The following is a 72089-nucleotide window of genomic DNA, read 5'->3' on the forward strand; positions in this document are numbered from 1 at the left end:
ACATTCATACTTTGAAAATTCCATGTTCCGATTATTAGTGAATGTTTACAGCTGTTCCTTTTCATTTTAAGTAAAGCCACATCAGCAATTGAAGGTCATGAAAGCTTGACTCCAACCACATCATTAAGGTCAACTCTACTGATAACAGAGGACCAGACGAGTTGTGGAAACACATCAAGAACATCATATATGAGGAAAACAACAAGTCATTTAAAAGACAGGAGAGAAAGAAAAGATCAAAATGGACATCTAAAGAGATTCTGAAACTTGCTCTTGAACGTGGAATAGCTAAAGCAAGAGAAAAAAATGATGAAATTTTCTAGCTGAAAAGATTTCAGAGCTCGGCTCAAGAAGACTAAGTATTATGATAACATGTACAAAGACTTGGACATAGAAAACCAAAAGGGAAGAACACACTAGGCATTTCTCAAGCTGAAAGAACTAAAGAAAAAAATTCAAGCCTTGAGTTGCAATATTGAAGGATTCTATGGTGAAAATATTAAATGATGTAGGAAGCATCAAAAGAAGATGGACGGAATACACAGAGTTACTATACCAAAAATAATTGGTCAACACACAACCATTTCAGGAGTTAGCATATGATCAGGAGCTGAATAATTCTAAGTTGCACTGGAGGCACTGGTGAAAAACAAGGCTCCAAGAACTGATGGAATACCATTTGAGATATTTCAACAAACGGATGCAGCACTGGAAGTGCTCACTTATCTATGGCAAGAAATGCGGAAGACAGCAACGTGGACAACTGGCTGGAAAAGATCCATATTTATGCCTATTCCCAAGAAACATGATGCAAAAGAATGCAGAAATTAGGGAACAATATCATTAATATCACGTGCAAGTAAATTTTGCTGAATATCATTCAAAAGTGCTGCAGCAGTATATTGACAGAAAACTGCCGGAAATTCAAGCTGGTTTCAGAATAGGACTTGGAACCAAGGATGTCGTTACTGATGTCAGAAGGATCCTAGATGAATGCAGAGAATACCAGAAAGATGTTTATTGTTGTTTTATTGACTATGCAAAGGATCATAACAACTGATGGATAACATTACGAACAATAAGAATTCCAGAACACTTAATTGTGCTCATAAGGAAACCATAAATGGATCAAAAGGCAGTCGTTCGAGCAGAAAAAAATGGAATACTCCATAGTTTAAAGTCAGGAAAGTTATATATCAGGGTTTATCCTTTCACCATACTTATTCATTCTGTATGCTGAGCAAATAATCCAAGAAGCTGGACCATATGAAGAAGAACACGGCATCAGGATTGGGGGAAGACTCATAAACAACCTGCATTATGCAGACGACACAACCTTGCTTACTGAAAATGAAGAGGACTTGAAGCGATTACTAATGAGATCAAAGACCACAGCCTTCAATATGGATTACACCTCAACATAAAGAAAACAAAAATTCTCAGCTGTGGACCAATGAAAAACATCGTGATAAACAGAGAAAAGATTGAAGTTGTCATGTATTTAATTTTACTTGGATCCACAATCAACACCCATGGAAGCAGCAGTCAAGAAGTCTAACAACACATTGCATTGGACAAATATGCTGCAAAAGACCTCTTTAAAGTGTTAAAAAGCAAAGGTGTCACCTTGAAGACTAAGGTGTGCCTAACCTAAGTTTTCAATCATATCAAATGCGAAAGCTGGACAATGAATAAGGATGACCGAAGAAGGATGGATGGCTTTGAATTGTGGTGTTGCCGAAGAATATTGAATATACCATGGACTGAAAAAAGAACGGACAAAATCTGTCTTGGAAATGCACAACCAGAATGCTCCCTGGAAGCAAGGATGGCGAGATTAAGTCTCACATGCTTTGTACAGGTTATCAGGAGGAATCAGTCCCTGGAGAAGAATATAATGCTTGGTAGAGTGTCAGCGAAAAAGCAGAAAACCCTCAACGAGGTTATTTGACACAGTGGCTGCAATAATGGAATCAAGCATAACAACGACTGTGAGGGTGGTGCAGAATCGGATGATATTTCATTCTGTTGTACATCGGTATGAGTTCAAACCGACATGATATTTTCAATTTCCTCATAAAGCCTTTGAAAGCTGGACAATGGATAAGAAAGACCAAAGGATAACTGATGCATTTGTTTTATGGTGTATCAAAAAATACTAACTATATCATGGACTGCCAAAAGGGAACAAGTCTGTCTTGGAAGAAATACAACCAGAGTACAGTACAGAAGTACAATACAGAAATCATTCTTTCGATTTCAAATCACGTACTATCCCCTTGTTCTGTTCGGTTTTTTTACTATCCCCTCTTGCTCTGTTCCAACAACTGCCTCTTAATCTATGTGTAGATTCAGCATGAGCACAACTAAGTGTACTGGAATTCCTATGCTTTGCAATGTTATTCATAATTAAATATGACCCTGTCATGAATTGAATTGTGTCCCCCCCAAAATTTGTGTCAACTTGGCTAATCCATGATTTCCAGGATTCTGTGGCTGTCCACCATTTTGTCATCTGATGTGATTTTTCTATGAATTGTAAATCCTGCCTCTATGATGTTAATGAGGCTGCATTAGGGGCAGTTATATTAACGAGGCACGACTCAATCTACAAGACTACGTTGTGTCTAATCAATATCTTTTGCAATATAAAAGAGAGAAGCAAGTAGAGAGACATGGGGACCTCAAACCACCAAGAAACAGGAGCTAGAAAAATAGCATATTCTTTGGACTTGGGGTCCCTGTGCTGAGAAGCTCCTCAACTGGTCAAGATTGATGACAAGGACCTTCCCCCAGAGGAGACGTATAGAGAAAGCCTTCCCCTGGAGCTGGCACCCTGAGTTCAGACTTTTAGCCTTCTGGACTGTGAAAGAATAAATTTCTCTTTGTTAAAGTCATCCAATTGTGGTGTTTCTGTTACAGCAGCACTAGGTAACAAAGACGGAATTTGGTACCGGAAGAGTGGGGTGCTGCTCTAACAGATACCTAAAATATGGAAGTGGTTTTGAAACTGTGAATAAATAGAGGCTGCAAGTTTTAAGATTACCTTGAAGAGACTGTTGGTGGAATTATGGACATCAAAGACAATTCTGGTGAGGACTCAGAAGGAAGTGAAGAGACCTGTTACCCAGGAGACAGTGCAGAAGGTGAGAAGCAGCAGCAGAAAAACAGCAGCAGCAGAACCACGAGACCAGTTCTGAGATAGCACTGGAGCCGACCCACAGAGTAAGAGAGCTGGGTGCTTTTGTGCAGGAGGCTTCCTGGTGGAGTAGGGTGCCTCTGAGCACTTATTGGTGGAGCTAGGCTTACTGACTCATGCAGCAAGAGAGCTTAGTGCCTTCCTGCTGATGTTTACTGGTGGAGTGGGTTGGTTCCAGGCACTTATTAGTAGAGCTACAGAGCTTTGAAACACTTGCCCCAGCAGAGCAGGTGCAGGCAGTGAGCGCTGAGGGGCTGAGAAGCCAAGGAACCGGGAAGTAGGAGCTGAAGAGATAAGGAACACAGCAAGCAGAGCTGCCTCAGTAGGGCCATGACCTCTGGGGTCTCAAAGATGGAGTTGCCACTCAGATGGACTAGGAGAATGGGGCCACCCAGAGCCGAGGGAGGAAAGTTGCCATTCCAGTTGGCCTGGAAGATGGAGCTGAAGCCCAGGGCCAATGGACCTCCACTCAGGGAGAGTGTAGCCAACACCCAGAATATGGTAGGCAGAGCCATTGCCTAAATGGTCTCAGAGAACACGGGATTATTTTCAAGCCTTGAGGGCTAATGTTATGTTGTTCTGCTGACTTGCTTGGTGCCTGTTATCCTTTCTTTCCCTCCAATTTCTCCATTTGTAATGGAAATGGAAAACACATTTGCTTTCTATATTTTTATTAATTCTTCTCATAGTGAGCACAAATGCCAAGTAAGCCACTTTTAGTCATGACTGGTGGGACTAAATGTAAAATAACTTTAAAAACTTTGAAGTACAACACAAAAAGATGCCTTTTTTTAATTCTGAAATGTGTTCATAAACTGTTTCTCCAAAAGACTTTGAAGCAGTTTACATAAACAGTGCTTTTGGTTGTTCCAGCCATCTGAGGCTTACTGACATCAGTCATGGAGCATCAGGGCTCGCATTTTGAGGTATTCGTCATTTGTGTGACTGGAGAAAAAGCCACAACCAATTGAAACAAGACTTTCAGCAGGTCATCTGACACTCTTCATGTAAATCTGACACATATACCTTCAATGGTGTTTGTACCCAAAAAGCAATAAATCATTTGGTGGTGCAAAAATCTCAATGCTATTTTTATGGCAAACATTAAATGTGTATACAAGATCCAAGTGTCAATGCCTTGTAGCCAAAGACCACCAAGAACACAGCCGTAGTTTAACAAAGTGGGTTTATGACTCTTTCAGGTCAGGGGGAATGCACGGCATGGGGAACAGTGGAGCGTCTAAGTAGGAAGGTGTTAGAAAAGAACCTATTCCAGGATTTTGGACTGTGTTAGATGATTTTGTGTAAAGTTTAAGGAAGCAGTAGTTTGCTTTGGATTGGATGTTGTCAGGCGGTGGAGGTAATTCCATTATTGGGTATCTCAATAAACCCTATGTATAAAGAGGGTGGAAACTCTGGTGGTGTAGTGGTTAAGTGCTACGGCTGTGAACCAAAGGGTCGGCAGTTCGAATCCACCAGGAGCTCCTTGGAAACTCTATGGGGCAGTTCTACTCTGTCCTATAGGGTCGCTATGAGTCGGAATCGACTCGACGGCACTGGGTTTGTTTGGGTTTGGATAGAGAAGATACACTAGACTGCAGAGGCTAAAGCTATAATTGGTAAAGAAGTATCAGCCACTCATATTAATCAGAAGGGGGCTGTCTTAGTTATCTAGTTCTGCTATAACAGAAATACCACAAGTTGGTGGCTTTAACAGAGATTTATTTTCTAACAGGCTAGAATTCAAATTCAGGGTTTTGGTGCTACGGGAAGGTTTTCTCTCTGTTGATTCTAGGTCCTAGTCTCTTTTCAACTTCTATTTCTTGGAGATCTTAATGTGGCTTTGTATTTATCTTCCCCCAACTCAGCTTCCTTAATCTGGTATTTAATATCTCAAAAAAAAAATTGACTTAAAACACAACTTACGCTAATACTGACATGTTAACATAACAAAGAACCCCATTCCCAAGTGAAAGTATAACCACAAGTGTAGTGGTTAGGATTTACAACATGTATTTTGGTGGGACACAATTCAGTCCATAACAGTGAGATTTTAGCATCTTGTGGCTTGGATAATCTTTATATCTGTTCTCAGACACGATCGCAAGGGGCCTATTTTTGGTTTCAGTCTGTCAGTCACAGAGTGGCCTTGTCTGATGTTGCTGTTTTGAGAAATTGTTTATGTTCAAGGAGTGAACACAGCTGTGAGAACCTAGCTCTTCATGTCAGTTTGTAGCAATACCAAGACCTAGGTGATAGTTCCAGGTCCGTTCCTTCTCACAGAGTTAGAGTAGGGTCTAAGGATGCAGTATAAGTCCCTTAGAGAAAGTGCAGTGTGGTAGTCAAAGAAGATTTGGACATGAAATCGTACGTTACAGATCAGTGTTGGTGATGGTTAGGAACATGTGTTATTGGAATTGGCAAGAAGGAGTAAATGGAGGGATAGGTTCTTCAGACCAACTTCTCCTGGGGTCAGTGTTTCTTAGAATCATTGACTTATCCTATTTGAGAGCTGGATGGGCTTCTTAGTGAGCTTTTTAAACAGTCCCCTCTTTGTATCATCAAAGGACTGATTGTCAGATGGGAAGTGACTTTCCCAAAGTCACACAGATATAACTAGGGATTTAAATAAATGAGACCATAGAAAATCAGAGAAGACAGAGACCATCAGGGGTGGTCATGTGGCTGTGGGTGAAGGGAATAAAATTTATGAAGCAAGGAGTATTTCTTGTCCATCCAGCCTACAGGATGGACAAGGAGTGGGCTATTTATCTGGGTGGATGGTTTGTACAGTAGAGTTACTTGTAGGAAGACAGAACTAAGTGGTAGGTTGGGGCCAGATCATGAAAGGCCTCGAATGTCAGGCTAACGAGGTCGAACATACTTCTGTGGGAAATGAGGAGCCATTAAAGCTCATTGTAGAAAGTGCCAGAAAATCATATCTAATCCTGATGATCCTAACAGGATGTCTTAGTCTGGGTTCTCTAGAAAGCAAAACCAGTGAATCATATATATATACATACAGAGAGATTTACTTAAGGAAACAGCTCATGCAATTATGAGGAAATGGCTCAGACAGTTGTGGGGGCTGCTAAGTCCCAAATCCATGGGTCAGACAGCAGGCTGATGACCTCTGCTGGCTTTTGTGATTGCAGAGGCTGAAGAACCCAAAACTTGCAGGTCACATGACAGGCTGGAGGCCCCTGCTGGCTTATGTCCCAGGAACCAGGGTCAGATGCCAAGAAGACTGCAGGATCCAGAGCGAGCTTTGCCAGAACATCCATTTATATCATGAATGCAGGCCACATGCCAAGGAAACTTCTCTCCCAACTGATCGGCTGCTTGTATCACATCAAAAAATGGGAGGTGATTACATAGCCTGTGCCAAACCATAGGCTATGTAATCATAGCCCAGTCAAGCTGACACATAACATTAACCATCACACAGGACGGGAGGTGTGCACTATGCTTTACTACCATCATGTTCATAGTATTTTGAACAGAACCCAGTTAATACATTTTTTTGTTTTTGACATTCTGTAAACACAACACTCATATACACAACTGAAACTTAATTGAAATAAAACAAGACCTAACCTTACTATGTTCCATTACATTCCACTCTACTCCACTCACTCCCTCTTCTCCACTAGATTCTATCTCATGCTGGCGTTTACTCACTAAATCTTTTTTTTTCTACCTACAATAAAGTGGCCTGAAGATCACAAAATACTTTTTAAAAACATGTATCAATGGGGAGGGTGAGATACAGAGTGGGACATAGGAATAGGAGGTTAGTTAATAGGTGAAAGCAATAAATAGTTCACTTACAAAGAAATTCATCAATTCATTCCTTCAAAACACTTTTGTTAAGTGTCCACTACATACCACGTATGGAAATAAAAAGGTATTCAAGACCCGGTTGTGCCCTTGAAGAGCTCAGGGTTGGTGGTGGAGACAGTGGCCAATTCAACACAGTAAGTGCATTAATAGAGATTTGAGAAAAGTTATCACAGGATGGCCTAACTACCCGAGGAAATATAAAGGATGTTTTACAGAGAAAATGGCATCTCAGTTTGTTCTTGAAGAGTGAGTTTGCCAAGAGGAAGGGACTGCATAGGGCATACTAAGTGATAAGGAGACTGTGACAAGGTCAGGGAGTGCTCAAACGGGAGTGTGATCTGGGTAGGGCTGCTGATGTAGTAAATAAAAACGAAGTGTCCAGTTACACTGGCAGTTCTGATAAACAACAAATAATTTTTAGTGTAAGCTTACACCATACACCAGGAAGGGGCAAGGCATTTTAAGTGGCTGGAACATAACTGGATGTGGGAAAGCAGCAGAGATGAGTCTGTGAGTGTGCTAGGACCAGGTTGTAAGATCTGAAGCAAGGATAAAAATCTGCCCTGTAGACATGTGCTCACAGAGAAGGCTGACTAAAGAGTAAATATAGAATGCTTGATGAAAAATAAAAAATACCCACAGGAAAAAATGTACTCCCTTGTCTTTATTAACAATAAATGTAGAATTCTATTGTGTCGGTGGAGTGATTATTTACTCTTAAATAAAAAACTCTTAATACTTATTAATTCCATTTTAGTTAAGTCTTTCTCATCTTCCATCCTTTGAGTTTGACTCTAGGTTGCCCTTCCAGGGTGTTTTGTTGAAGAGGGAATAAGTACATTTTGTTCCATATACCGAGTTCTTATTAGTATTACAGCTTGAAGCCACATTCCAGTTGTTGACAATATTGGAATTAATAGCACATGTGTGATCAACCTAGAGTCTTTGCTTTGTTTAAGCTATTTTCCAGATGTAGTAGACACAGGTTGTCTGTCTTCCCATTCCTCTTTCTGGTAACAACTCCACCTCCATATCCAATGTTGACAACATCATTGAAACGGCTGATGGCAACAGACCAAAGTTGGACCAATCAGAGTTCAGTCTCTTCTAACCTTAAACTCAAGAGCCGTCTGTACTCAAGATTTTCTGTCATACCGGCTGGAAAATCAAAATGGAGACAGGCGACACAATAGAGTGTGAACCCGATGTGTGTGAAGCAATTCAGTCATGGAGAGGAGTAAGAGAGAGAAGGAGAGCCCATCAGGAGTCCAATTCCTGGATCCATCATGATCCCAAGGTTTTGTTTCCATTTTTATCATTGGGTTTGGTGAGCTGCCCCTTTATCTTCTGATAAATTTTCATTTATGTTTAAGATCACAAGAGTGTGTTCTTTTACTTGAAACAAGATTAATAATAAACCAGATCACTAGAGTTGTATTGAACATCACTGTGATTATCATCAGTAAAAGATATTTTTCTAATCACCTCCAGGGGCTGATTAGAAAAGGAATGCGGTATTAACTTCCTAGGACGAAACTCTATGCAAATAGGAAGATGCACGGTTTCTATTAAATTGAGTGTGCATTCTTGCACATAACAAAGTCCCAAGGCACATGGTTTCTCCTTGTTGTCTAGTGCTAGTTTGGGGTTTGCTCTACGAAAAAATCCACGGGCGTAATTTGACGAAGGTTTATTTTGGCTGACTGGGCAGTTATTTGGAAACCCTGGCAGCATAGTGGTTAAGTGCTACAGCTGCTAACCAACAAGCTGGCAGTTCAAATCTGCCAGGCGCTCCTTGGAAACTCTATGGGGCAGTTCTACTCTGTCCTATAGGGTCGCTGTGAGTTGGAATCGACTCCAACAGCAGTGGGTTTGGGGCAGTTACTTTGTGGTACTTTAATACTACACTACTGTTTCCCAAAGTGTGTCTGTGAAACTACAATGAGATCATGAAAACAAATGAGGGGATGAGGTTCTGTAGTCATGTTTGGCTTAAGCAAACCTCTCTGCAGTACCTCGCAGAGCCTTTATTATACTAATGTGCATTGTGAATTTCCAACAGGTACATAGTTGCTATAGCATTTCCTAAACTCACTTTACCACTGAGTGTCTGTGGAAGAATAAATAGGTGGAGGACAGGATATTTTTAGGTCAGGGAAACTATTCTAAATGGTACTGCATTGGTGGTCATATGACATGCCTTTCTCAAAACCCACATACCTGTACCCAGGAAGTAGAACCCTAATGCAAACTACGGACTTTGGTTAATACTAATGTATTAAGATTAGTACATCAATTGCAATAAGCATACCAGACAAATGAAAACCAAAAAAAACAAATTTGTCACTCTGGAGTTGATTCTGACTCATGATGACCCCATGTGTTACTGGTCAGTAGGGCTTTCTCGGCTGTCATTATTATGAAAGCAGATTTATAGGCCTTTCTTCCTCATTACCACTGGGTTGTTTCAAACTGCTAACCTTAGAGGCTGGACAAGTACCTGGGGACCAAAGGAGGCCTCATCAACATTGACCCTCCTGTCCCATGCCCCAACCCTGGGCCCCCGAGTAGACGAAGGCCTACCCTCCTTCACCTCCCCTCCTGTCCTGCAGAACAGTCTGGATGCTCCTAGGGGTCCAGCATGACATGACCTGGTTGCATAAAAGGGTACGGGATAGGGTATCTCACCAAGATGTCCCTCTCTGCCCTGCATTGTCTCCTGCACTAAGTTTCTCCTGGGATCAAATATACAAAAAAGAGAATCTGGGGAAGGAACACCTAGCGCCTTTAGGCCTCTGTAAAGACTTTTAATCTGAGGAACACTGAAGCACTGGAGGGTTTTCACAGAGAATTAATGCGGTCTGTCTTAACAGAATCACTGTGTTTTAAAAAAGTGTGTAGGGGAACAAGGACAATAGTAGTTAGTGACTTGGAAATACCACCATAATCCAGGTGAGTGGTGATAGTAGATTAAACCAGAGTTGTGGTGGCAAAGGTAGTAAGAAGAGAGTGTACCTGGGACTGGCAGCTTGTAGCTGCGGAATTAACAAGCAGTAGCCTGATTCGGATCCCTGGTGGCACGGTGGTTAAGCGCTACAGCTGCTAACCAAAAGGTCTGCAGTTTGAGTCCACCAGCTGCTCCCTGTGGTGCAGTTCTACTCTGTGCTGTGGGTTGCCTGTGAGTAGGAATCAAGTTAGCGGCAATGGGGTTTGTTATAGCATATATAAGGAGCCGTGATGATGCAGTGGTTAATCACTCAGCTGCTAATTAAAGGTTGGTGGTTCAAACCCACCAGTCCGTCTGTGAGAGAAAGATGTGGCAGTCGACTTCCGTAAAGATTTCAACTTTGGAAACCGTATGGGGTCACTGTACTCAGTTTACAGGGTGGTTATGAGTTGGAATTGACTCAATGGCAATGGATTTTTTTTTTGAGCATACGCAGTCATCCATCAGTGTCCACATGGATTGGTTCCATTACCCCGATGATACCAAAATCTGTGGATGTTCAAGTCCCTTATATAAAATGGCATAGTATTTGCAAATAATGCACACTACCCCGTATACCTTAAATCATTTCTAGATTACTTACAATACCTAATACAACGTAAATACTATACAAATAGTTGTTATACTGTACTGTTTAGGGAATAATGACAAGACGCGAGGCAAACGATGCTCAAACAATTAGTGCCGGAAAGACTGAGAATCTGTGTAATGGTGGGAGGCTACAGAAGGGTGTGCCTACACATCATTCATTCATGTGGATTCAGTGTAGTACTTGGTGTGTGGCAAATCCAAGCTTTACTTTTTAGAATTTTCTTCTTTTTCTCAAATATTTTTGATTTCACAGTTGGTTCAATCCATGTATGGAGAACATGCTGCTATGGAGGACACAGTGTATAGATGGAAATGGAGTTGTGTCTATCCCAGTAAGTAGGCAATAAGTGGTAAGGTATCTCCTGATTTGGGTGTTTATATTTCCCCTAACCCAAAAATATTTTAGAATTGACACATTGCTGGGGGCTAATTCAGAAACTATCACAGGCAAATTTTGCCTATGAGTGAGAAGTATATAGCTGGTTCTGCGAGGCTGGGCTAAATGAGAACTGCTCTCGTCACCTCAACCCTGAAGAATAGAAATTGTCAAACAATATCAACATAAGGAAATTTCTCAAACTGTTGGTGAATTTAAAATGGTACAAATAATTTAAAAAAAAAAAATTTTTTTTTTTTTTTTCAAATAATTAGGCAGGCACAAAACCCATACAATAGTCCAGTACAGGCCTGTCTACAAGCCTGATGGCATGTAGCAGATGACTGTGGATTATTGAGAATCAAATAAGGTGACTCCTCCATGACATGTGGCTGTTCCTGATATCAGTATATTAGAATGTTTAATCATGTGTTCTGAAAAACATCACTTTGTATTAAGTCTAGTTAATGCTTTCTTTCATACTGCTTTAAGCCCAGATGCTTAAGATATGTTTGCCTTCACCTGGGAAGGGCAACGATGGATCTTTCCATTGCTTCCCAAAGATTATATTCACAGCCCCACTATCTAACATGGGTTGGTGGCACAGACCTGGCCACAATTCCTTTGGCAGGAGATGCACAGCTGGAGACTACGTACATGATGCGACATTAACTTCTAACCATTTAAATCTTTTACAGAACACAATAACAAAATGGTGTAATGTTTTCAATGACAGGGATGGGCTGCAAATTTCCATAAGATAAGAGTGTCTTGCTCAACGGTCACCTTTCTGGGACTCATCTGGTCCATTAAGGCTCAGATGTTGGCTTTGGTGCTCACAGACAAAATCATTGCCTTTCCATGCTTGTAACAGTTAAAAAAGTACAGGCTCTTGTGCGGTTGTTAGGTTACTGGAGAACTTTCTTTCATCACCTAGTACAGTGCCTCCATCCTCTATACAGATTAATAAAAACAGGAGCCACCTGGGACTGGCGAGCCTCATTTAAAAATGCTTTCACCCAGGCTAAGACAGTACATCAGACTCAAGCATTAAGAGGCTATAGAGACTGCACTGCCCTTTGGAATAAATACCAAAGCACGGAGGATGAAATGGGATGGGCCTTGTGGCAGTGCAAATATAAACAAAGGCATCCAACTGGCTTTAGATCTCAGCTCAAAGGAGCTGAAACACACTAAACATTGGGGAAAAAAATTCCTAGCTGCATATAATGCTTTATTACAAACACAGACCCTTACTAAAGAAGGCTCTGTAGAAGTAAAAACAGCCTAGCCTATGAAAGGATAGGTAGATGGCCTATTTGCAAAGCCTAAGTCACTTGTGGTACAGGATACCACCTTTAAGATGACAAATCTGTCTTGAACCAAGTAGAGTCAGAATGCTCCTTAGAAGCAAGAATGGCGAGACTTCATCACACATACTTTGGACATGTTATCAGGAGGGACCAGTCCCTAGAGAAGGACATCATCCTTGGTAAAGTAGAGGGTAAGCAAAAAAAAGAGGAAGACCCTCAATGAAATGAATTGACAAGGTGGCCGCAACAATGAGCTCAAGCATAAGGATTATGAGGATGGCACAGGGCTGGGCAGTTTTTCTTTCCGTTGTACGTAGGGTCACTATGAGTTGGAACTGACTTGATGGCACCTAACAACGACAGTAATGTGTTAAAAAGCAAAGATGTCACTTTAAAGACTAAGGTGGACCTTACGCAAGCCATGGTGTTTTCAATTGGTAGATATGCATGTGAAAGCAGAACAATGAATAAGGAAGACCCAAGAAAAATTGATGCTTTTCAATTATGGTATTGGTGAAAAATATTGAATATGTCATGGACCGCAAAAAGAAAAGACAAATCTATCTTGGAAGAAGTACAGCCAGAATGCTCCTTAGAAGCAAGGATGTAGAGACTGCTTCTCGCATGTTTTGGACATGTTATCAAGAGGGACCAGTCCCTGGAGAAGGACATCATGCTTGGTAGAGGGTCAGCAAAAAAGCAGAAGACCCTCAGTGAGATGGAGTGACAGAGTGGCTGCAACAATGAGCTCAAGCATAACAACAATTATGAGGATGGCACAGGACCAGGCAGTGTTTCATTCTCTTGTACATATTATTGCTATCAGTTGGAACCAACTTAACGGCACCAAATAACAACAACAACGGGCAAAATATGGTTGGAATATTTTGGAATAGGAAGCATCAAAAGATGATGAAAGGAAAGATGCACCAAAAAGAACTGGTCAATGTTCATCCATTTCCAGAGGTAGAACATGATCAAGAACAGATGGTACTGAAGGAAGATGTCCAAGATGCACTGAAGGCACTGACAAAAAACAGGTCTCCAGGAGTTGATGGAAAAGCAATTGAGATGCTTCAACAAATGCATGCAACTCTGGAAGCACTCGTCTATGCCAAGAAATTTGGAAGACAGCTACTTGGCCTACCAGCTGGAAGAGATCTATATTTGTGCCCATTCCAAAGAAAGGCTGTTCATCATAATCAATGATGTGGCTACACAAACTTTTGCCAAACAGACTCAGCCTCTGACTGATGGATCTAACAAACTACCACACCAGAAGACCTGTCAGCTTAGACTGAGAGGATGAGGAAAGAACGCTATATGCCTCTTGGAACTCTGAAGGAGGAAAACAGGCCAAAGGAGCCACATTAGTTGTCCTCCAAGAAGAGAATCATCCCTGGAGCAGCTTTGAAATATACAGAATTGTTGCAATGAGCACAGGAAGCAGTGCTGCCTCCTTCTTAAAGTGTAGGGCCATGGCCTCTGGGTTTCCAATGGTTGGAACCACAGTCCCCTGGTTATCAAAGAGTGGTGCCACAGCCTCCTGGGTTTCAGAGTTGGACCTCCTACTGGGTTCCAGAGTGTGGGGCTGCCATTAAGGTGTGCCAGGGGCATGGGGTTGCTGCCCAGGCTGAGGAAGTGGGGCTGTTTTGTCCAAGGTTCAAAGGGGGTGAGGTCACCACTCAAAATGACTAGCAGAATGGAGCCACCTAAGGCAAGGAATCGGAGCTGTTGTGCCAGTGGCCCCGGAAAGTGGAGTTAAGGCCCAGGATCAAGAGCCTTTGCCCAGAATCCAGACAGCATGGCCAACATTCAGAGTGTAGAGGGCAGGGTCATTGCTCAGATAAGCTCCAAGAACAGGGGATTATTTTCAAGACCTGAGAACTGTAAATAATTCTCTTGGGTATTGGACTTGCTTGGTGTCTGTTACCCCTTTTTTCACTCCGATTTCTCCCATTTGTAATGGAAATGTCTACCTTATGCCTGTAACACCACCATACTTTGGAAACAGGTAACTTGTAGTCCGTATTTCACAGATGAAGTGGAATTTTGCCCAAAAATGGAATACACATAAAGTCTCACTCATATTTGAATTAAATGATTCATGAGATGAGATTCTGTAGTTGGAGTTCTTTTGTAATGTTCAGGATGATATGATGGGGTGAACGTGTTTTATATATGGTTAGGATGTGAATTTTGGGGGTGCAAAGGGTGGAATGTCATGGATTGAACTGAATCCCCCCCCAAAAAACATGTGTAAACTTGTTATGCCATGGTTCCCAGTATTGTGTAGTTGTCCTCCATTTTTTGTGATCAGATGTAATTCCCCTCCGTTTTGTGATTTAAATCCTAACCTCTATGTGTTAATGAGGACTCTTGTGTTTGTTATATTAAGCAGGATTAGGGTGGGATGCAATACCACCCTTGCTTGAGTTACACCTTCTACCTTACAAGAGATAAAGAGAGAGAGAAGCAAGGAGAAATGAGAGGCCTCAAGACAAAGAGAAGAGAGCCAGAAGTGGGGTGCATCTTTTGGACCTGAGGTTCCTGCACTGAGACCTCCTGGACTCAGGGGAAGACTGATACCAAGACACATGGAGATCTTCAAGGAACTCTGGGCCCACAGATATTGAAAGGAGACAAGGGCCTTCCCTCAGGGCTGACAGAAAAACCCTTCCCCTAGAGCCAGCACATAAGATAACAACTTCTAGCCTCCTACACCGTGAGGGAATAAATTTCTGTTTGTTAAAGTCACTAATTTACTTGTGGTATTTCTAGTATAGCAACGCTAGATAACTAAGACAGTCAGGCTTTTCTAAGATAGTAAGATTCAACTCAGACAGTCTGGTATTGCATTAGAAGCCATCTTCTAACTTCCAGGAGAGCGGAAAGAACTGCCATCATCAGCAGCCCAAAGCTAATTCCTATGAGGTAGAGTTTAAACATACCTCCAACCTACAAACTTTATACCAATTCTGATGCCAGTCGTCCCTCCCAGTGCACTCTCAACTGCTCTGCTGGGTTAGATAACTTATTGCAATGGCCACACAGAACTCACAGACCATACTCAAGATTAATGGGGCTTATTAGAGAAATAACAGGTTACCATTCAGGATCAGTAGGAACAAAGAGGTAACAGAAACAACTCAGGATATAGTTCTTCGATCAGGAGAGATCCTTCTCGACCTCTGCCAACATATCCAAGCCAGGGTGTTGCGACTGCTGGGCCCTGTTCAGGCCTGGCCTTGGATGCCAGACTCTGCCCTGTTCAAGAAAGTGTTACAGCTCTTTAGCCACGTCAACGAGTGCCTAGAGGCACTCTACTCTGGCAGGAAGCCTCCCGCCCAATGGCACACAGCTCTCACTCTGTGGATTGGGAAGCCCAATGTGGCTGCCTTGCTCCGTGAGCTGGGAAGCCCACTACACTGTCTCATGCTGCCTTCTCCTGGTTCTGCCGCCATGCGTTTCTCTGCTGTACATGATGTCATTTCTCACCAACTCATGCCCCTCCTCCTACCATGTTAATATTGTCTGTGTCCTGTGTCTAGGAGGTTCTCAGCACAAAACCCTGGGTCCAAAGGATGCACTCCACTCCTGGCCAGTCCTGTGTGGCTAGTCTTGGTGTCAGTGAGGTCCCCCTATCCCTCTGTGCAATTGGTTCTTTTTTAAAACCTAGTGTGGATGGCAAAGCTGACCAATACCTTCAAGGGTTCCATGCACCTTATTGGTATGGTCCCACTCATTCATTTTGTAGGACATACAAGACCATGGCTAGAACTGAATGATAGCAACAGACTGCACTACAGGTTCTCTCCACTTTGAGATGTTACATCGTCAGTGATTTGTCAGAACTAACGGATTTCTCACATTCCTTACTATCATTAGGCCTATCTTCATTGTAAGTACAAATGTGTTTACACAAGGACGAGAAACGACTAAAGGCTTTCCCACATTCCTTACACTCATAAAGCTTCTCTCCACTGCGAGATCTTATATGGGTCATGAGGTGTGAGAACTGAAAAAAGGCTTTCCCACATTCCTTACACTGATAAGGCTTCTCTCCACTGTGCGTTCTTTTATGGGTAGTGAGGTATGAGGAATATCTAAAAGCTTTCCCACATTCTTTACATTCATAAGGCCTGTATCCTTTGTGAGCTCTCATATGGCCAGTGAAGTATGAAACCTTACTAAAGGATTTTCCACATTCCATACATTCATAAGGCTTCTCACCACTGTGAATTTTTACATGTCTGTTGAGTTGTGATAACTGCTTAAAGGCTTTCCCACATTCTTTGCATTCATGAGGCCTCTCTTCACTGTGCATTCTTTTATGGATAGTGAGGTGTGAGGATCGACCAAAGGTTTTCCCACATTCCTTACATTCATAAGGCCTCTCTCCACTGTGCGATCTTGTATGTGTGGTGAGAGATGAGGAACGAGTAAAGGCTTTCCCACATTCCTTACATTCATAAGGCCTCTCTCCACTGTGCAGTCTTTTATGGGTAGTGAGAGACGAGGAACAAGAAAAGCATTTTCCACATTCCTTACATTCATAAGGCCTCTCTCCACTGTGAGATCTTGTATGTGTGGTGAGAGATGAGGAACAAGTAAAGGCTTTCCCACATTCCTTACATTCATAAGGCCTCTCTCCACTGTGCAGTCTTTTATGGGTAGTGAGAGACGAGGAAAAAGAAAAGCATTTTCCACATTCCTTACATTCATAAGGCCTCTCTCCACTGTGAGTTCTTATATGTGTAGCAAGGGATGAGGAACAAGTAAAGGCTTTGCCACATTCCTTACATTCATAAGGCCTCTCTCCACTGTGAGACCTTGTATGTCTAATGAGGCTTGAGAGATAAATAAAGGCTTTCTCACATTCCTTACATTTGTAAGGCTTCTCTCCACTGTGAATTCTTATATGTGTAGCAAGGGATGAGGAGTATAAAAAGGCTTTCCCGCATTCCTTACATTCATAAGGCCTCTGTCCACTGCGAGTTCTTATATGTCTAATGAGGCTTGAGAGACAACTAAAGGCTTTCCCACATTCCTTACATTCATAAGGCTGCTCTCCACTGTGAGTTCTCAGATGATTAGCGAGGGTTAAGGAACAACTACAAGGTTTACCATAATCCTTACGTTTACAAAGCTTCTCTCTCAGTCGAGGTTTTAGGTAAGAAAGATAACTGCAATCTTCTCCACATTCCTTACAATGACACGGTTTGTATCCAGTGTGAGATCTGATGTGATACTCAAATGATGAATGATCCATAAAGGCTTTTCCACATTCAAGGCATTCAAAAAGACTGCTTCCAGATGGGGTTCGTTCAAGACTAGTAAGATATCCAATGGAGATGAAAGTTTTTCCACACTGATTACCGTCTTCACCTTTATTTACTTTACCATCTTTACTTTCACAGAGGCTCTCTACTGTACATATTCTGTCAAAAATAAGATGCAAGTTGTTAGAATTAAATTTGTTACCATCTCAAAATTATCATACACAGTAAATGTGTGTTTTCTGTTCTGAGTTTTCTTGTGTTGCGTATGTTGAATCATCTCACAGAGGGCACTACCACTGCAGTCACAGTATTCCTAAATGATGGAACTTTCTGATGGTTAAGTACAAATGAACTATGTTTCAAATACTCAGTATCTGATTCTCATTAACAGGAACGCTCTATAGTTAAAACTACATGAACACACCACCTTAGAGCCAGTTTTACACACACACACACGCACAAACAGCATCACACCTTAAGAGTCTCCTGAAGCACTGTTCACTTTCATGCGAATAATACTCACCTCACATGCCTTCCCTGGTTGTTGTGCTGACACTCAATGCCATGGAATCCACAGATTTCTGCTAACATGGAGGGCCAGCTGTCATTCTTCATGGACAACATTTGTCCATTATCACCCTGTTTAAAAACTGACCAGATAATTTTAAGTGGAGTTTCACAAGGTGAAACAAAACAGTAAGGAAATTTTATAAAGAAGAAAGCACATGTCAAAAAAGACTGACTTTAAGGCATTTGGCTGTTGCAGGCTTCAACAATGATCAAAAGAGTAAGAAATTTACTAAAAAGTAATTCCATGACAATTGAGAGTAATAGTAAAATACGTAGAATGTAATAAGAAAATTAAAATAAAAAAGTACTGCAAACAATGCATGTGTGTAAGCATAATACTGAAAGAGAAAATGAGGGAGGTGTTTTCCTGCAAGCACAGAAAGCACAAGAGGATGGATGAAAAATCCAAAAAGTCAGCTCAGGTATGTGTGTAAGGTCCACGTCCTGAAAGTAAAAGACAGTTTTTTTTCAGTTGATTTCCTCACATATAATTTCATCCCAGCACGGCTGGTCCTTCAAAGGATTCTTGCCTTCCTGGTGCTTCCTAACATTACAGCTCGAGATAAGTCTATCTCCACTCTTCCCAGATATTTCAGTGTGGTTGACACGGTGTTCATGAAAAGAGACCATGAGGGAAGACAGGCAAGCGCATTCCCTTGATGCTAAGCTAGTACTTTGGTCTACAGGGTCTCTATTGATAGACAGGTGTGAGTTTATCTTTAGCAAAATAATCACATCAAATATGTAAAAAACATGGTAAAATGCTAATGAGGCCCCAAACCACAAATCTCTCTTTACCGAAAAGTGACTTCTGAAGCCAATGCTCACAACTAAAATGCTTAAAGAGCCTCAAAGCTTTTAACAAGATAGACAATTTAATACAGACTTTGATTTTTGTCGGAGAGTCACTAGAATCTAAGTCCCATGAGGGCAGAGAAAACACCTGTCATTTTTCCAATGTATTCCAATTCCTCAACCCAAAACCTACAAAATGGTCAATGAGAACAATACTTATTCACTAAATAACAAAAATGAAGCCATCCTTACCTGAGTCCAGGTTCCCGAAGATTTCTATCATCACATCTCTGTAGAGTTTCCTCTGAGAAAAATCCAGCAAAGCCCACTCTTCCTGGGTGAAGTTCACAGCCACATCCTCAAAGACCACTGAGTTCTAAAATATCACACATATTCTAAATCATCAAGGTGCCACGTTCCCTAATGTGTCCAAAAGGATGAGTAAGGCTGACAGTCCTGAAGAACTCAGAATTCACAGGTAGGTCACACAAAGTTCTGTGTTCTCCTCTGGACTCAGGCCATCAGTATCATCTCTTCACTGACTGTATTTATCTCCTGACTGTTCACATCTTATCTCAGATTTAACAATATTTCCAAAACACTGAACGTATCTCTCCACACTTTCACTATGACCTATCCAGACTTATTCCTCTGTATTTATGGTTCAGAACAGGCAAAAAAACACATCAGAAGGGAAAGAAATTCTCTATGAATGACAGACCTATTTCCACATTAAGATCATCATTTCTTTGTGGAAAATATCAAATTCACCACCTTTTCTAAGACCCACCAGAAAACACAACAAAACATGAAGCACAGGGTGGAAGCAAGATGAGCTATTAATAACTGTCAAAGACTGAGGAACAGGTAGCTTTTCGCATTAATTGAACACACAAAGCAAGCATCAAAACCACACTAAGATATGGTAGAAATTTTGCAATCTGGGAATTTATGACAACTATGATTCATATCACATGGAAACCCTGGTGGTGTAGTGGTTAAGCACTACAGCTGCTAACCAAAGGGTCGGCCGTTCGAATCCGCCAGGCACTCCTTGGAAACTCTATAGGTTGGTTCTACTCTGTCCTATAGGGTCGCTATGAGTCGGAATCGATTCGATGGCACTGGTTTTTTGGTTTCGGTTTATGATTTATATAAAAAAGTCCTCTGCCATGGACTGAAGTGTGTCCCCCAAAAAACGCATGCATCAATTTGGCTAGGCCGTGATTCCCTGAATTGTGTGGTTATCCTCTACTTTGTGATTGTAATTTTATGTTAAACAGGGCTGGGGTAGAAATGTAACACCCTTACTAAGGTCACATCACTGATTCAATGTAAAGCGAGTTTTCCTGGGGTGTGGCCTGCACCATCTTTATCTTACAAGAGATAAAAGGAAAGGGAAGCCAGCAGAGAGTTGAGGACCCCATACCACAAAGAAAACAGCATCAGGAGCAGAGCAAGTCCTTTGGACCCAGGGTCCCTGTGCCTACGAAGCTCCTCAACTAGCAGAAGATTGAGGACAAGAACCTTCCTCCAGAGAGAGAATACCTTCCTCTGGAGCCAACAACCTGAATTTGGGCTTTTAGCCAACTTTACTGGGTATAAATAAATTTCTCTTTGTTAAAGCCATTCACTTGTGGTATTTCTGTTATAGCAGCACTAGACAACTAAGATAGCCTCTAAATGAAAAAGCGGACCACATGCAAGAACAGACATGTAATATGAGCAGAGAGATGGAAACTAAGAAAAATCAACAGGATATCCTAGAAATCTAAAGGACTAACATTGAAATGAAAAATGCCTTTAACAGAATCAACAATAGATAGGACACGGCCAAGGGAAAATCATACGCATAACAAGTATACCAGGAGGAAGAAAAAAAATTAAATACTTGAAAGATGGTGGATATTTTTATAAATTAATAACAGACCCCAAACCACAGATACAGAAATTCAGAGAACTCAAAACAGGATATTTACAAAAAATTTACACCTAGGCATATCATGTTTAAACTGAAGAAAATCAAACACAGAATGAAAATTGAAAAGAAGTCACAGGAAAAAAAAAACACAACTACAGAAGAGGAAGAATAAGTACAGCCAACTTGTCTTCAGAAGCCACGCAAGCAAGAAGACTGCAGAATAAAATATTAAAGGATTTAAAGTAGAAAATAACCTATCTAGAATTCTACATCTAGAAAGTTATTCTTTCAAAGTGAAGGAAAAAATATAGGCATTCTCAGAAAAGCAAATATTGGAAATGCTGGTGGTGTATTGCTTAAGAGATACAGCTGCTAACCAAAAACTTGACAGTATGAATTCATCAGGTGCTCCCTGGAAACCGTATGAGACAATTCCACTCTGTCCTATAGGACTGCTATGAGTCAGAATTGACTTGATGACAACAGGTTTGGTTTTTTTATTTTTATACCTGTATTACAACAAATATTAAAAGAAGATCTTCATACAGGAGAAGGAAAATTATGTATGTCATAAGCTCAGATGTGTCAAAAGGGTAAAATGAGCACTAGAGAAAAAAAAATGAAGGTAAAGTAAAATATTTTGTCCTTCTTATTCTTAATTTACCTAGCAGGTAAGTTTGTTTAAAATACCAACAGTCACAAGAGATTCACTGACTATAGCATACAGATATGTGAAATGAATAACAGCAATGCTATAAGTAAAAGGAGGGAAAACTTGGGAATACTGTTTTAAGATACTTACACTACCAATGAAGAGGTAAAATGTAATTTTAAACTGGACTGGATTAGTTATAAATATGTAATGTAAACTCTAGAGCTAGGGATATGAAGGCACAAATGATTAAGTGCTCACCTACTAATCGAAAGGTTGACAGTTCGAATCCATCCAGCGGAACTTCTGAAGACTCATGACCTACTTCCAAAAGATAACAGCTACTGGAAACTTCTTGAATCAACGTCCTCTGAACCACATAGGGTCAACATGAATTCTAATCCACTCAACAACTGGTTTAACTCGTTAGAGACGTGAAGGAGTTATCCAAGGGCATATCTGGCAAAAAATTGTTCCAGAAACAGGAAATAGGCCAGAAGGGGAGAGTGTGCCTTGCATGTTGTATGTAAAGCCAAATACACTGTGAAAGGAGCAGACTGAGATCTGGGTGAGCAATAGTAGAGGAAGTTGGAAGGGTGATTAAGGTAGACAGACATAATGTCCCCCACGTGTCTATCAGTTTGTGTTTGCATCTGTCAGTTTGTGAGGGAGTGCGTGTTGCTGTGATGCAGGAAGCCACGCCACCGGAATTTAAATACCAGCAGGGTCATCCATGGAGGACAGGTTTCAGCTGAGCATCCAGACTAAGACGGACTAGGAAGAAGGACTCGGCGGTCTACTTCTGAAAAGAAATTAGCCAGTGAAAACCTTATGAATAGCAGCAGAACACTGTCTGATACAGTGCCAGAAGATGAGTCCCCCTGGTTCAAAGCCACTCAAAATATGACTGGGGAAGAGCTGCCTCCTCAAGTAGAGTCAACCTTAATGACGTGGATGAAGTCAAGCTTTCAGAACCTTCATTTCCTGATGTGGCATGACTGAAAATGGGAAGACACAGCTGCAAACATCCATTAATAATCGGAACTTGAAATGAACAAAGTATGAATCTAGGAAAACTGGAAATCGTCAAATATGAAATGGAACCCATAAACATCGATACTCTAGGCATTAATGACCTAAAATGTACCAGTACTGGCCGTTTTGAATTGGACAATCATATATGGTCTACAAGGATGGGACTGACAACTTGAAGAGAAATGGTGTTCCATTAATCATCAAAAGAACATTTCAAGATCTATCCTGAAGTACAACGCTGTCAGTGATAACATCCATATGCCTACAAGGAAGACTAGTTAACGTGATCATTACTAAAGTTTACGCACCAACCAATAAGGCCAAAGATGAAGAAATTCAAGATTTTTATGAACTTCTGCAGCATGAAATTGATCAAACATGCAATCATGATCCATTGATAATTACTGGTGATTGGAATGCAAAAGTTGGAAACCAAGAAGAAGGATTGGTAGTTGGAAAATATGACCTTAGTGACAGAAATGATGCTGGAGATCGAATCATAAGATTTTGCAAGACCGACTTCTTCATTGCAAATACTTTTTTTCACCAACATAAATGGTGACTACACACGTGGACCTCACCAGATGAATACACAGGAATCAAATCGATTACAACTGTGGAAAGAGATGATGGAAAAGTTCAATATCATCAGTCAGTACAAGGCCAGGGGCCAACTACAGAACAGACCATCAGTTGTTCTTATGCAAGTTATAGTTGAAACTAAAAGAAAATTAGAACAAGTCCAAGAGAATCAAAGTATGACCTTGAGTATATCCCACCTGAATTTAGAGACTGTCTCAAGAACAGATTTGACAAGTTGAACACTAATGACCAAAGACCAGATGATTTATAGAATGACATCAAAGACGTCATACATGAAGAAAGCAAGAAGTCATTTAAGAAAAACAGAAAAGAATGAAAAGACCAAATGGATGTCAGAAGAGATTCTGAAACTTGCGCTTGAATGTCGAGTAGCTAAAGCAAATGGAAAAAATGATGAAGTCAAAGAGCTCAACAGAAGATTTCAAAGAGCAGGTTGGAAAGACAAATCAAAGTATTATAATGACATGTGCAAAGAGCTTGACACAGAGAACCAAAAAGCTGGACATGCTTGGCATTTCTCAAATTGAAAGAACTGAAGAAAATTCAAGCCTTGAGTTGCAGTAGTGACGGTTTCTACAGGGAAAATATTAAACGACACAGGAAGCTTTAAAAAAAACATGGAAGAAATACGCAGTCACTATATCAACAAGAACTAGTCGACGCTCAGCCATTTCAGGAGGTAGCATATGATCAGGAAAAGATGATACTGGAGGAAGAAGTCCAAGCTGCACTGAAGGCACTGGCAAAAAATGAGACTCCAGGAATTGATGGAATATCAATGGAGATGTTTCAACAAATGGATGCAGAGCTTGTCTATGCCAATTGTCAATGCCAAGAAACCTGGAAGACAGCTACCTTGCCACCCGACTGGAAGAGATCCACATTTACGCCTATGCCCAAAAAAGGTGGTCCAAGTGAATGTGGAAATTATAGAACAATATCATTAATATCAACCACAAGTAAAATTTTGTTGAAGATCATTCAAAAGCGGTTGCAGTAGTTTATCAACAGGAAACTGCCAGAAATTCAAGCCAGATTCAAAAGCAGACGTGGAACCAGAGATGTCATTGCTGATAATAGATGGATCCTGGCTGAAAGCAGAGAATACCAGAAAGTTGTTTACCTGTGTTTTATTAACTACGCAAAGGCATTCTACTGAGTGAATCATAAGAAATTATGGATGACATTGCGAAGAATGGGAATTCCAGAACAGTTAATGATGCTCATGAGGAACTTGTACACAGATCAAGAGGCAGTCGCTGGAAGAGAACAAGCGAAGAGCACATGGTTTAAAGTCAGGAAATGTGTGCATCAGGGTTGTACCCTTTCATATACTTATTCAAACTGTATGCTGACTATATAATCTGAGAAGCTAGTCTATATGAAGAACAGGGCATCAGGTTTGGAGGAAGACTCATGAACAACCTGCATTACCCAGATAATACCACCTTGCTTGCTTAAAGTGAAGAGGACTTGAAGCACTTACTGATGAGATCAAAGAACAAAGGCTTCAGTATGGATTACACCTCAGCATAAAGAAAACAAAAATCCTCACAACTGGACCAATAAGCAACGTCATGATAAATGGAGAAACGACCGAGGTTGTCAAGGATTTTATTTCACTTGGATCCACAATCAACACCCATGGGAAACAGCAGTCAAGAAACCAACAGGTGCATTGCAGTAGACAAATCTGCTGCAAAAGACCTCAAGGTTTTGAGAAGAAAAGATGTCACCTCAAAGACTAAGGTGCACCAGACTCAAGCCGTGGTGTTTTCAATCACCTCATATTCACATGACAGTCAGACAATGAATAAGGAAGGCTGAAGAACTGACACCTTTGAATCGTGGTGTTGGCAAAGAATACTGAACATACCCAAAAATGCACTGCCGTCGAGTCGATTCCGACTCATAGCGACCCTACAGGACAGGGTAGAACTGCTCCATAGAGTTTCCAAGGAGCACCTGGCGGATTCAAACTGCCGACCTCTTGGTTAGCAGCCATAGCACTTAACCACTACACCACCAGGGTTTCCACTGAATATACCATGGACTGCCAAAAGAAGGAACAAATCTGTCTTAGAAGAAGTACAGCCAGAGTGCTCCTAGGAAGCAAGGATGCGGAGATGACGTCCACATACTTTGGACATGTTATCAGGAGGGATCTGTTCCAGGAGAAGGACATCATGCATGGTAAAGTAGATGATCAGCAAAAAAGAGAAAGATCCTCAATGAGATGGACTGACACAGTGGCTGCAACAATGGGCTCAAGCATAACAACAATTGTGAGGATGGTGCTGGATGAGTGTTTCGTTTTGCTGCACACAGTTTTGCTATGAGTCAGAACCAACTCGACAGCACCTAACAACAACAACAGACTTATTATGCTCTGGGATACTGGTTGGCCAGGATAGTCTCTGGTTTTTAATTTGAGTGAAATGCAAAGCAATTTCAGGAATCTGAGCAGAGGATATTCATCTGACAGCTCTAAAAAAACATTTGTCTAGGGGCAAATGTCGAAGCTGGCAGATCTTTAGATGGTTATGGCCATAATCATATAAAAAATGTTGAGACTGGAGCGGTGGCAATAAAAGTGAGTGTGCAAAGGGTGGCCCCTACATATCTTAATGGTAGATCCAACAGAAGTTCCAGGCAGGCTGAAGGCTGGGATGTGACAGAAAGAGGTGGTAAGAATGAATTCCAGATACTTACCCATGAAGACTGAAAAGATGGAGTGCCATCAACATGGATGCGGAAAACTTAAAGGGGAGTAGGTTTTCTGGGAAAGCATGGAGAGGTTAGTTGGGGCTTCTTGACACTGAAATGAAGATAAGACATCCAAGTCGGGAAGATACATAAAAAAGGTTTTTAAAAGAATGGTTTCTAATGAGGAAAGAATAGTCTCTACAACATATGGTGCTAGGACACCTGAATTTCCACATGCAAAAGACAAGTTGATTCCGATATGTCATATCCTGAACAAAAACTAATTTAACATGCATCAATAACCTAAATATAAGAACTGATACCATAAAAGCAATGGTTATAATAGTACCAAAACAAAACTTCCCAAATATGCTCAAAAAGTTTCATTGTTAAATTCTTACAGTATATTCCATCGAGAAAACAATACGCAGCAAGTTAAAGTGAACCAACAACCCGTGGGATCCTCCCAATTTAAATGTGAACTAAAGGAACTGACATTTAAGTATACTTAATGTTTTTCTGTCTGATTACAACCTAACCATCAAATTACAAATGTATATAAAAAAAAATCAAACCCATTGTTGTTGAGTCGATTCCAAATCACAGCAGCTCTACAAGACCAAGTGGAACTGCCCCAACAGGGTTTCCAAGGCTGTGCACTTTAGGGAAGCGCAGTGTCATCTCTTTCTCCTGATGTGCAGCTGGTGAGTTTGAATCATAGACATTTCAGTTAGCACTAAGCACTTCTCTGCTGCACCGTCAGGACTCCTTTCAAATGCATACATTTGGGGATACATACGCAAGTGAAAAAATATTTTAAAAAGCAAATAAATGACCCTTATACACATCAAGATATTGGTTGTATCAAGAGAGTAGAGGGGATTTGGTTAAAAATCAACACAAGGGGGTAGTTAAGAGCAAAGGTCTATCCATTGCATTGATGTCCATTTTATATTTTACTCAACTGTACACTCAGTAGAAATACAGCTGCATGTATGTAAAAAATTCTAAACAAATTTACGAATAAAAAGAAACATTCACAATCTGAAAATAGGTATATACAAAAGAAAACACATCAAAGAACAAAGATGGTGAAAAGTTCACTTTCCCAGAAGCAGATGAAAACCAAGGATATCCATTATTCCTTTCCTGTTCAACTACATTCTAGAGAATTTCAAAAGTACATTCTTCTAAAAAAAAAAAAAAAAAGGGTTAAACACTTGAAGGGTAAAAAACCACAGCCTATTCTATTTCATAGGCTAAATAATTATGTATATACAAGCACAAAAGCACATACAGATCGTTACAGGACTAAGAGATATTAGCCCTGATGGCACAGTGATTAAGTGCTTGGCTGCTGACCGAAAGGCCAGTGGTTCAAATCCCCCAGTGGCTTCATGGGAGAAAAAATCTGACTATCTGCTCCTGTAAAGGTTACAGCCTAGGAAACCCTACAGGGCAGTTCTACGTGTCATATAGGTTCATTATGAGTCAGAACTGACTTGACGGCACACAACAACATATACACTAGTACCAAGCAGCTGAAAATTTAACTTTAAAAGGATAGCATATTTTACTGAAAATAAGAATGGAGGAGTGTAAGTAAATAAAAGATGCTAATAAAGTATTACAAAACATTATTAAATGATACCAAAAATGACTAAAATAAATGAAAAGATGGGTATGCTTTTACAAAACTGTTCTACCCAAATAAATCTTATTTACGCAGAACTTCAAAAAAAACTCCAACCAACATTAATTTCCTCAGAAGTTCCTAAAAAATACTACAAAAATTTATATGGAAGTACAAATCTCCACAAACAGCCCAAGATATTCTAGGGAATACTGCATGGGGAAATTTGCAGCATTTCATCCAGTTGTACATATGGTCTGAACGAGTTGGAATAGGTTCAACAGCACCTGTGAACAACAATAGTTACCTCCAGGTTAATGAGATCAGGACAGGACAGAATGGGAGGCTCTAAGACCTTACAAGTCCTATTTAAAATCAGGTGTTTAGATTTGTGTTATCAAAACTTTACATGAAAATGGGGGGCCAAGATGGTGGAGTAGTCAGACGCTTCTTACAAGACCCGAAAAAGCAAGTGAAATGATTATATGTATGACAAGCTAGGAGCCCTGAGCATCAACAGCAAAGTTAGGAAATCAGACTGAGCACCAGGAGGAGGGAGAGACGGTTCAGAAGCGGCAAGAAGGTGCGAACTGGCGTCCCTCAGGCACAATCCCCTGGAGTGACCACGGTGGGGCTGGCGGTAGCGTTCGGGACTCAGCTTCCTCAGGGAGAGACAGTGAGCCCCACAGTCTACACACACATCCAGAACCAGAGAAGAACAGCACTCTCGGCAGAGGCTAAGTACTTGCATTTATTTTACTGCGCTCCCAGTCTTCAAGACAGCTTTGGTGGCTGTTGATCTCCCTGAGCCTGAGTCAGGTCCTGCTGCGCGCCCTGAGCCATTTTCCCAGCCTTGAAGAAGGAATAAATTAACAATTGGGGGAAAAGATAATCTGCTACCTCCAACAAGCTGGGGAGCTCAGGACAGAAGCGACTCCTGTCCAGGCACAAACAGTCCGCAGACTTTGAATACCATTCACCCTTTCGTGGACCTGAGTGGGCCCACTTCCAGAGATTAGGCCCTTGTTGGCAGACTGCAATGGTGTACGTGCTTGAGCTGTGACTTCAGTTATTTCAGTTGTGCGGTGGAGAGGTGGGTTTTTGATGTTTGACACTGCCTTGCCTCTTAAACAGGGTCCTCACCTACCCACATCACGGACCTAATAAGAACTGGTGGCTCCAACCACATCACCTAGGCACCCACGACAGGGGTCCAAGGGTAAGTGGTACCTCCCAGTTCTTAAAACCAAAAGTTTTGGGCGCCCGTGGCCTGGCTGTAGAACCCACACCCGCTTGCCTAGAGAACAGGGATGTGCTTTCCTTACAGATACTCAGGGGATGGTTGTCAGACACCTTACTTGTTCACAGTGTGACCCCCTGCTGCAACCAGATAACCTCTGCCTACACCCATCACCCCGCCCGTCTAAGACCGTAGGACAGAGCCTGTACCACACACTTGGACACCTGAGATGAATCCATACAAGTGAATGGACTCCAAAGCTCATATACCTGGTAAAAGCTCTAGCCATCTGATGACAGGACATTAGAGCTTCAAAGGCGCAAACAATTAAGCTAGCTCACTCAAACAGCCTACGTGGGCATATCAAAACAAGACAAAGAAGCCAGGATACAGTAAGCAAACATAAAATAAATTAATACAATAACTTATGGATGGCTCGGAGATAACAACCAATATCAAATCACATAAAGAAGTAGACCATGATTGCTTCAACAAGCTCTCCAAACAAAGCCACAAGGAATTTTCCAGATGGAGATATCTTCCTGGGATCACCAGATGGAGAATACAAAAGATTAATACACAGAACTCTTGAAGAGTTCAGGAAAGAGATCAGGCAAAATGTAGAACAAGCCAAGGAACACGCATATAAAGTAGCTGAACAAATTAAAAACGTTATTCAAGAACATAATGAAAAATTTAGCAGGCTGCAAGAATCCACAGACAGACAGACAGCAATCAGAAATTCAGAAGATTAACAAAAAAATGTCAGAATTAAGACAACTCAATAGAAAGTCAGAGGAGCAAAACTGAGAAAATGGAAGGCAGAATTAGTGGAACTGAAGATAAAACACTTGGCACGAATATATTTGAAGAAAAATCACATAAAAGAATTTAAAAAAATGAAGAAACCCTAAGAATCATGTGGGACTCTATCAAAAGAAATAACCTACGAGTGAATGGAGAACCAGGACAAGGAAGGATAACAGAATATACAGAGAGAATCATTGAAGATTACTTGGCAGAAAACTTCCCTGATATCGTAAAAGGTGAGAAGATATTATCCAAGATGCTCATCAAACCCCATATAAGGCAGATCTCAAAAGAAAGTCACCAAGAAATATTATAATCAAAATTACCAAAACCAAACATAAAGAGAGAATTTTAAGAGCAGCTAGGGATAAACAAAAAGTCACCTACAATGGAAAGTCAGTAAGAATAAGCTCGGACTACTCAGCAAAAATCATGCAGGCAAGAAGGCAATAGGATGACTTATATGAAAAACTGAAGGAAAAAAATTGCCAGGAAAGAATCATATAACCAAAACTGTCTCTCACATATTAAGGGGAAATTAGGACATTTCCAGATTAAAAAAAGGTTAGCAAATTTGTAAAAGCCAAACCAAAACTACAAAATATACTAAAAGAAGTTCCCTGGCTAGAAAACCAATAATATCAGATGTCAACCGAAGGACACAGCAACCAAATATCAACCAAGATAGGGAAATCACAAAAATAATAAATCAAGTTACAAAAATGATCAAAACAGGGAAACAGTGATATCATTATGTGAAAGATGACAACACTAGAACAATAAAAGGGGGACTAAAAAATGAAGTCATACATCTTTCATATGGAAAGGATGTCAAGGCGATATAAAGAAATAAAAGTTTAGTTTAAACTTAGAAAAACAGGGTAAATATTAAATTAACCACAAAGGAGACTAACAATCCTGCACATCAAAATAAAATACAAGAAAAATATACAGCTTCAGGGAAAACAAAATCAACAACGAATAAGGAGGGAAAGACCATATGTAGCAAAAAACTACTCAGCACAAAAAATTAAGGGGAAAAAAGAAACTGTCAACAACACACAAGAAAAGACATCAAAATGACAGCACTAAACTCATACGTATCCATAATTATGCTGAATGTAAATGGACTAAATACACAAGAAAAGAGATGGACAGTGGCAGAATGGATAAAATCCCTCTATATGCTGCCTATAAGAGCCTTAAAGACACAAACTAAAGCTCAAAGGTTAGAAAAAAAATATATCAAGCAAACAACAACCAAAAAAAGAGCAGGAATGGCAGTATTAATTTCTGACAAAACAGATTTTAAAGTTAAATCCACCAAAAAGGTTAAGAAAGGACACTATAATGACAAAAGGGACAATATACCAGGAGGATATAATCATATTAAATATTTATGCACCCAACAACAGGGCTTCAAGACACATAAAACAAACTCTAACAGCATTGAGAAGTGAGATAGACAGCTCTAAAATAATAGTAGGAAACTTAAACTCCACTTTTGGTGAAAAACAGAACATCCACAAAGAAGCTCACTAAAGACACGGAAGATCTAACTGCCACAATCAACCAACTTAACCTCACAGACATATACAGAACACTCCACCCAACAGCAGGCAAGTATACTTTCTTTTCCAGTGCACATGGAACATTCTCTAGAACAGATGACATATTATGACATAAAGCAAGCCTTAACAGAATCCAAAATATCAAAATGTTACAAAGGATCTTCTCTGACCATAAAGGCATAAAAGCAGAAATCAATAACAGAAAAAGCAGAGAAAAGAAATCAAACACTTGGAAACTGAACAAAACCCTGCTCAAAAATGACTGGGTTATAGTAGACATTAAGGATGGAATAAGGAAATTCATAGAATCCAATGAGAATGAAAACAGTTCCTATCAGAACCTTTGGGATAGCTAAAGCAGTGCTCAGAGGTCAATTTACACACACAAAAAATGCACACATACAAAAAGGGCCAAAATTAAACAATTATCCCTACAACTTGAACAAACAGAAAGAGAGCAAAAAAAGAAACCCTCAGATACCAGAAGAAAACAAATAATAAAAATTAGAGCAGAATTAAATGAAATAGAAAACAGAAAAACAACTGAAGACTAAACAAGACCAAAAGCTGGTTCTCTGAAAAAAATAACACAATCGATAAACCACTGGCCAACCTGACAAAAGAAAAACAGGAGAGGAAGCAAATGACCCGAATAAGAAATGAGATGGGCGATACTACAACAGACCCAACTGAAATTTAAAGAATCATGTCAGATTACTATGAAAAATTGTACTCTAACAAATTTGAAAAGCTAGAAGAAATGGATGAATTTCTAGAAACACACTACTACCTAAACTAACACAAACAGAGGTAGAACAACTAAATAAACCCATAACAAAAGAAGAGATTGAAAAGGTAATAAAAAACCTCCCAACAAAAAAAAATCCTCACCCTGACAGCTTCACTGGAGAGTTCTACCGAACTTTCAGAGGAGAGTTGCATCACTACCACTAAAGGTATTTCAGAGCGTAGGAAAGGATGGAATACTCCCAAACTCATTCTATAAAGCTAGCACATCCCTGATACCAAAACCAGGTGAAGGCACCACAAAAAAAGAAAATTACAGGCCTATATCCCTCATGAACTTAGATGCAAAAATCCTCAACAAAATTCCAGGCAATGGAATTCAACAACATATGAAAAAATATTTCACCAAGACCAAGTGGGATTCATACCAGGTATGCAAGGATGGTTCAAAATTAGAAAAAAAAAAAAAAAAATCAATGTAATCCAGCATATAAATAAAACAAAACACAAGAACCACATGATTTTAACAATTGATGCAGAAAAGGCATATGAAAAAGTCTAACACCCATTCATGATAAAAACTCTCAGCAAAATAGGATCAGAAGGAAAATACCACAAAATAATAAAGGGCATTTACACACAGCCAACACCACCCTAAATGGAGAAGAGTCTGAAAGCATTTCCCTTGAGAATGGGAACCAGACAAGGATGCCCTTTATCACCACTCGTATTCAACATTGTGCTGGAGGTCCCAGCCAGAGCAATCAGGCTAGATAAAGAAAGAAAGGGCATCCAGATTGGTAAGATAGAAGTAAAAATATCTCCATTTTGCAGATGATATGATCTCATATACAGAAAACCGTAAGGAAACCTCAAGAAAACTACTGAAACTAATACAAGAGTTCAGCAGAGTCTTAGGATACAAGATAAACATACAAAAATCAGCTGGATTCCTCTACACTAACAAAGAGAACGTTGAAGAGGAAATCACAAAATGAATACTGTTTACAGTAGCCCCCCAAAAGATAAAATACTTAGGAATAAATCTTACCAGAGATGTAAAAGACCTATATAGAGAAAACTACAAGACATTACTACAAGAAACCAAAAGAGACTTACATAAGTGGAAAACCATACCTTGCTCATGGATAGGAAGACTTAACAGTGTAAAAATGTCTCCTCTACCCAAAACGATCTATAGATATCAATGCAATTCTGATCCAAATTCCAACGACATTTTTTTAAAAATAATTTTTATTGTGCTTTAAGTGAAAGTTTACAAATCAAGTCAGTCTCTCACACAAAAACCCATATACACCTTGCTACACACTCCCTATTACTCTCCCCCTAATGAGACAGCCTGCTCTCTCCCTCCACCCTCTCTTTTTGTGTCCTTTTCGCCAGCTTCTAACCCACTCCATCTTCTCATCTCCCCTCCAGGCAGGAGATACCAACATAGTCTCAAGGGTCCACCTGATCCAAGAAGCTCACTCCTCACCAGCATCCCTCTCCAACCCATTGTCCAGTCCAATCCATGTCTGAAGAGTTGGCTTTGGAAATAGTTCCTGTCCTGGGCTAACAGAAGGTGTGGGGACCATGACCACTCGGGTCCTTCCAGGCTTAGTCAGACCATTAAGTCAGGTCTTACGAGAATTTGGGGTCTGCATCCCACTGCTCTCCTGCTCCCTCAGGGGTTCTCTGTTGTGTTCCCTGTCAGGGGAGTCATCGGTTGTAGCTGGGCACCATCTAGTTCTTCTGGTCTCAGTATGATGTAGCCAGCAACATTTTTTAATGAGATGGAGAAACAAATCACCAACTTCATATAGAAAGGGAAGCAGGCCTGGATATGTAAAGCATTACTGGAAAAGAAGAACAAAGTAGAAGGCCTCACACTACCTGATTTTAGAACATATTATACTGCCACAGTAGTCAAAACAGCTTGGTACTGGTACAACAACAGATACATAGACCAGTGGAACAGAATTGAGAATCCAGACATAAATCCATCCACATATGAGCTGCTGGTATTTGACAAAGGCCCAAAGTCTGTTAAATGGGGAAAGGACAGTCTCTTTAACAAATGGTGCTGGCATAAATGGATATCCATCTGCAAAATAATGAAACAACACCCATACCTCACACCATGCACAAAAACTAACTCAAAATGGATCAAAGGCCTAAATATAAAATCTAAAATGATAAAGATCATGGAAGAAAAAATAGGGACATCGTTAGGAGTCGTAATACATGGCATAAGCAGTATACAAAACATTAGTAACAATGCACAAACACCCAAAGGAAACTAGGTAACTGGGAGCTCCTAAAAAATTGAACACCTATGCTCATCCAAAGATTTCACCAAAAGAGTAAAAAGATTACCCACAGACTGGGAAAAAGTTTTTGGCTATGACATTTCTGATTAGCGTCTGATCCCTAAAATCTACATGATACTGCAAAAACTCAACTACAAAAAGATAAATAATCCAATTAAAAAATGGGCAAAGGACAAGAACAGGCATTTCACCGAAGAAGACATTCAGGTAGCTAACAGATATATGAGGAAATGCTCACAATCATTAGCCATTAGAGAAATGCAAATCAAAACTACAATGAGATTCCATCTCACTCCAATGAGGCTGGCATTAATGTAAAAAACACAAAATAATAAATGTTGGAGAAGTTGTGGAGAGACTGGAACACTTATACACTGCTGGTGGGAATGTAAAATGGTACAACCACTTTGGAAATCAATTTGGCGCTTCCTTAAAAAGCCAGAAATAAAACTACCATATGATCCAGCAATCCCACTCTGTGGAATATATCCTAGAGAAATAGCAGATATATGCACACCCATGTTCACTGCAGCACTGTTTACAATAGTAAACAAAAGGAAGCAACCAAGGTGCCCATCAATGGATGAACGGATAAATTAATTATGGTATATTCACACAATGGAATACTTCACAGCGGTAAAGCACAATGATGAATCTGTGAAACAGCTTATAACATGGAGGAATCTGGAAGGCATTATGCTAAGTGAAATTAGTCAGTTGCAAAAGGACAAATATTGTATGAGACCACTATTACAAGAACCCACGAAATAGTTTATAAACACAGAAGAAAATATTCTTTGATGGTTACAAGGGTGGGGAGGGAGAGAGGGAGAGGGGTATTCACTAATTAGATAGTAGACAGGAACTATTTTGGGTGAAGGAAAGACAACACACAGTAGAGGAGAGGTCAGCACAGCTGGACTGAGCGGAAAGCAAAGAAGTTTCCCCAATAAACCAAGCACTTTGAAGGCCAGAGTAGCATGGGCGTGGGTCTGGGGACCACGGTTTCAGGGGACATCTGGGTTAACTGGCATAATAATATCTATTAAGAAAACATTCTGCATCCAACTTTGGTGAGTGATGTCTAGGGTCTTAAATGTTAGCAAGCAGCCATCTGAAGATGCATCAATTGGTCTCAACACACCTGGAGCAAAGGAGAATGGAGAACACCAAAGACACAAGGTAATTATGTGCCGAAGAGACAGAAGCGGCCACATAAATCAGAGACTACATCAGCCTGAGACCACAAAACTAGATGGTGCACGGCTACAACCAATGACTGCTCTGACAAGGAACACAACAGAGAATCCCTGATGGAGCAGGTGAGTAGAGGGATGCAGACCTCAAATTCTTGTAAAAAGACCAGGCTTAATGGTCTGACTGAGACTAGAAGGAGCCTGGAGGTCATGGTCCCCAGACCTTCTGTTAGCTCAAGACTAGAACCATTCCCAAAGCCAACTCTTCAGACAGAGATTGGACTGGACTACAAAATAGAAAATGATACCTGTGAGGAGTGAGCTTCTTGGCTCAAGTGGACCCATGACACTATGTCAACGGCTCCTCTCTGGAGGGGAAATGAGAAGGCACAGGGGGACGGAGGCTAGCTGAATGAACATGGGGAATATGGGGTGGAGATAAGGAGTGTGCTGTCTCATTTGGGGGGAGAGCAACTAGGAGTACATAGCAAGGTGTATATAAGTTTTTGTATGAGACTGACTTGATTTGTAAACTTTCACTTCAAGCACAATAAAAAAATAAATAAATAAAACAATGTGAAAAGTTGCAAGCATTGTTTATATTATACAGCAGAAAGCTAAAATATTATTTAAAGCTGGAAAATAAAATATAATTGTCATGTATTAATGTTAGCAAGTAATCTGACAGCCCCTTCATGTTGATTTAACTTGCCTTAGGTCAGGAGAGCTTTTCTACCTCAGCTTTTTATACCTGGATCTTAGAAATTTACATTTATACTTACTACAGTGAGCTTTATGAAAGGAAAATGTTGGAAACTATCCAACTGTCCACTGATGGTAGTGACATAAAGAAAATTAATCAAAGATACATCCACCAAATGCAGTATTATGGAGTTAATACAGCTTTAGACTCAAGCTGTGCATGTACAGTTATGAAAAGGCCTCCAGGACAATTTGTTAACTGAAAAAACCAAGGATAAATTCCAAGCTCTTTTTTGTGCAACAAAGTAGGGAAAACAAAATTTTTCATTTGCTTGCATTTATATGAAGAAACACTGGCAAGATGCCTAAGAAATTTTATAATAAAGCTGCTTATCCAAAGATAGCTGGTGGAAAAAGTATAGTGTGGATGAGGACAAGGTTAGGAAAAATTCTTCCATAAAGATTGCTTGTTAAGTTGATATTGATATTTGAGCTTCAAAGATATTAACTATTGGGAAAACACAGTAATTTTACTTCTAACCATAATATAAATCAAACAGTATTTACTGTGTTTCCTAGAAATTGCAATTCACAAGTACAGAACCATTTAAGATGCAATCACTTAGGGACTAATTGTTATAAAATGATCTATTTCTGCAAATGAAAAATGTTCAGTTAGAGCTCTGTGTTTAAAACCAGTAATCAGTGATGTAACTCTATATGTTCATTAACTGTCCATCAGAAGAAAGTTCCTAAAATGCCTAGAAGAATTGAAAGATTAATTCTGCCATAACACGGTAAATATAGCAGAAGTGCTTCAGATCCTTTTCAAGATTCAGTCAGCTTTAGAGAACCTTTTACGTAAGTTAAAATAGGCATTCCTCTGCATTTCAGAAGACTAATATCCATTAAATAATAAAAAAAAATTATCAGTAGAAACATAACAAAATAATTGTGAAATTTGCTTCCAGTGGAAACCGTGACCCTGAGAACTTAAACGCATATGTGGGGTTGTAGACATACTCAATAAGAATCCTACCCACAAAGGACTCTTGGGACTGAGCAAGAGTGACTGATCAAATAGTAACTCCAACCATAGCCAGACAAAAACATTAACCAGATTCCTCTCTCTTCCCCTGGGAAGATATTAGGTAGCCTCAAAGAAAACGTCTCCATAAGTCTGTCAATTTATCATGCTGCCGAGGCTTACATGCTGCTGTGATGCTGGAAGCTATGCCACCGTATTCAAATACCAGCAGGGTCAACCGTGGCGGCCATGTTTCAGCTGAGCTTCCAGACTAGGAAGAATGACCAGGGGGTCTACTACTGAAAAGAATTAGCAGTGAAAACCATATGAATAGCAGCGGAACACTGATATACTGCCAGAGGATAAGCCCCTCAGGTTGGAAGGTACTCAAGACACAACTGGAGAAGAGCTGCCTCTTCAAAATAGTCAACATTAATGATGTGGACGGAGTCAAGCTTTCGGAACTTTCATCAGCTGATGTGGCACAAGTCAAAATGAAAAAAAAAAAAAACAGCTACAACCACCCATTAATAATCAGAATATAGAATGTACAAGATGTTAACCCTTGAAAACTAGAAATAGTCAAAAATGAAATGGAACCCATACACATTGATATCCTAGGCATTAGTGAGCTGAAATGGACTGGTATTGGCCATTTTGAATCAATCATATGGTGTACTATGCCGGGAATGGCAACTTGAAGAGGAATGGCGTTGCATTAATTGTCAAAAAAAAAATTCGAGATCTATCCTGAAACAGGACAGGATAATATTCATACACCTAAAGAAGACCAGTTAATACGATTATTATTCAAATTTACACACGAACCACTAAGGACAAAGATGAAGAACCTGAAGTCTTTTACTAACTTCTGCAGTCTGAACTGATCAAACATGCAATCAGGATGCATTGATAATTACTGGTGATTGGAATGCAAAAGCTGGAAACAAAGAAGAAGAATCGGTAATTGGAAAATATGGCCTTGATGATAGAAAGGATGCCGAAGATCACATGATAATTTTTTCAAAGTCTTCATTGCAAATATCTTTTTTGAACAATGTAATTGGTACTATACACGTGGACTTAATCAGATGGAATACAGAGGAATCAAATCAACTACATCTGTGGAAAGACACAATGGAAAAGTTCAATAGTATCAGTCTGACAAGGCCAGTGGTCTATTGAGGAACAGATTATCAGTTGCTCATATGCAAGTTAAAGTTTAAGCTGAAGAATATTAATACTAGAACACGTCCATGAGAGACAAAGTACAACCTTGAGTGTATCCCACCTAAATTCAGAGACTATCTCAAGAATAGATTTCATGCACTGGACACTAATGACTGAAGACCATTCGAGAAGTGCAATGAATGACATTAAGAATATCACACATGAAGAAAGCAAGAGGTCATTAAAAAGACAGGAAAGAGAAAACACCAACACGGATGTCAGAAGAGATTATTAAAGTTGCTATTGAATGTCAAGTAGCTAAACCAAACAGAAGAAATGATGAAGTAAAAGAGACGAACAGAAGATTTCAAAGGGCGACTTTAGGAAACGAAGTATTATAATACCATGCATAATGACTTGGAGATAGAAAACTAAAAGGGAAGAACTTGCTGTCTTGCCTACTGATCGTGGGATTCCTCGATCTTCACAGACTGTGAGCAACATCCCTGTTCTCCGACCTGCCAATCATGGGTTTGCCAGCTCCTGCTGCTATGTAAATTAAGAGATGCCTCCATCCTGACTTACGGACCTGGAACATTACAGCCTCTACAACTGCATAAGCCGTTTCCTTGCTATAAATCTCTCTCTACATATATTTACATGCTTCATTCATTTTGCTCCTCTAAAGAACCCAGCCTAAAAGAACACTTAATTGTGCTCACGAGGAACCTACAAAAAGATCAACAGACAGTCGTTCAAACAGAACAAGGGAACACTGTGCAGTTTGAAGTCAAGAAAGGTATATCATGGTTGTATCCTTTCACCATATTTATTCAATAAATATGCTGGGCGAAAAATCCAAGTAGCTGGACTGTATGAAGAATGTGGCATGAGCACTGGAATAAGACTCATAACCTGTGATATGCACATGACACAATTTTGCTTGATGAAAGTGAAGAGGATCTGAAGCAGTTACTGATGAAGGTCACAGTCCAAAGCCTTCAGGATGTATTACACCTCAACAAAAATCCTCACAACTGGATCAATAAGCAACATCATGATCAAAGGAGAAAAGGTTGAAGTTGTCAAGGATTTCATTTTACTGGGATCAACAATCAACACTCATGGAAGCAGCAGTCAAGAAATCAAAAGATGCACTGCACTGGGCAAATCTGCAGCAAAAGACCTCTTTAAAGTGTTGAAAAGCAAGGATGTCACCTTGAAGACTAAGGAGCACCTGACCCATGCCATGGTGTCTTCAATCACCTAATACACATATGAAAGCTGGACACTGAACAAAGAGGGCGAAAGAAGAATTGACACTTTTCAACTGTGATGTTGGCGAAGAATACTGAATATACCATAGAAAGCCCAAAGAATGCACAAATCTGTCTGGGAAGAAGTACAATCAGAATGCTCCTCAGAAACAAGGATGGCAACACTACGTCTCACATACTTTGGACATGTTATCAGGAGGGATCAGTCCCTGGAGAAGGATATCATACCTGGTAGACTGTTCTTGTTGTTAGGTGTCATCAAGTCAGTTCTGACTCACAGCGGCCCTATGAACACCAGAACAAAACACTGCCTGGTCCTGCACTGTCCTTACAATCATTGTTATGCTTGAGCCCACTGTTGCAGCCTTGGTGTCAATCCATCTCATCGAGGGTCTTCCTCTTTTCCACTGACCCTGTACTTCACCAAGCGTGATGTCCTTCTCCAGGGACTGATCCCTCCTGACAACATGTCCAAAGTATGTTAAGATGCAGCCTCGCCATCCTTGCTTCTAAGGAGCATGCTGGTTGTACTTCTTTCAAGACAGATTTGTTCGTTCTTTTGACAGTACATGGTATATTCAATATTCCTCTCCAACACCACAATTCAAAGGTGTCAATTCTTCTTTGGTCTTCCTTATTCACTGTCCAGCTTTCACATGCATATGATGCAACTGAAAATACCATGACTTGGGTCAGGTGCACCTTAGTCTTCAAGGTGACATCTTTGCTTTTCAACACTTTAAAGAGATCCTTTGCAGCAGATCTGCCCAATGCAATGAGTCTTCTGATTTCTTGAGTGCTGCTTCCATGGCTGTTGATTGTGGATCCAAGTAAAATGAAATCCTTCACAACCTCAAATCTTTTCTCCATTTATTGTGATACTGCTTATTAGTCCAGTTGTAAGGATTTTTGTTTTCCTCAGTTGAGGTGTAATCCACACTGAAGGCTGTGGTCTTTGATCTCAGGAAGTGCTTCAAGACCTCTTCACTTTCAGCAAGCAAGTTGCGTCCTCTGGATAATGCAGGTTGTTAATGAGTCTTCCTCCAATGCTGATGCTCCATTCTCCTTCATATAGTCCAGCTTTTCAGATTATTTGCTCACCATACAGATTGAATAGGTATGGTAAAAGGATACAACCCTGACACACACCTGTCATGACTTTAAATCACTCAGTATCCCCTTGTTCTACCTGAACAACTGCCTCTTGATCTATGTACAGGTTCCGCATGAGCACAATTAAGTTTTCTGGAATTCCCATTCTTTGCACTGTTATCCACAATTTGTTATGATCCACACAGTCATATGCCTTTGAACAGTCAATAAAACATAGGTAAACATCCCTCCGATATTCTCTGCTTTCAGCCAGAATCCATCTGACATCAACAGTGATACCCCTAGTTCCACATCCTCTTCTGAATCTGGCCTGAATTTCTGGCAGTTCCTTGTTGATATACTGCTGCAGTTGTTTTTGAATGATCTTCAGCAAAATTGTGCTTGCGTGTGATATTAATGATATTGTTCGATAATTTCCACACTTGGTTGGATCACCTTTCTTGGGAATAGGCATAAGTATGGATCTCTTCCAGATGGTTGGTCAGGAGGCTGTCTTCCATATTTCTTGGCATAGATGACTGAGCACTTCCAGCACTGCATCCGTTTGTTGAAACAGCTCAATTGATATTCCGTCAATTCCTGGGGCCTTGTTTTTCTCCAATGCCTTCAGTGCAGTTTGGTCTTCAGTACCACCAGTTCCAGATCATGTGCTACCTATTGAAATGGTTGAACATCGACCAATTCTTTTTGGTATAATGACTCTGTATGTTCCATCTTCTTTTGATCCTTCCTACGTTGTTTGATATTTTCCCCGTAGAATCTTTCACTACTGTAACTCGAGACCTGAATTTTTTTTTTCAGTTCTTTCAGGTTGAGAAACACTGAGTGTGTTCTTCCCTTTTTTTTTTCCTATCTCCAGCTCTTTGCACGTGTCATTATAACACTCTGTCTTCTCCAGCCACTCTATGAACTCTTCTGTTCAGTTCTTTTACTTCATCATTTCTTCCTTTTGCTTTAGCTGCTCAACATTCGAGAGCAAGTTTCAGAGTCTCCTCTGACATCCATCTTGGTCTTTTATTTCCTCCTTTTTCAATGACCTCTTGCTCTCCTCATGTATATGTCCTTGATGTCATTCCACAACTCGTCTGGTCTTCGGTCATTAGTGTTCAATGTGTCAAATCTATTCCTGAGATGATCTCTAAATTGAGGTGGGATATACTCAAGGTCGTATTTTGGCTCTTGTGGACTTGCTCTGATTTTCTTCAGTTTCAGCCTGAATTTGCATATGAGTAATTAATGGTCTGTTCCACAGTCAGCCCCTGGCCTTGTTCTGACTGATGATATTGAGCTTTTCCATTGTCTCTTTCCACAGATGTAGTGGATTTGATTCCTGTGTATTCCATCTGATAAGGTCCATGTGTATAGTCACCGTTTATGTTGGTTAAAAAAGGTATTTGCAATGACGAAGTTGTTGGTCTTGCAAAATTCTATCATTCGATCTCCGGCATTGTTTCTATCACCAAGGCCATATTTTCCAACTACTGATCCTTCTTCTTTTTTTCCAACTTTTGCATTCCAATCACCAGTAATTATCAATGCAACCTGATTACATGTTTGATCAATTTCAGACTGCAGTAGCTGATAAAAATCTTTAATTTCTTCATCTTTGGCCTCAGTGGTTGGTACATAAATTTGAATTACAGTTGTATTAACTTGTAGGCATATGGATATTATCCTATCACTGACAGCACTGTACTTCAGCATAGATCTTGAAATGTTCTTTTTGATGGTGAATGCAATGCCACTCCTCTTCAAGTTGTCATTCCTTGCATAGTAGACTATATGATTGTCCAATTCAAAACGGGTAATTTCAGCTCACTAATGGCTAGGATACCGATGTTTATGCATTCCATTTCATTTCTGACGATTTCCAATTTTCTTAGATTCATACTTTGTACATTCCAGGTTCCAATTATTAACGGATGTTTGCAGCTGTCTCTTCGCATTTTGAGTTGTGCCATATCAGCAAATGAAAGTCCCGAAAGCTTGACTCCATCCATGTCATTAAGGTTGACTCTACTTTGAGGAGGCAGCTCTTCAGTTGTCTTTTGAGTGTCTTCCAACCTGAGGAGCTCATCTTCCAGCACTATATCAGACAATGTTCCGCTGCTATTCATAAGGTTTTTACAGGCTAATTCTTTTCAGAAGTAGACTGCTGGGTCTTTCTTTCTAGTCTGTCTTAGTCTTGAAGCTCAGCTGAAACCTGTCCTCCATGGGTCACCCAGCTAGTATCTGAATACCAGTGGCACACCTTCCAGCATCACAGCAACACACAAGCCCCCAAAGTACAACAAACTGACAGACATGTGTGGGGCGTGGTAGGTGGCCAGTGAAAAAGAGGAAGACCCTCAAAGACGTGGATTCACATAGTGACTGCAACAATGGGCTCAAGCATAACGATTGTGAGCCTGACGGAGGACCAAGTAGTGTTTCATTCTGTTGTATACAGGGTTGCTATGAGTCAGATCTGACTCGACGGCACCTAACAACAAAAACAAGACAACACAGTGGCTATACGGCAATAATCTCTGGCCATGGCTGACCCCATCCCCAAATGACTGGGTACAAGCACTGTATGTTTTCCTTGTATCTATTCCCACATTTTAAAGATTATACCTAGCTTTTACAAGGAACCCAATTGGAGAGACAGTGGAGTAAAAGGTCTGTAGTTTCTTGGTGGGACTGTTGCTGTCAGGTGCCATTCAGTCGGTTCTGACTCATAGCAACCCTATGTACAAAGGAAGGAAACACTGCCCAGTCCTATGGCATTCTCACAGCGGTTGTTATGCTTTAGCTCTTTGTTGCTGCCACTGTGTCAATCCATCTCATTGAGGGTCTTCCTGTTTTTTGCTGATCCTCTACTTTACCAAGTATGATTTCCTTCTCTAGGCTTGGTCCCACCTGATGACATCTCCAAAGCATGTGAGATGTAGTCTCATCGTCCTTGCTTCTAAGGAGCATCCTGGCTATACTTTTTCCAAGATAGATTTGTTCGTTCTTTTGGCAGTCCATGGTATATTCAATATTCTTCATCAACACCATAAGTCAAATGTGTCAATTCTTCTTCTGTCGTCGTTATTCATTGTCCAGCTTTCGCATGTATTTGAGGTGACTGAAAACACGATGGCTTGGGTCAGGCGGACATAACACTTTAAAGGCGTCTTTTGCAGCAGATCTGCCCAATGCAATCAGCCGTTTAATTTCTTGACTACTGCTTCCATGGGTGTTGATTGTGGAATCAAGTAAAACGAAATCCTAGACAACATCAATATTTTTTCTCTTTATCATGATGATGCTTATTGGTTCAGTGGCGAGGATTTTTTATTTATGTTGAGATCTAATCCATACTGAAGGCGGTGGTATTTGATCGTCATTAGTTAGTGCTTCAAGTCCTTGGGACTACTTACCTACTGTTTTTACTCCTAGTGTCAGCAGTATTAACATTATAACCAAAAAAGAGATGCAACAAAATATCATCACCACTCCCCTAAATGACACTGAACATAAGCTTGCTGCTCTGAAGAAAGAAACTGCTGTCTTGAAATGGTGGTGCTACGGAACAGAATAATTCTGGAGATGGCAATGGCACCCCAATTAGGCACCTGTATTTTACTAAAAATTGAAGAGTGTGTATATATCCCTGATAATCCAGCCCTTGTAAACTACTCCTTTGTTCACTTATAACCCTAAATAGACTGCACAAAATGTATGAGGGACAGAGGTCAAGGAGTTGTTCTCTGGGTGGGTAACATGGTGGAACAAATTACTATTTGGACTTCTTTGCATCATAATAGGTGGAATCATTTTTTGAACTTCCTTATACTGGTAGTGTAGTGTATGTTTACAATGCTTTAATAAAGTAGAGAAGTGAGCACTACACAAATATCCCCCCTCCCTCAGGCTCAGGGAAACTCGAGGAATAGATGCGTATGTGAGACTGTAACAGTTGGGCTGGAAAGAGGTGGATTGTGGGGTGTTAAATATATCCAATATGGATCCTGCCCCCACGGTCTCTGGGACAGAGCAAGAGTGACTGACCGGACAGTAACCCTGTTAGTTGTTAGACAAGGCCATCGCCCCTGCAACCCCCGCCAGGTTTCAGACTTTACTTCCCCTCCCTTCCTCCTGTGGTGGTCCTCCTGCAGTGGTGGTCCTCCTGCAGTGGTGATGTCACATTCCTTCCCCCCACTGTAATTCTCCCACTCGTTGAGTATATAACTAATAGACCAAAGGCTCCAGGTGCAGGCCAGTATCACACCCTAAACTAATGACCAGCACTTTGCAGTTTCACCAATGGGAATCTTCCCTGCCCTTCTGTATTTAAGCTTTCCCTAATTAAAAACCTTTAGTCCAATCAACCTGGCTTTTGCCACTATTTTTTTGTAATATGAACCAAGGTTTTCCAAGAGCATCATGAGAGTGCCAAGGCCGACACAGGGCCCATAAAGAGTCAAGAGTTCTTCCCGTAACAACTCTCTCCCCTTCTTTACTCGATCATTCTGTGCGAAAGGCAGAGGTGTAGTTTTAGCTGCACAGAAATGGCTCCAGTGTCTGAGAGAAGCCAAGAACTCTGCTGGGAGTGATGGCTCAGGATGACTCTGGAAGGCCTGAGGTTCAGCCTCTCCGCCGCAGTTACTCCGTCTTCAGACTCTGCTCAGGAGAGTCTATTATTCAACACAGAGCACCTGAGGCCTAAGGTGGGGATGTTAAAGCCTCATGATAATAGCTGAGAGTCACCTGTGGAAGGTAATCCCAGGAATCCAAGGCTTGAAAAACCATATATGTGAAGAGGAAGGGCTCAGTGAAAGTAGATCAGGGACTTAGGATGCCTCTTAGGATTGAGGCTCTTGCCCTTCTGTCACCTTTTACCTCACAGAAGAAACACAGCACAGAGCACACAGCAGGTCCCCCACCAAATCATATTTAGCCCCACCCCCTTATACTAAGAATTACCCAGTTCTCTGTGGTACTCACCATTTCCTGGCTACAGCTTCTGGAAGTTAAGTGAATGTCCTCTCAGAGCCCAAGAAGCCACTTAAGTAATAGCAATTGGAGTGGAAGCAGCGCTCACAAGCAACCTGGAGACAAGTGAATAATTTTCAGTTTACACAGCGAATCAGAGCAGTTGAAACCCTTACTTGTGATAGCAAAGATGTATAAGATGGTCGCTATAGGTACCCAGCTGCCTAAACTGGACCAGTTCTCTGTGTCACACCTGGGACCTGAAATGGAAAAAGATGGGGAGGAGACAGTATTAGGTAAGAAGGGAGCAGACAGGGTCTTGACCTTCAACTCTTTCCCTGGGCAGGACATCCTCCCAGGCTCAAGGCAGTGCTCTACCCTACGTCCATTTGCATTTAAGGCAGAACAGGCTCCAGCTTTCCAGAGTACACACCTGCATCCTTGATGCAGCTACACAGAGCCTCTCTCTTTTGGCAACAAGATCACAGGTGGAGGAATTTCCTCATTCCAGAGCGTGAGAAGCATCCATGGCAAGGCTGGAAAACTTGTACCTGATTTTCTCCAGGGACTCAGGAGTCCGAGCATGAGTTAGTGTGTTCACCTACATAATTCTGTCCCTTGTGGATCAACATAGAGTTATTTGATATCAACATGGGAACATTTTCAGAGAGAACGTATTTTTCAAGTTTGGTCAAGGCACTCACCATGTTTTATCAATTTTTAATTCCATACAGTTAAATCAGTTCCAACTCCCCCGACCCAGCTGAATGCTACTCTTGTATTTCTTGATCTTACCGTAAATGTTCTCTCTATTGCATGACTGTTATACCATGGTCTCCCCTGTCAGTATTCTTTCCTTTTATTATTTTCTCTAATACCACTAATTTCAATTCACAACTTTATTTGTTCACTTATTATTTTCAGCATAAAATGGGAGCTTGTCAGATAGACTCTCAAGCTATATCACATGTCGACTAAATAAAAATCTGCATTTTAACATGCCCCAGGTTATCCACATCCACATTCAACTTTGAGAAGCATTCACTGCCCTACAGACTATAAATAAATGAACATTCTATCAACTGAGATGTCCTCTGAACCATCTACATCGTATCTTTCATCCACTATCTTCTTGATTCACAATCTCCATGTTAAGGACACTTCACAGTCTTCCTTAACTTATTCATAACAAGATGCTTCTTGACATAATTTATTCATGGCTGTAATTTCTAAAATCCATTTGCAGCTCAGGGACCAAACTGTTGGGTTTTAAACAACAAATACACTAACACATATCCCTGCTTAATGCCCATGAGCAGCTGTCCATTGCCCTTCAAAAAGCCCAGAGTGGTCATCAGGGTTGTAAACAACCAGCTGCCATTGTTTCCTACAGCCTGGCTCGTAAAACAACCCCCTACCTCCAACCCAAACTGTGTTTTCTTTGCTCCAATCATCTCTTCTATCAAGAAATGGATTTAAACACTCAGTTTTCACAACTGAAATGTTCTTTCCATGCCCACCCACCATACGTGCTATCAACTCTGTTCATGTATATAGCTAAATCCAACTAACTATCAATCTTCCCTTAAATGGTCCTCCCTTACAAGCAGTCTAACCTGACCCTTGGGTTAGGTTTTTTTACTACAGGTATCAGATGTCCATGGTTTTTCATTATCTATTTAAACCTGTCTCCTATGCAAGACTGCAAATCTATGGGCAGACACACTATGTTTTGTTTTCTTGTTCTTTCTGGTCTATGACACTGACAATTGGGATAACATACTGAATAATCACATACATGCAACATCACCCATTGTATATATTCTTGAGCAACACTATTCAATAGAACTTTCTTTGAAGACAGATATGTCTTATTTCTGCAGAGTCTAATATGGAAGCCACTAGCCACATGTGGATATTTAGCACTTAACATGTGACTAGTGCAACTAGGAACTGAATTTTTCTTTTACATTTAATTATTTTAATTGGGAATAGCCACATCTGGCTAGTGGACATCACAGCTCCAGTGGACTCACCAGAACTGTAACTGATCTACGTAGCAGAGAGGGTGTGTAAGCTGCCATCCCACAATGTAGAACCTCACAGTTTTCTGTTCACGATTTTAAAAAAGATGAACGTTATTTTCTCCACACACTAGATTTCAACAATAGATTCTTAAGTATGATGCCAAAATTATGAGCAACAAAAGTTAAAAGAGATAAATTGGACTTCATCAAATTAAAAATTTCGGTCATCAAAGAATTTCATCAACAAAGTGAAGTGACAACCTACAGAATGGAAAAAAATATTTGGGAATCATATAGAAAATGTTTTGTTGTATATTTTTTACCACACACACAAAAAAGAGCCCTTCTTGGCAGGCAGTGGTATATCACTTGGCTGGAATGCCTCTGGCAAACGGCCTCCTTGGGTCTGCGCTGCCCCCACAGCCTGTTTACTTCATGCCATATTTTTTATTTTTCTTTATCTTTCCCCTTCTCCCTCCCACCTAGGCCCTGCAATGCCTTCGCCCCTTCCTAATGGGCCATGCCATGCCACCTTTCGAGGGAAACATCAGCTTGCCACCACTCCAATTCCGTCTCGCCCCCAACAGCTGGCTCAACCACCACTATATTTATATTTTTGGTGCTGCTGTTGTTTTTATTTTAGTTTCTTTGTTGATTTCATCTCCCTCTTTCCACTCTTTCCTTTCCTTTCTCTCACCCACCTAGCTCTGTGTGCTGCCCACTCCACTTCCTGACGGGCTGAGCGATACCACTCGGCTAGAAAGCCACTGGTCCACAGCCCCGCTAGGTCTGCCCTGCTCCCACCTGTAGAATCCTACTACACCACCAATTTACTTTTTTCTTTTTTTGCTTTTGTTTCTTCTTTCTTTTCTTCACCCACCTGCTTGGCTTCACACATCACATCCTCTCCCTTCCCTCCTGCCTACCTGTACCGTGCACTGAGTGCCACGTCCCCAGAGCAGCACCTGAAGTGGTCCCTGGACCCCCGCCCTGCACTGCCCCTGGGCCTAGCTTTGTTGCTCCAAGTTCATGTTACAAACCACCCACCCCCATTCCTCCAGCTCCGCTTAATCTGTCCTGCTAACTGTAGCTGAGTGGCCGGCAGTGCCCGCCGGGAAAAGGTGGTGAGACGCATCATGCCCACAGGCAAGCAAGCAACAAAACATGCCCAGCCCACCTACCCAGACATAACCAAGTAAAACAAAAAAGGAGGACAAAACAATCAAATCTATGATCAATACATGAAGAAAACAATTCCTGAATATCCCAGAGACAGCAGACAATATCAAAACATAAAAGAAAACAGGACAGGATGGCTCCAGAAAGCGACCCCATAATAAAACACTAGGTTACCTTCTGGTAGAAGAAAAGGCATTGGAACTATTCCGGGTTCTCCAACAGATGAAAGAAAATGCAGACAAAAATAAGGAAAAAATAGTCAAAATTATGGAAAACACAGACAAAATCATGGAAAACACAAAGTAATGGAAGAATTCAGGAAAATAATACAGTAACAAAATGTCAAAATAAATAAACTAGAACTCATACAAAAAGAGCAATTAGAAATCCGAAAGATGAATATTTCAGGAATGGACAGTATAATAGAAGGATTTAGGAGCACATTTGAAACACTGGAAGACCGGATCAGCAAAATTGAAGACAAATCCTTGGATACCACTTTGTTTCAGGAACTATCAGAGAAAACAATGAAGAAAAATGAAGAAACTCCAAGAATGACATGGGATGCAGTCAAAAGCAAAATTCTGTGTGTGACCGGAGTTCCAAAACAGCAGAATAAAACAGAAAACACACAGAGGATCACTGAAGATTTGCTGACAGAAAAATTCCCTAATACCATGAAAGATGAAAAGTCAACCATCCAAGAAGCTCAACAATCCCCATAAAGGACAGACCCTCCCTAAAAAAAAATCACCAATGCATTATCATAATCACACTCACTAAAACCAAAGACAAAGAAGGAATTCTGAGGGCAGCTCAAGAAAAACCAAAAGTCATATACAAAGGTGAACAACAGGACTAAGCTCTGATTACCAGCAGTAACAAAGCACGCAAGAAGGCAATGGGATGACATATATAACATCTTGAAAGAAAAAAACTGCCAACCAAAAATAACATATCCTGCAAAACTCTCGCTCAAACATGATGGCAAAATTAGGACATTTCCAGATAAACAGAAATTACGGGAACTTGACCTCACAAGTATAGACAGAACACTCCATTCAACGGCGGTAAAGTACACATTCTTTTCCAACGCACACTGAATGTTCTCCAGAATAGTCCATATCTTAGGTCACAAACCAACACTCAACAAAATCCAATACACTGAGATTATACACAGCATCTTCTCTGATCATAACCCATAAAAGTAGAAATTAGTAAGACAAAGAGCAAGGGGAAAAATCAAATACATAAAACTGAATAACATCTTACATAAAAGCACTGGGTAATAGAATTCAAAGATAATTTTTTTTTTTAATTCCTAGAATCAAACAAGAATGAAAGGCAATGCTCAAAGTGACTTTAGAGCAAAAGAAGCACACACAAAAAAGGAGGGACAAAATCAAAATATTAGCTATACAACTCAAACAAATAGAAAGGAAACAGCAAAAGAAGCCCACACCCACCAGAAGAAAGGAAATAATAAAGATCAGAGCAGAAAAAACAAAATAGAGAATAAAAAAAACAATAAAATCAAAAAACAAAACAAAAGTTCATTCTTTGAAAGGATCAACAAAATTTACAAACCATTGGACAACTGACAAAAAAAAAACAAGACAGGATGCAAATAACCCAAATAAGAAATGACATGGGGAACATTATAACAGACCCAAAGGGAAAAAAAGGATCGAAACAGAGTACCATGAAAAACTATCCTCCAACAAATTTGAAAACCTACAGGAAATTAACAAATTTCTAGAAACACATTACCTACCTAAACTAACACAAATTGAGGTTGAAAATCTGAAGATACCAACAACAAGAGAATGAAAAGGTTAAAAAAAAAAAACCTCTTAACAAAAAAAGCCCTGGCCCAGTTGGCTTCACGGGAGAATTCTAGCAAACATTCAGAGAAGAGCTTGCACCAGTACTACTCAACCATTTCAGAACGCAGAAAAGGAAGAGACACTACCAAATTCATTCTATGAAGCCAGCTTAACCCTGATACCAAAATCAGGCACAGACTCCACAAAAATGAAATTTACAGACCAATATCTCTTATGAATATAGATGTAAAGATTCTAAAAATTCTAGCCAATAGAATTCAGCATATTAACAAAATACACCACGACCAAATGGAATTCATACCAGGTATACAGGATGGTTCAACTTAGAAACTCAGTCAACGTAATCCACCACACAAATCCAACAAAAAATCATATGACCATCTTAATTGACGAAGAGTAGGCATTCAGTAAAGTCCAACACCCATTCCTGATAAAAACTCTCAATAAAATGAGCACAGAAGGGAAATTCCTCAACATAATAAAGGGCATCTAGACAAAACCAAAAGCCAGCATCATTCTTAATGGAAAGAGGCTGAAAACATTCCCCCTGACAACAGGAACAAGACAAAGATGCCCTTTATCATCACTCCTATTGAACATTGTGCTGAAAGCCCTAGCTACAGCAATAAGGCAAGAAAAAGAAACAAACGGCGTCCAAATCGGTAAGAGAAGAAGTAAAATACCCCTATTTGCAGACGACATGATACTATATCATAGAGAACCCAAAGCACTCCACAAGAAAACCACTGGAACTAACAAATTCAGCAGAGTAGGAGGATACAAGATAAACATACAAAAAGCAGTTGCATTCGTACACACTGAGAAAAAGAACTATAGAAAGGAAATCAGGAAAGCAATACCACTTATAATAGCCCCTAAAAAAATAAAATACTTACAAATAAATCTAACCAGGGACTAAAAGACCTATACAAAGAAAACTACAAAACACTCCTGGAAGAAACCAAACGAAACCTACGTAATTGGAAAAACATACTGTACTTATGGATAAGTAGACTCAACGTTGTGAAAATGTCAATTTTACCCAAACAATCTACAAATACAATGCAAACCCAATCCAAATACCAACAGCATTCTTTAATGAGATGGAAAAACTAATAATTATATGGAAAGCGAAGAGAACCCAGACAAATAAAGTGATACTGAAGAAAAAGAATGAAGTAGAAGGACTAGTACTACCTGACCTCAGGACCTAATAAACTGCTTCGGTAGTCAAATCAGCCTGGTTAGTACAACCACTTTGAAAATTGATTTGTTGCTTCCTTAAAAAGCTAGAAATAGAAGTACCATACAATCCACCAACCCCACTTTTTGGAATATATCCTAGAGAAATAAGAGCTGTCACACAAATAGATATATACGCACCCATGCTGACTGCAGCACTGTTCACAATAGCAAAAAGATGAAAACAACCTAGGTGCCCATCAATGGACAAACAGATAAACAAATGATGGTTACATTCATTCACACAATGGAATACTACACAATGATAAAGAACAAGGATGAACTTGTGAAACATCTCATAACATGCATGAATCTGGAAGTTATTATGCTGAGTGAAATTAGCCACAAAAGGACAAATATTAAATGAGACCACTATTACAAGAACACAAGAAAAAGTTTAAACACAGAACAAAACACTCTTTGATAGTTACGAGGGAGGGAGGGGTATTCACGAACTACACAGTAGACAAAAATTATCCTAGGTGAAAGGAAGGACAACACACAATACAAAGGAAGTCAGCACAACTGGCCTAAACCAAAAGCTAAGAAGTTTCCTGAATACAATCAAACACTTCAAGGGACAGAGTAGCAGGGCTGGGGATCTGTGGACCATGTTTTCATGGGACTTCTAGGTCAATTGGCATAACAAAGTTTATTAAGAAAACGTTCTGCAACCCACTTTGGTGAGTGGCGTCTGGGGTCTTAAAAACTAGGAAACGGTCATCTAAGATGCATTAATTGGTCCCAACCACCTGGAGCAAATGAGAATGAAGAACACCAAAGACACAAGGAAAATATTAGCCCAAGAGACAGAGAGGACCACATAAACCAGAGGCTCCATCAGCCTGAGACCAGAAGAACTAGATGGTGCCAGGCTACAACCAATGATAGCCCTCACAGGAAACACAACAGAGAGACCGTGACTGAGCAGGAGAAAAGTGGAGTGCAGAACTCAAATTCTAGTATAAAAACCAGACTTAACGGTCTTACTGAGACCAGAGGGAACCCAGAAGACATGGCCTCCAGACTCTGTTAGCCCAAAACTAAAACCATTCCTGAAGCCAACTCTTCAGACAAAGATTAGGCTGGACTACAAGACATAAAATGATACTCATGAAGAGTGTGCTTCTTAGCTCAAGTAGATATGAGACCAAATGGGCAGCTCCTGTCCTGAGGTGAGACGAGAAGACAGAAAGGGACAGGAGCCGGTGGAATGGACATGAGAAATCCGAGATGAAAAGCAAGAGTGTGTTTTCACATTAGAGGGAGGGCAACTAGGGTCACAAAACAAGATGTATATAAATTTTTGTATGACAAACTAACTTGAACGGTAAACTTTCACTTAAAGCACAATTTAAAAAAAAAGGGGGGGGTGGGAACAGCTTGGTGTTTATACAATGACAGACACATTGACCAACGGAAAAGAATTGAGAACCCAGATGTAAATCCATCCACCTATGGTCATCTGATCTTTGAAAAAGGATTAAAGTCCATTGAATGGGGAAAAGACAGTCTTTTTAACAAATAGTGCTAGCAAAACTGGGTGTCCACCTGTAAAGCAACAAAACAGGACCCCTACTTCACACCATACACAAAAACGAATTCAAAATGCATCAAAGACATAAATATAAAACTAAAAGATCATATAGGAAAAATAGGGTCAACACTAAAGGTCCTAATACATGGCATAAGTAGCATAGAAACCATAACTAATAATGCACAAACACCAGAAGGTAAGACAGATAAAATTAAATACTTATGTTCATCAAAATGTTACCAGAGAATGGCCTCAATTCTTGTCTTCGGTGTAGGAATGAATTCAAACACTGAGACAAATAGTGCCAAGCGAGCAGAGGTTTATTAGCAAGCACAGGGTTAGTAGTAAAAGTACACTTGACTAGGGAGCCTCAAGCAGGCTACTCAGGTAGAGGAAGAATCTGACTGCCCCACGGTTGTTTTTTTTAGGGTTTTATACTCTTTTTGTCTCTTGATCTGTCCTATTAACATTTAAAAGCCAGGACAAGATCCCTTCCCATAAAGACTATTTCCTTGGTTTAAGGTTTAATTACCAAGTTAGAGATCTTATCAAGTTAGGGACTTTATCAAGTTAAGGATTTTATCAAATCAAAGACCCCTGTAAAGATCATTTCCTTGGCTTAAAGTTTATCTCTGGTCCCCAGACCTTCTGTTGGCACAGGACAGGAACCATCCCCGAAGACAACTCATCAGACATGAAAGGGACTGGTTAGTGGGTGGGAGAGAGATGCTGATGAAGAGTGAGCTAATTATATCAGGTGGACACTTGAGATTGTGTTGGCATCTCTTGTCTGGAGGGGGGATGGGAGGATAGAGAGAGAGGGAAGCTGGCAAAATTGTCACAAAAGGAGAGACTGAAAGGGCTGACTCAATAGGGGGAGAGCAAGTGGGAGTACGGAGTAAGATGTATGTAAACTTACATGTGACAGACTGATTGGATTTGTAAACGTTCACTTGAAGCTTAATAAAAGTTAATAAAAAAAAAAAGTTTAACTCCGTAGGGACCATCTTATTGAGGAATGTCACCACCCCCTGCCTCTTCCTCTTCCTGAGTGCAAGCTCTCCCCCTCCCCCCCACAAAAAGACTTCACCAAAAGAGTAAAAACAGAACCTACAGACTGGGAAAAAAGTTTTGAATATGACAAATACGACAAAGTTCTAATCACTAACATCTACAGGAAAATCCAACACCTCTACAACAAAAAGACAAACAATTCAATAAAAAAATGAGCAAAGGATATGAACTGGCACTTCACCAAAGAAGACATTCCGGCAACTAGCAGACACATGAGGAAATGTTCCCCATCACTAGCCATTAGAGAAATGCAAATCAAAACTACAATGAGATGCCATCTCATTCTGACATTACTGGCACACACACACACACAAAAAAAAAAAAAAAAACAGAAAATAACAAATGTTGGAGAGGCTGCGGTGAGCTTGGAATTCTTATGCCCTGCTGGTGGGACTCTACAATGGTACAACCGCTTTGGAAAATGATATGGCCCTTCCTTAAAAAGTTAGAAATAGAAATACCATACAATCCAGCAATCCCACTCTAGGAATATATCCTAGAGAAGTAAGAGCTGTCACATGAATAGACATATGCACACCCATGTTCACTGCAGCATTATTCGCAATACCAAAAAGATGGAAACAACCTAAATGCCCATCAATGATGAATGGATAAACAAACTATGGTACATAGACAAAATGGAATACTACCCAACAATAAAGAACAATGATGAATCGTTGAAACATCTCACATGGATGAATCTGGAGGGCATTACACTGGATGAAATAAGTCAATCACAAAAGAACAAACACTGTATAAGACCACTATTTTAAAAACTCATGAAAAGGTCTACACACAGAAAGAAACAATCTTTGATGTTTAGTAGGGAGGGGAGGGGTGGGAAGGCAAAAACACTTAACTAGATAACAGAAAAGTGCTAACTTTGGTGAAGGGTAAGGCAATACACAATAATGGGGAAGTCAGCACAACTTGACCAAGGCCAAGGTCATGGAAACTTCAGACACATCCAAACTCCCTGGGGGACCGAATTACTGAGCTGAGGGCTGGGGACCACAGCCTCAGGGATCATCTAGTTTAATTGGCATAATGCAGTTTATAATGAAAATGTTTACATCCTACTTTGGTGAGTATCCTTTGGGGTCTTAAAAGATTATGAGCAGCCATCAAAGATACTCCACTCATCCCACCCCATCTGAAGCAAGGGAGAATGAAGAAAACCAAACATGTAAGCAAAACATTAGTCCAAAGGATTAATGGACCACGACAAACACAGCCTCTACCAGACCGAGTCCAGCACAACTACATGGTGCCTGGTTACCACTACCGACCGCTCTGACAGGGTTCACAATAAAGGGTCCCAGAAAGAACTGGAGAAAAATGTAGAAAAAAATTCTAACTCACAAAACAAACTAGACTTACTGATCTCACAAAGACAGGAGAAACCCTGAGAGTATGGCCCCCAGATACCCTTTTAACTCAGTACTGAATTCACTCCTGAGGTTCACTCTTCAGCCAAAGATTAGACAGGCCCATAAAACAATAAATGCGCACACCAGCTCAGGGGCAAGGACGAGAAGGCAGGAGGGGATAGGAAAGCTGGCAATGGGGAACCCAAGGTCAAGGAGGGGAGAGTGTTCACGTCATGGGTTTGGCAACCATTGTCACAAAACAATATGTGTATTAATTTTTAATGACAAACTAATATGCTCTGTAAACCATCTAAAGTACAATAAAAAAACAGATTCTGGTGAATTATAATTCTAAATAGTAAAAATAAAAAGAGTTGCTAATGATACAAGATACCAATAATTTCTCAAACACTTAAATCTTTGAATATATGCTGCTACTTCTTGACTGTTTAGTGTCTAGTTTTTCCTCTTGTGTTTTATGTAAAATGATATCCTTTTTTGCTGTTACATGCAATAGGTTTTAAAATACACGTATCATCTTCATTCTACACTATCACATTTTGTTTAAATGGAAACACTGTCTAGTCATATTAGAGATGCCCCACATTATTTATTCACCAATTAAAAGCTTTACTTCATGTTCAAAATTGCTTACCATAAATCTTGACTTTCTACTAGTTGCACATTTCACATTCATTTAAACAAGACGACCTTGTAAAATACTTATTACAAAGGATGAAGTACTTTTTGCAACAGTGTAATGTGGCAACCCTCTAGGATCTGTTTAAGGATTTGGATTAGTTTCATTACACACGCCTCCCATTTTACCCTCATTTTCAGTATTTTCTGTTCTGACACCAGGAACGTGCACGCTTTCACTTCAAGAAGCTTTCAACCTATTAAGAAGAGTGGGTCTTTGGGAGCAAAAACTGTGGCTGACCCACTAGCATCCAATCCGGTACAGATGTTACTTCAGCCAGGCATTAAGATCTCGGACAAACACTGGGTATGTGATCTCTATAAATTGGTCATAGCCTATATTAAGCTCGTTCAGCCACATCACATTTTACAGCACACCAACTGGGGTTGGCCGTATTGTTTTTCACACAATCATGAAGAAAATGTCTGTCTTACATGCAAAGAAATTCCTTGAAATGTGCCTCTTTCTAAATATTTTCCTCCTGAAATTGGTCCTAAATGCATGTGTATATGAGGCAATATATACATGCCTAACATACATGCAAAAGCTGAACAATGAATAAGGAAACCAAAGAACTGATACCTTTGAATTATAGTGCTGGCAAAGAATATTGAATATACCATGGACTACCAAAAGAACGGACAAATCTATCTTGCAAGAAATACAGCCAGTGCAAAAGGACTAATATTATATGAGACCACTATTATAAGAACTCTAGAAATAGTTTAAACAGAAGAAAATATTCTTTGATGGTTATGATAGTGGGGAGGGAGGGAGGGCAAGGGGACAGTAGCTAAGAACTATTTCAGGTGAAGGGAAAGACAACAAGCAATACAGGAGAGGTCAGCACAACTGGACTAAACCAAAAGCAAAGAAGTTTCCTGAATAAACTGAACGCTTCAAAGGCCAGCGTAGCAGGGGCAGGGGTTTGGGGACCATGGTTTCAGGGGACATCTAATTCAACTGGCATAATAAAATCTATTAAGAAAACATTCTGCATCCAACTTTGGAGAGTGGCGTCTGGGGTCTTAAACGCTAGCCAAGTGGCCATCTAAGATGCATCATTTGGTCTAAACACACCTGGAGCAAAGGAGAATGAAGAACACCAAAGACACAAGGTCATTATGAGCCCAAGAGACAGAAAGGGCCACATAAACCAGAGGCTACATCAGCCTGAGAACAGAAGAACTACATGGTGTCTGGCTACAACTGATGACTGCCCTAACAGGGAACACAACAGAGAACCCTTGAAGGAGCAGGACAGCAGTGGGATGCAGACCTCAAATTCTCATAAAAAGACCAGACTTAATAGTCTGACTGAGACTAGAAGGACCCCGGTGGTCATGGTCCCCAGACTTTCTGTTAGCCCAAGACAGGAACTATTCCCAAAGCCAACTCTTCAGACAGGGATTGGACTGGACAGTGGGATAGAAAATGATACTGGTGAGGAGTGAGCTTCTTGGTTCAAGGAGACACATGAGTCTATGTGGGCAGCTCCTGTCTGGAGGGGAGATGAGAGGACATAGGGCGTCAGGAGCTGGCTGAATGGACATGAAAATAGAAGGTGGAAAGAAGGGCTGTGCTGTCTCATTAGGGGGAGAGCAAACAGGAGTATATAACGAGGTGTATATAAATTTTTGTACAAGAGACTGACTTGATTTTTAAACGTTCACTTGAAGCACAACAAAAATTAAGAAGAATAAGTACAGCCAAAATGCTCTTTTGAAGCAAAGATGGCGAGACTTCATCTCACATACTTTGGACATCTTATCAGGAGGGATCGGACACCTTTTGAGGTAAAGCCGATGGTCAGCTAAAGAGTGAGACCCTCAATGACATGGAATGACACACTGGCTACAACAATGAGCTCAAGCTTAACAACTATGAGAAGAGCACAGGATCGACCAGTGTCTTGGTGTTATGAGTCGAACCGACTCTACCGCATTTAACAACAAATGCATGTACTTGTTCCAACTCGATTCTTAATTCTTCACCTACCTTAAATACCTATAACCATTAAAGTAGGGGGTATATAATCCTCACCATAAACTTACTTTTTGTCGGATAAGCAACACTAAACAAAGTAAAAAAAAAAAAAAAAACCCAAACCCAAACCCATTGCCATCAAGTCGATTTCAACTCATAGCAGCCCTATGGGGCAGAGTAGAACTGCCGCTAGGGTTTTCGAGGAGCAGCTGGTGGATTCCAACTGCCAACCTTTTGCTTAGCAGCCGAGCTCTTATCCGCTACGCAACAGGGCTCATGCTTTAATGAAGCACAGAAAACAAACGGGAGCAGGGCATTTAAACTAAGGCCAACTACCCCGGGCCTTTATGAGACCCGTGACTCTGCATTTCTCACAAACGCCCAGTGAAGCTGACGGTGCTGGTCTGGGAACCACACTTTTTCTCCGCGAGGATTTACAGGATTTTACCTGTTAATGCACCGACAGACACGATACAACCCACGACCGTGCAGAAAACAGCTGTGGTCCGAAAATGCGGATGTGGTGGCCGATTCTCGGACCCAGCGGCGGCAGCGTAAAGACCCAGGTATAGCGTGCCTACCGGAAGTCGTGCGGCTCTGGAGCAGCCCAGGGAGGGCGGAAAACCCAGCACTGCGTAGGAGACCGGTAACAGCGCCCTTACATCCAAGAACAGGAGTAAAGAACAGGAGTACTAGAGCCCAAAGGACGTCTACAGATAAGCGACCACCTCACACGAGAACGGCAGCGCGATTAAACATGGCTGCCGAGCAAGGAGGCGCACTTCTGCTTCCGGGTTCTCAGACGCTAGGTGCCAGTGCAGGAGCAGTTCCGTGCACCACCAAGAGGGCTCCACTTAGTGACCGTAGCCTTCGGCGGCTTCCGTTTGGATTTGGGATCTGCTACCTGCTGTCTTTATTTCCTCTGTAGAGAAAAGCTTAGGTTTTCTGAAATTGGTATATAAGCTTAAACGCAATTTCAGGAAGCAAGGATTTCGAAAATTGGAAAAATCTTACCATTCTTTATATAAAACGACCCCTGATGGCGAAGTAGTTATAGAGCATGGCTTCTAAACAGAAGGTCCGCAGTTTGAATCCAACAGCTACTCCTTGGAAAAACTATGGGGCAGTTCTACTGTGTCCTATAGGGTTGCTGTGTGTCAGAATTGACTGGATGGCAATGGGCTTGGGTTTAGAGAAATAATTCGTTTGCTCCTCATAAATATTTGCCCATATTTAGAATCGTATTAAGTCTGAAGTGCTGGCTTCAGTTCATAGTTTGTCCTCTCTTGCATATCACATTTTTACACAGGAGCAGGGCACCAAATGGGCAAACCCGGTCTCATCTCTCCAAGACCTGAGAAACCTGGAGAGAGAAGTTGTCTAGGGGAAGAGGCAGGCTGATACCAGGCCTTGTGAGGAACAGTGTGCAAATGGTGAAGTACTTTCAAAAATGACAATTATAAACAGCTTTTATTATTTTTAACAGGCATAACACACATATATTAAATTCCACAAAGTAAACTGATCCTAATTGTACAATGTGATTGATTTTTAAATATGCATGCATAAAAACCAACTCTGAGATTCCCCATATTGACGCTTCCCCAAGTGATATTGTCCTTATGACAAACCAGTGTTCTGTTACTCCCAGAGAGAAATTTTGCATATCCTTGGTCTTCATGGAAACCCTGGTGGTGTAGTGGTTAAGTGCTATGGCTGCGAACCAAAAGGTTGGCAGTTCAAATCTGCCAGGCGCTCCTTGGAAACTCTATGGGGTAGTTCTACTTTGTCCTACAGGGTCACTATGAGTCGGAATTGACTCGATGGCACTGGGTTTGGTTTTTGGTTTTTTTGGTCTTCATATAAATGGAATCAAATTGCATAAACTCCGTGGTGTCTGACTTTGCCTATTCAACATAACGTCTGTGAGATTTTATCAGTCTTGTTACATACAGTGGAAACCCCAGTGGTGTAGTGGTTAAGTGCTACAGCTGCTAATCAAAAGGTCGGCAGTTCACATCCACCAGGTGCTCCTTGGAAACTCTGTGGGGCAGTTCTACTCTGTCATACAGGGTCACTATGAGTCAGAATCGACTTGACAGCAACAGGTTTGGTTTGGTTTTTGGTTGGTTACATACAACAGTAATTTGTTCCTTGTTTGCTGCTATATAGTACTTCATTGTATGCATATACTGCTACATTATAAAAATTAATTACCTATTTTAAGGTATGTAATATAACCTATTACATAACGAATAACCTTTTACAAATAGCCACTGCCATCAATTTTCCTGAATGCTGGACATGCCAACATCACAAAGCTCCAAATGAAAAAAACCTTTGCGCAATTCCCATCTCTTCCAATCAGACCTTGAGGAATTGCAGCAGGTGGCATTTCCACTGGCATTTCCATGGATAATTAACCTTAAAAAAATCAACCTGTGACTTTCCCTGTGTCCCTCTTTCCCAAAAAAAGAACCAATTATAACAACCTATTATTTGTTATGATTGACTGTGAGGATCATAACAAATTATGGATAACATTGTGAAGAATAGAAATTTCAGAACAATAATTGTTGTCATACAGAACCTGTATACAGATCAAGAGGCAGTCATTCTAACAGAACAAGGGGATATTGCATGGTTTAAAATCAATAAAGGAGGAGGTGGGCCCAAGATGGCGGAGTAGTCATATGCTTCCACTGATCCCTCTTACAACAAAGACCCGATAAAACAAGTGAAATGATTATATTTATGACAAGCTAGGAGCCCTGAACATCAAAGGAAAACTTAAAAACAGACTGAGTGGCAAGGGGAGGGAGAAAGGGTTCAAAAGCATAGAGGAGTTGCCAGATCTCAATCACCGGGAACCCTCAGGCCACATTACCGGGAGCAACTGCAGCAGGCTGGCAGTAGTGTTCCAGCTGCAGTTTCCTCAGGGAGAGACAGCCAGCTGCACAGCCTGCTCACACCTCCAGAACCAGAGAAGAACAGTGCTCTTGGGAAAAGCCGAGTAATTGCATGTATTTTACCACACCCCCAACCCCCAGGCCATCTTCGATGGCTGTTGATTTCCCTGAGCCTGAGATAGGTCCTGCTGAGCATCCTGAGCCATTCTCCCATCCTTGGAGAAAGAATAAACTCACAATTGGAGAAAAACATAATCTGTCAGTTCTACTAACATGGGGAGCTCAGATCAGAAGCAGCTTCTGTTCAGGCATAAAACGTCCATGAACTTAGAATACCTTCCCTCCCCCACCACCCCACATGGACCTGTGTGGGCCTATTTCAGGGGAATAGGCCCTTGTTGGCAGACTGCAACAGTTTCAGCTGTGCAGCAGAGAGGTGGGTGTTGAAATGTTTGACACTACTTTGCCTATTAAACAGGGTCTTCACCTACCCATATCAGGGGCCTAAGGACAGATGGCTCACCCACATCACCCAGGCACCCATGACAGAGGTCCAAGGATAACCAGTACCTCCCAGTCCTTACAACCAAAAGCATTGGGTGCCCATGGTCCGTCTTCAGAACCCACCCACCTGTGCACTCTAGGGAACAGGGACGTGCTTCCCTCAGAGACACTTGGGGGATGGTTGTCAGCCCTCTGCCTTGTTCAGAGTGTGACCCCTGCTGCAACCAAATAATTGTACCTACACCAAAAACCCCTGCCCTTCTAAGACTGTAGGACAGAGCCTGTACCACACACTTGATCACCAACTACCTGGACACCTGAGCTGAATCCATACAAGAAAAGTGAATGGACTTCTGGGCTCATATACATGATAAAAGCTCTAGCCATCTGATGACAGGAAGTCAGAGCTTCAAAGGCAAAAAATAATCAAGCTAGCTCACTCAAGCAACATATTTGGGCATATCAAAACAAAATAAAGCAAGAAGCTAGGATACAGTAAGCAAACATAAAATAAACTAATATAATAACTTATAAATGGCTCAGAGACAACAGTCGATATCAAATCACATAAAGAGGCAGATCATGATCGCTTCAACAAGCTCTCAAAACAAAGAATCGAGGGATCCTCTGGACAAAGGATGCAGAACACAAAAGATTAATATACAGAACTCTTCAAGACATCAGGAACAACATCAGGAAGATCAGGCAATATGCAGAACAAGCCAAGGAACACACACATAAAGCAGCTGAGGAAGTTAAAAAGGTTATTCAAGAACATAATGAAAAATTTAATAATATGCAAGAATCCATAGTGAGACAGCAATCAGAAATTCAGAAAATTAAAAATAAAATGACAGAATTAGACAATTCATTAGAAACTGCGAGGAGCAGAATTGAGCAAGTGGAAGGCAGAATTAGTGAGATTGAAGATAAAACACTTGGCACCAATATATTTGAAGTAAAATCAGATAAAAATATTTAAAAAAATGAAGAAACCCTAAAAAACATGTGGGACTCTAGCAAGAGAAATAACCTAAGAGTGACTGGAGTACCAGAACAGGGAGTGATAACAGAAAATAAAGAGAATTGTTGAAGATTTGTTGGGAGAAAACTTTCCTGATATCTTGAAAGATGAGACGATATCTATCCAAGATGCTCATTGAACTCCACATGAGGTAGATCTTAAAAGAAAGTCACCAAGACATAGTATAATCAAACTTGCCAAAACCAAAGATAAAGAGAGAATTTTAAGAGCAGCTAGGGGTAAATGAAAAGTCACCTACAAAGGAGAGTCAATAAGAATAAGCTCAGACTACTCAGCACAAACCATGCAGGCAAGAAGGCAATGTGATGACTTATAAAAAAGCATTGAGGGAAAAAAATTGCCAGGAAAGAATCATACATCCAGCAAAACTGTCTCTGAAATATGAAGGTGAAATTAGGACATTTCCAGATAAACAGAAGTTTAGGGAATTTGTAAAAACCAAACGAAAACTACAAGAAATACTAAAGGGAGATCTCTGGTTAGAAAATCAATAATATCAGATATCAGCCCAACACTAGAACACAAGACAGAGTGACTAGATGTAAACCCAGACAGGGAAACCACAAAAATAAATCAAGATAAAAAAATGCTCAAAACAGGGAAACAGCGATGTCATTATGTAAAAGAAGACAACATTAAAATGATAAAGAAGGGTGAAGAAATGTAGACATAGATCTTTCATGTCTAGAGAAGGACAAAACAATATAAAGAAATAAAAGTTAGGTTGAAACTTAGAAAAATAGGGTTAAATATTAAGGTAACCACAAAGGAGACTAATAATCCTACTCATGAAAATAAAATACAAGGAAAAAATAGAGACTCAGCAGAAACAAAATTAACAACAATGAATAAGAAGAAAAGAAAATATATAAAGATAAACTACTCAGAACAAAAAATTAAGTGGGAAAAAGAAACTCAACAACACATAAAAAAAAAGACATCAAAATGATAGCACTAAACTCATATCTATCCATAATTAAACTGAATGTAAATGGACTAAATGCACCAATAAAGAGACAGAGAGTGGCAGAATGGATAAAAAAAAGATCCATCTATATGCTGCCTACAAGAGACACAGACTTAGAGACACAAACAAACTAAAACTCAAAGGATGTAAAAAAATATATCAAACAAACAACAATCACAAAAGAGCAGGAGTGGCAATGTTAATTTTTTTTTAAACAGGCTTAATTCACTTTATTTTTTTTGTATAAAAACCACTATGAGGTGGCCACACCTGGAGCTTGGATCCTCTGCACAGAGTCTCTGGTGTGAGTCTTTACCAGGTGGTCAGTGAGTTCCTGGTAGGGAGACTCGCTGAACACAGTCTCTTTCCAGAGCTCAGGGGTGAGATAGCTATAGGTCTTGGAGAGGGCATCAAAGGTGGCCTTAGCGAAGTTGCCCAGGGTGGCAGTGCAGCCCCTGGCTGAGGTGTAGCAGTCATCGATTCCAGCCATCATCAACAGTTTCTTGGGCACAAGGGCTGGGACTATGCCAGTGCCCCTGGGTGCAGGGATGAGGCGCACCAGCACAGAGCCACAGCGGCCACTCACCTTATAGGGAACACTATGGGGCTCGCCTATCTTGTTCCCCCAGTAGCCTCGCTGCACAGGGACACTGGAGAGCTTTGCCAAAATGATGGTCCCACGGATGGTGGTGGCCATTTCCTTGGAACAATTCACACCTAGGCCAACGTGGCTGTTGTAGTCCCCAGTGGCAACAAATGCCTTGAATCTGGTCCATTGGCCAGCACGCGTCTGGTTCTGCACAGGCATGATTTTCAAAACCTCATCCTTGAGGGCCATCCCCAAGAAGAAGTCAATGATCTTGGACTCCTTGATGGGCAGGGAGAAGAGATAGATCTCCTCCAGGGACTTGATCTTCACGTCCTTGACCAGGCAGCCCAGCATGGTGACGGGAAGCCACTCCTTATCTTCGACTTTGCCTCCATGAGCTCCGCAGCTTTGGCCCCGGCCATGGCCATGGCCACGACCTTGGCCCCACAGGCCACTACAAAACCCTCCGCGGAAACCACCACGGGTTCCCATTCCCGGGCGCCCAGAGCCTCCAGGCCCTCCCACTGCACCGGCATCATCCGCCATTTCGTGTTTTCTTGGAGAAAAAGTGGCAATATTAATTTTTGATGAAATAGACTTTAAAGTTAAATCCACCACAAAGGATAAGGAAGGACACTACATAATGATTAAAGGGACAATAAACCAGGAGGATATAACTGTATTAAATATTTATCCACCCAATGACAGGGCTGCAAGATACATAAAACAAACTCTAACAGCATTGAAAAGTGAGATAGACAGCTCCACAATAACAGTAGGAGACTTGAACACACCACTTTCAGTGAAGGACAGAACATCCAGAAAGAAGCTCAATAAAGACATGGAAGATCTAAATGCCACAATCAACCAACTTGACCTCAAAGACGTATAAAGAACACTCCACCCAACAGCAGCCAAGTATATTTTCTTTTCCAACACACACGGAACATGCTCTAGAATAGATCACATATTAGGTCAAAAAGCAAGCCTTAACAGAATCCAAAACACTGAAATATTACAAAGCATCTTCTCTGACCATAAAGCCATAAAAGCAGAAATCAATAACATAAAAAGCAGGGAAAAGAAATCAAACACATGGAAACTGAACAACATGCTGCTCAAAAATGACTGGGTTATGGAAGAAATTCAGGACAGAATAAAGAAATTCATAAAATCCAATGAGAATGAAAACACTTCCTATCAGAACCTTTGGGACACAGCTAAAGCAGTGCTCAGAGGTCAATTTATAACAATAAATGCACACATCTCAAAAGAAGAAAGGGCTAAAATCAAAGAATTATCCCTACAACTTGAACGAATAGAAAGAGAACAACAAAAGAAACCCTCAGGCTCCAGAAGAAAGCAAAAAATAAAAATTAGAGCAGAATTAAATGAAATAGAGAACGTCATATGCATGTGAAAGCTGGACAATGAATACGGAAGATGAAGAAGAATTGACAACTTTGAATTGTGGTGTTGGCGAAGAATATTGAATATACCATGGACTGACAAAAGAATGAACAAATCTGTCTTGGAAGAAGTGCAACCAGAATGCTCCTTAGAAGCAAGGATGGCGAGATTGCATCTTACATACTTCGGACATGTCGTCAGGAGAGAATCAGTCACTGGAGAAGGACAACATGCTTGGCAAAGTACAGGGGCAGTGGAAAAGAAGAAGACCCTCAATGAGATGGACTGATACAGTGGCTGCAACAACGAGCTCAAGCATAACAATGATTGTAACGATGGTGCAGGACCAGACAGCGTTTCATTCTGTTGTGCATAAGGTCACTGTGAGTCGGAACTGACTCGACGGCACCTAACAATGACAGAGAACAGAAAAACAATTGAAAGACTTAAAAAGACCAAAAGCCGGTTCTCTGAAAAAAAAAGAACAAAATTGATAAACCATTGGCCAAACTGACAAAAGAAAAATAGGAGAGGAAACAAATAGCCTGAATAAGAAATGAGATGAGTGATATCACAACAGAACCAACTGAAATTAAAAGAATCATATCAGGTGAATAGAAAAATTGTACTCTAACAAATTTGAAAACAGAAGAAATGGATGAATTTCTAGAAACACACTACCTATCTAAACTAACACAAACAGAGGCAGAACAACTACATAAACCCGTAACAAAAGAAGATATTGAAAAGGTAATAATAATAAAAAAATCTCCCAAAAAAAAAAGCCCTGCCCCTGACAGTTCACTGGAGAGTTCTACCAAACCGTCAGAGAATAGTTAACACCACTACTAAAGGTATTTCAGAGTATAGAAAAGGACAGAATACTCCCAAACTAATTCTACGAAGCCAGCATATCCCTGCTACCAAAAACCAGATAAAGACACCACACAAAAAAAGAAAATTACAGACTTATATCCCTCATGAACTTAGATGCTAAAATCCTCAACAAAATTCTAGCCAATAGAATTCAACAACATATCAAAAAATAATTCACCATGACCAAGTGGGATTCATACCAGGTATGCAAGGATGGTTCAACATTAGAAAAATACTTAATGTAATCCATCATATAAATAAAACAAAAGACAAGAACCACATGATCTTATCAATTGACAGAGAAAAGCCGTTTGACAAAGTTCAACACCCATTCATGATAAAAACTCTCAGCAAAATTGGAATAGAAGGAGAATTCCTCAACATAATAAAGGGCACTTATACAAAGCCAACAGCCAACATCATCCTAAATGGAGAGAGTCTGAAAGCATTCCCCTAGAGATAGGGAACCAGACAAGGATGCCCTTTATCACCACTCTTATTCAACATTGTGCTGGAGGTCCTAGCCAGAGCAATTAGGCTAGATAAAGAAATAAAGGGCATACAGATTGGTAAGGAAGAAGTAAAAGTATCTATTTGAAGATGACATGATCTTATACACAGACAACCCTAAAGAATCCTCAAAAAAACTACTGAAACTAATACGAGTTCAGCAGTATCAGGATACAAGATAAACATACAGAAATCAGTTGTATTCCTCTACACCAACAAAAAGAACATGGAAGAGGAAATCACCAAATCAATACCATTTACAGTAGCCCCCAAAAAGATAAAATACTTAGAAATAAATCTTACCAGACATGTAAAAACATAAAGAAAACTACAAGACAGTACTGCAAGAACAAAAAGAGACCTACATAAGTGGAGAAACATACCTTGCTCATAGATAGGAACACTTTACATTGTAAAAATTTCTATTCTACCAAAAGAAACCTACAGATACAATGCAATTCTGATCCAAATTCCAACTACATTTTTTAATGAAATGGAGAAATGAATCACCAACTTCATATGGAAGTGAAAGTGGCCCCAGATAAGTAAAGCATTACTGAAAAAGAAGGTCAAAGTGGGAGGCCTCACACTACCTGATTTTAGAACCTATTATACTGCCGCAGTAGTCAAAACAGCCTGGTACTGGTACAACAACAGATACATAGACCAATGGAACGGAATTGAGAATCCAGACATAAATCCATCCATATATGAGCAGCTGATGTTTGACAAAGGCCCAAAGTCTGTAAAATGGGGAAAAGACAGTCCCTTTAACAAATGGTGCTGGCATACCTGGATATCCATCTGCAAAAACTGAAAAAAGACCCATACCTCACACCATGCTCAAAAACTAACTCAAAATGGATTAAAGACCTAAATATAAAGCCTAAAATGATAAAGATCATGGAAGAAAAAATGAGGACAACACTAGAAGCCCTAATACATGGCATAAACAGTATACGAAACATTACTAACAATGCACAAACACCAGAAGAGAAACTAGATGACTGGGAGCTCCTAAAAATCAAACTCCTATGCTCATCCGAAGACTTCACCAAAAGAGTAAAAAGATTACCTACAGACTGGGAAAACGTTTTTAGCTATGACATTTCCAATCAGTGCCTGATCTCTAAAATCTACATGATATGCAAAAACTCAAGTACAAAAAGACAAATAATCCAATTAAAAAGTGGGCAAAGGATATGAACAGGCACTTCACTAAAGAAGACATTCAGGTAGCTAACAGATACATGAGGAAATGCTCACGATCATTAGCTCAGGATCATTAGCCATTAGAGAAATGCAAACCAAAACTACAATGAGATTCCATCTTACTCCAACAAGGCTGGCATTAATCCAAAACACACAAAATAATAAAAGTTGGAGAGGTTGTAGCGAGACTGGAACACTTATACACTGCTGGTGGGAACGTGAAATGGTACAACCACTTTGGAAATTGATTTGGCGCTTCCTTAAAAAGCTAGAAATAGAACTACCATACAATCCAGCAATCCTACTCCTTGGAATATGTCCTAGAGAAATAAGGGCCTTTACACGAACAGATATATGCACACCCATGTTCACTGAAGCACTGTTTACAACAGCAAAAAGATGGAAGCAACCAAGGTGCCCATCAAAGGATGATGGATAAATAAATTATGGTATATTCACACAATGGAATACTATGCATTGATAAAGAACAATGATGAATCCGTGAAACATTTCATAACACGGAGGAATCTGGAAGGCATTATGCTGACTGAAATTAGCCAGTTGCAAAAGGACAAATACTGTATGAGACTGCTATTATAAGAACTCAAGAAATAGTTTAAACAGAGAAGAAAATATTCTTTGATGGTTACGATAGTGGGGAGAGAGGGAGGGAGCAGGGTATTCACTAATTAGATAGTAGACAAGAATTATTTTAGGTGAAAGGAAAGACAACACACAATACGGAAGAGGTCAGCACAACTGGACTAAACCAAAAGCAAAGAAGTTTCCTGAATAAACTGTACACTTTGAAGGCCAGCGTAGCAGGGGCAGGGTTTGGGGACCATGGTTTCAGGGGACATCTAGGTCAATTGGCATAATAAAATCTATTAAGAAAACATTCTGCATCCCACTTTTAAGAGTGGCCTTGAGTTGCAATATTGAAGGATTCTATGTGAAAATATTAAACGATGCAGGCAGCATCAAAAGAAGGTGGATGGAATACATGGAGTCACTATACCAAAAAGAATTGGTCGACCTTCGGCCATTTCAGGAGTTAGCAGATGATCAGGAACCGATGGTACTGAAGAAAGACGTCCAAGTTGCACTGGAGGCATTGGCAAAAAACAAGCCTCCAGGAACTGATGGAATACCAATTGAGATGTTTCAACAAATGGATGCAGTGCCGGAAGTGCTCATTCGTCTATGCCAAGAAATGTGGAAAATAGCAACCTGGACAAGTGACTGGAAGAGATCCATATTTATGCCTATTACCAGGAAAGGTGATCCAAAAGAGTGCAGAAATTAGGCAACAATATCATTAATATCAAACGCAAGTAGGTTTTGCCGAAGATCATTCAAAAGTGCCTGCAGCATTATCTTGACAGAAAACTGCCAGAAACTCAACCTGGATTCAGAATAGGACTTGGAACCAGGGATATCATTGCTGATGTCAGATGGATCCTGGCTGAATGCAAAGAATATCAGAAGGATGTTTATCAGTGTTTTATTGACTATGCAAAGGATCACAAGTGATGGATAACATTACAAAGAATGGGAATTCCAAAACACTTAATTTTGCCCATGAGGAAACTATACATGGATCAAACGGCAGTCATTCGAACAGAAAAAAAGGGATACTGTGTGGTTTAAGGTCATTCTATATGCTAGCAAATAATCCAAGAAGCTAGATCATATGAAGAAGAACAAGGCATCAGGATTGGAGGAAGACTCATTAACAACCTGTTTTATGTAGATGACACAACCTTGCTTGCTGAAAGTGAAGAGAACTTGAAGCACTTACTGATGAAGATCAAAGACTACAGCCTTCAATATGGATTACACCTCAGCATAAAGAAAACAAAAATCCTCAGAACTGGACCAATGAACATCATGATAAATGGAGAAAGATTGAAGTCGTCAAGTATTTCATTTTACTTGGATCCACAATCAACACCCATGGAAGCAGCAGGCAATAAATAAATCAATACACTTTTGTTAAGTATCTACTACATACCAGATATGGAGATAAAAATATATTCAGGACCCGGTTGTACCCTTGAAGAGCTCAGGGTTGGTGGTGGAGACAGGGGCCAATTCAGTGTGATTAGTGTGTTAATAGAGATTTGAGAGAAGTATCACAAGATGGCCTAACTACCTGAGGAAATATATGGGACGTTTTGCAGAGAAAATGGTGTGTGAGTTTGTTCTTGAAGAGTGAGTCTGCCAAGAGAAAGGGACTGCATAAGGCATCCAAAGTGATAAGAAGAGTGTGACAAGGTCAGGGAGCATTGAAAGAAGCGTGTAATCGGGGTAGAGTTGCAGATGTAGTAAATAAAAACAGAGGTGTCCAGTTACACTTGCACTTCTGATAAAAAACAAATAATTTTTAGTGTTAAGTCTATCCCACAGACCAGGAAGAGGCAAGGCATTTCAAGTGGTTGGAACATGGTTGGATGCAGAAAAGTAGCAGAGATGAGTCTGTGAGTGTGCTAGGACCAGGTTATGAGATCCGAAGTGAGGATAAGAATCTGCTCTGTAGACGTGCTCACAGAAGGCTGTTTAAAGAATAATTATAGAATACTTGATGAGAAGTAAAAAATACACACAGGAATTAATGTATTCCCTTTCGTCTTTAGTTTATTAACAATAAATGTAGAATCCTAGTTGTGTGGGTGGAATAGTTATTTATTCTTAATACTTATTAATTCCATTTGAGTAAGTCTTTTTCACCATCTCCTTGATGTTGATTGTAAGTTGCCTTTCTAGGGTGTTCTGTTGAAGAGGGAATAAGTACATTTTGTTGCATATATTGAGTTCTTATTAATATTACAGCCCGAAGCCACATTTTGATTGTTGACAATATTGGAATTAATAGCACATGTGTGATCAACCTAGAGTCTTTGCATTGTTTAAGCTATTTTCCAGATGTTTTAGTAGACACAGGTTGTCTATCTTTCCTTTCCTCTCTTTGTGTTAATGGTTTCACCTCATCCAGTGTTGACAATATCATCACAGAAATGGCTTATGGCAACAGACCAGAGCTGTCATGATTGTTCTTGTAACCTTAAACTCAGGAGCTGTCAGTACTCAAGATTCTCTGTTGTACTGGCTAGAAAATCGGAAGAAGCCAGATAACATGAGAAAGAGAGTGTGAACACGATGTGTGTGAAGCAATTCAGTTATGGTGAGGAGAGAGTAAGAGAGAGAAGGAAAGCCCATCAGTAGTCCAATTCCTGGATCCATCATGAACCCAAGGTTTTGGTTCCATTTTTATCTTGGGTTTGGTGAGTTTCCCCTTTATCTTCTGATAAATTTTCATTTATGCTTAAGATCACAAGAGTATTAATATTAATACTCAATATTAATACTAACAAGAATATTAATAATAAACCAGATCACTAGAGTTGTATTGAAAATCAATGTGATTATCA

At 40.3% G+C, this 72089-nt stretch overlaps 2 protein-coding genes across 5 annotated transcripts; both read right to left on the minus strand.

The window, feature by feature from the left end:
- Positions 1-6211: 6211 nt before the first annotated feature.
- On the minus strand, positions 6212-59414 carry LOC126072195 (zinc finger protein 883-like). Of its 4 annotated transcripts, none has more exons than XM_049877005.1 (5): positions 59218-59414; positions 45687-45790; positions 19229-19352; positions 18135-18261; positions 6212-17770 (listed from the first exon to the last, which is right to left on the minus strand). In XM_049877005.1, exons 2-5 carry the CDS (start codon positions 45687-45689, stop codon positions 16159-16161), a joined length of 1866 nt encoding a protein of 621 aa, XP_049732962.1. In that variant the 5' UTR covers positions 45690-45790; positions 59218-59414; the 3' UTR covers positions 6212-16158. The 4 variants fall into 4 exon arrangements, with proteins under 4 accessions (XP_049732962.1, XP_049732963.1, XP_049732965.1 ...); XM_049877006.1 differs by lacking the exon at positions 59218-59414 and adding an exon at positions 59085-59209; XM_049877008.1 differs by lacking the exons at positions 45687-45790; positions 59218-59414 and adding an exon at positions 21811-27048 and having other exon boundaries at positions 18135-18250.
- Positions 59415-64314: 4900 nt separating this feature from the next.
- On the minus strand, positions 64315-65537 carry LOC126072206 (40S ribosomal protein S2-like). Its single transcript, XM_049877026.1, has one exon. The coding sequence runs from the start codon at positions 65194-65196 to the stop codon at positions 64315-64317; it is 882 nt and encodes a 293-aa protein (XP_049732983.1). The 5' UTR covers positions 65197-65537.
- Between the last annotated feature and the right edge of the window lie 6552 nt (positions 65538-72089).

Source organism: Elephas maximus, chromosome 3 (genome assembly GCF_024166365.1).
Source record: "Elephas maximus indicus isolate mEleMax1 chromosome 3, mEleMax1 primary haplotype, whole genome shotgun sequence".
In the NCBI taxonomy this organism is placed as follows: domain Eukaryota; kingdom Metazoa; phylum Chordata; class Mammalia; order Proboscidea; family Elephantidae; genus Elephas; species Elephas maximus.

Coding starts and splice junctions, on each gene's coding strand:
- LOC126072206 (XM_049877026.1), bottom strand. CDS start 65,196: ATGGCGGATGATGCCGGTGCAGTGGGAGGGCCTGGAGGCTCTGGGCGC.
- LOC126072195 (XM_049877005.1), bottom strand. Junction 18,262..19,228: donor CTTCGGGAACCTGGACTCAG/GTAAGGATGGCT, acceptor TTATCTGGTCAG/TTTTTAAACAGGGTGATAAT. Junction 17,771..18,134: donor AACCAGGGAAGGCATGTGAG/GTGAGTATTATT, acceptor TATTTTTGACAG/AATATGTACAGTAGAGAGCC.